The 72020-nt window shown below is 37.9% G+C and overlaps 1 protein-coding gene across 1 annotated transcript; it reads left to right on the forward strand.

Annotated features, from left to right (window-relative positions):
* Positions 1-8515: 8515 nt before the first annotated feature.
* On the forward strand, positions 8516-57398 carry LOC139148535 (myosin heavy chain, skeletal muscle-like). The gene is made up of 14 exons (XM_070720023.1): positions 8516-8695; positions 10295-10439; positions 10895-10938; positions 12081-12221; positions 13856-13981; positions 14891-15105; positions 23133-23251; positions 38989-39184; positions 40457-40634; positions 41468-41638; positions 43067-43192; positions 49189-49314; positions 56660-56874; positions 57263-57398. The coding sequence occupies exons 1-14, from the start codon at positions 8516-8518 to the stop codon at positions 57396-57398; spliced, it is 2118 nt and encodes a 705-aa protein (XP_070576124.1).
* The last annotated feature ends 14622 nt before the right edge of the window (positions 57399-72020 follow it).

A 72020-nucleotide genomic window follows, 5' to 3' on the forward strand; every position in this document is an offset into this window, starting at 1 on the left:
ATGCCCACTGGATACAAAAATATCTAGACGATCGATAAAAGGGCCACCTGGAAATATAAGGCTTAGACGAATGATTGTTCGTATCCACTGAGCGACCACATGATTGATACGATAAACACCATTTTGAACATATAGGGTTGCTCTGAGGTCAGGGCCCCAGGTTTATCCTGCGTCGATAGGTCAAAATTGTCCTGTTGATCAACCGATAACCACGGTTCCACCCATAGGTACCACCTATGGGTGGAAACGATGTTAGTAACAAAACACTGAAGTTGTATGGCTTATTGTTTTGTATAGCATCTTCTGATAGGCTGCGCAATGACTTATCAACAATAAAAGCTCAACAAGTACTGTATTAAAGGAATTGTTATCAAATTTACCTGGCGTTTTGACTTTCATCGTCATTATGCCTAAGATTCCAAAGATATCGACTCTGTTCGCCAGGAAGAATATATAATTTAAACCTAAAGCAGAAAATGACTGAACCACCCTAATTAATTTTACCAAACTTACGATTTCTAAAAGCAAAATATTAACAGCTCACACATGCTGGGTACATTGACCTGTAACCCGGTTTATGGGTAACGTAGGGGTTAGTTATTGGTCATACTTCAGCACCATTTCAAGTGTTTGCCTTATTTCAAACACTCAAAGTGCGACACAATTCCTCCTTTTCCAGTATATCTGTGATCCGCTAACGAGTCTGACAAGTACGGGTGTTTCGGTGTAAACTGGGCCAAAGTGAGTACATGAAACATCTAGATAAGACCTGAGTAAATGACTTGTATACAAATCATGAGTTACGAGTCGGCGCACCTGAAGTAAGCTGTCCCAATCTTCACTCTTAAAACAAGGGGAATTCTTAGGGGACCCTTTACAGCGTTTTTGAAATAAAAACTTGACCCCCTAGCATAATGATGGTTTGTAATGTTGAACAGTGCGGACAATGTGTTCTCCAGTCTTGCTACGAAGTCATGCTCTATTAATCAAACTGCTTTGACACCTCTTGTTAGGGAAAGGGTACATTTAAATTTAAATTTGAATGCAGCAATCACAAAAAGCTCCCTGTTGCTGTCTGTCCTAGAAAGAACCGTCCGCCTACTTGGATCACCTTAACGACTAGGGAAAAAAGTATGATCGTCAACAAAAAAACAAATTAATAAACAAATACGACAGAGTGAGGTCTGGTACACAGTATAGCGACAGCTGTAGAAAGCGTAGGCCGTCTTTTGAAGAAAGCCAATCGGCGGCGAACGTACATTAAAGGTTCTTTAATTCATGACCACTAAACCAATATGTTGGGTCTTGCTTATTTAGTTTTATACCATGTCATCGCAGTATAAGTCAATAACATGAATAAAAAAATCTCAGTTAAGGGTACTTCTACCATACACTACAGTATACGGGTCGGTCAACGCAATTTTAATATATTATTCTTAAACTATGAATTACTTTAGAAGCAAACTTAAACTAGAGAAGCTCAAAATATATGACATGATGTTATAGTCAGCATTCACTGGCCCTTTCAAGTCATCCACGTAAACATTGAGGCCAATCGCCACACAAACGACAGAGTTTCATGGAAGAGAAGCACAGGGCGTCCTCATGTTTGGTCTTTGCAGTGAAACTACTGAACTTAAAGTCGGGTTCGATAGAAAGATGGACGCCCTCTTGTTTGGTCTTTGCAGTGAAACTAGTAAACTCGAGGCCAGAAGAAATATACAGGTGCCGGTCTCAATCATCTTAAACTAGGTGAACGTGACCTATGAACGTGACCAAACCACGGCATATGGCAGTTAATAATGAAGGTGTCAATAAACAAGCTGACCCTGTATTACAAAATGGTGGAACAATTATACAGGTTTAATCGAAGACTTATTTTGGCATTTCTTCTTTGTACAAAAAGTAAACGTTTTTTGCACTTTTTTGCCTACAAAATATGCATTTAAGTGGCGGTTATTGCAAGAGTGATGATAATAACAAAAGACAGGAACATACTCTTCCGGGCCCGTTTTGGGCAGCAACTTCGTTGAAGGAAAAGATCAACTTTAAATTTTAATGTCAGTTAGTGAAGGCATGCCGAGTTGAGCAACTTTTCACTGTTCAGCGTATCTCTGTAGCAGACTGTAGTTTTGTTACAGAGTTTTGACCCGTTCCCGGTACACGTTGTCACGCCCAGTGGTTAATGTACAATTCAGTGTATTGCTCACATGGTCATATGATGTTTACTGTTGTGATGACAACGCGGTCGTGCATATACAGCGGTTGATCCGAAGTCATCACCACTTACAACGATGATCACAGTATACTTGATGTATCTGTGGTCTATGCGGGCTACTCTCGTTGTAACTCTGGCATAAGATCGGAATACTAAGATAGATCAAAGCACAGACTCGCGCAGGAAGGCTCGTGGAAATTTATTTTGAAGTAAGTAATCGTTTTAAGCTTACTTGGTCATGTTCGGAAAGCTCAAAATTTGACACTTTTTGATTTAAATTATCGTTGTTGAGAACTTATCACATTGGTCATGTTGAATCCCATTTCGTTCATGTACTGGGGCGATAAAACCCCGCAAACCTAAAAATGGAAAATTTATGAAATACATACAGATACAGACATATTACAGATTGTTCAGAGATGTTAAAGAAGAATTTTGAATGGTTTTTGTTTGCAGTCAAGACTTCTTTTGGTATTGAATGCGCAAAGATTGGCAGTCTAAACACACATATAATTATGTATTAATTTTATATATGTGTGTATGTACATATGTACGTACGTATGTATTTATGTATGTATGTATGTATGTATGTATGTATGTATGTATGTATGTATGTACGTATGTACGTATGTATGTATGTATGTATGTATGTAGGTATGTAGGTATATATGTATGTATGTATGTATGTATGTATGTATGTATGTATGTATGTATGTATGTATTTGTGTGTATGTATGTATGTATGTATGTGTGTATGTATGTATGTATGCATTGTATGTATGTATGTATGTATCATATATGTATATATATATATATATATATATATATATATATATATATATAATATTATTATATATATATATATATATATACATTGCTTCAAGTACAAAGTAATATAGGTTACGCAAGTTTCATGCATACATCTAGTAATCCTCAGACAGAATAGCTTTTTTTCTCGTTTGCCCCTTTTTATGCCTTGGAAGTTCGACAAATGGTTTGGCGATGACATTTGAGACAATTCGAATCTAGAGAACTGCATAATGTGTACAACAAATACGATCTTTGGATTCACTAAAAATGTCAACTCACTATTCGTGGGAGCTTATTGAGTAAACTATTAAACATTTCTCCAAGACTAATTAGCTATATAACACGCGCTCATGTATTTTGGATTTCGCCTATTTAGTTTTTGCTCAGCTATTTAACATGAAAATATGCTTAAAAAAGAAAAATAATGTAAAATGACGTTTTAACAATATATGATTGACTTATTGGCAGGTGTAGCCATGCTGCAAATATTATCATTCTTTTTCCCTAATGATTGAATGTGAAGACTCAGCAAAAACTAAATGGTGAAACCCAAAATATATTAGCGGGTGTTATCTGTGCATTTATAATGACTCAGTAGGCGAATTAAAATTGTGCATATGTGTATATAATATGACATTCGATATGATATGATATTCGAATTTCATGTTAAGCTATGCATTTACTATACATTGGAGTCCAAGACAGGGAGAATACATATACACATAATGCGCACCATATGGACTGATTATACGAGTAGTATCCCTTTGGTACGAAGACCTAGTATGTCATAAATATGAAAAACAAGGGTCAAATTCAAAAGAATAATAGCATAACAGAGGCGCAAACAAATGGGTGTGAACATAAATGTAGGGTACGAACGGGAGTCCCTTGGGCCAAGCTGTTCTGGTAAGGTTACACACGCATTTCAATCTTTCAACGCCCACGCCCTCGTAATAACTGAAAGCTCCCTTTAACTTCCTCGTACACGTTGTCACGCCCAGTGCTTGACTTTTAGCTCGGTGTAAATACGTGTGAAGTGTATTTGTTATCGTTGTGATGACAACACGGCCTTGCGCATATACAACAGCCGATCCAACAGTCATCATCGCGTACACATATGATCGCAGAATTTGATGTTTTTGTGATCAAAACGTGCAGTTTCTCTAGTTGTCTCTCGGATATAACACAAGAATAATAAGATATATCAAACCACTGACTTACGCAAGAAGGCGCATGCAAACTTATCGCGAAGTAAATATTGTTTTCATGCACCGTTTTTTGTATATGGACCTCAATCAACTTATATTAAGATCCCTCGTCAGACCAAAACAGCATTTTGGAACCGATATTCTACTACAGTTATAGCTTCTTTCAGTCAAAGCCTGTTGGTAAATATACTGGCGCATCTATTTGTATGAAAATATAATTGTCATGCAATCTTCTGAATCCTATTAAAGAAAAGCAAGTTGTGCGCACTACAAAATATATGAAAGTATGACATAAGTTGAAAATTCAGATCGTTTGAGATGCTTATAGAATTTTCAAAATTTGTTTCATTCATTATAATTTTGTACTGAACGCAAAAAATATTTTAGAGCCTTCGCTTACGCGAAAGTGCTGTTCGGATCGACACAACGCAAAGCAAATTAATGAGTAGCTCAACCCTTGGCAATGCACTGCTGTTATACGATCCAATATACATGGCTTTATCATAACAGAGGATCATTAACATCAATTATAGTGGCGTACCCTTTTCAAAGCAAATGTTCTTAGTAATAATATAAAATATAACATGAAAACCCCCTCATACTGTATATTTTCAAAACGCAGATAATCTGAAATTTAGTATGTTGATGGTAGCACTATTTTACTCGATTGGTGGAGGGGTAGATATTTTTTAGGTAAAAAACTCAATTTCGTTATAAATAAATAATAAAGATAATTTTGCCAAAACCTTGACGCTACTTAATGAAATCCAATATCTTATTATTTGAATCTAGAGTTTATGTAGAAGAAAAACCCGCCCATTTTGTTTTGCACTTTCATTCTTATGTAATCAAAAAGTAATTGAAACATGACAAGAAAAATTGAAATAACTTGTATTTCAAATACAAGGACTATATTGCTGTACAAAATTTCTGTTTTGTTGTATTTGTTTTATTGTATTTTATGGATGACATGTGAAAATTTTTGAAAATTTGGCCCAGCCAGAGTGGAGTTACATTCTTTCGAAATATGATTAGCACTCATTTCCCTAAATTTACACAACACTTACGACTGTTTTTCTGTCACGCTAAAATGTAAAATCTGCCAAAATATCAATCTTTATTTAACAGATTGCTGACTTTGAACTAATCTTTACAAAATGGAAGTGGCATTGAGCGACATAAACTGTTGAACGTGCAACGCCCTTTAACATCTGGCGATGTACTGACGTATAATGAGAGGCCAAAGTGCTCTTTCATATTGGCTGCCTGGTCATTTATTATCGACAGTATCGACCGTCGCATTCAAAGTATCTTGTAACTGACCTCTAAACAGACATAAGAATAGGGAGGATCGTACATGTTTTGTACTTTGTCCGCCAGTTGTGTTTGTGAATTTTGAATCTGTCAATATATGGTGTTACAGAGTTCATTGACTCTGACGTCAATTCTGCATAAAGGTTAATTATCAGGTTCAGACAGGTTCAGACTTATTAATTATGTGCGATGATTATACCTTAGGTGAGAAATCTAGCAAGTACATACTGTTACGTCATGTGAGAAATCTAACAAGTACACACTGTTCTCGTGTTTATGGTCTTGGCGATTGATACACGTAGGTACCTTGGCACCAAATATGTCAGGGAAAGATTGCATTATTTGTATGTAAATAAGGGTTGTATGCATTGAATTGTATATACACGGTGTCTTTACGAACAACAGCTCAGACGAAGGGACAACATCTTGAGAGAAGGAACTATCTGGCAATATGTAGCATCCATTTATAAGAAATAAACGGTGTTATCTTTGAAGACTTGGAGTCTCTACGCTGTTTCTGTATCCCGATATCCTCTCGCATGGCGATTCCCCGAGGAGGATAATTGTCGATGGTAACACTTGGTGGAGAATCCGGGTAACAAGCAAGCTCACATCGTGAAGTATATGACAATTCATTATGGAAGACACTATCTGACGATGGCCGACCAAAAACCGGATCCGCCTCCAATAACGATTTTATTTTTGTGACTGTAGTTGATAACGTTTTGATAAGCCGGTATCGAAATGGTAAATGACATGTATTTGGTAAAGTGAAAGGGTTGTTCCATAAAGAAAATACATGGAAATATGCCGAGAACCTGAAAGATACTTTTGTCGGAACTTCTTAAGAGACATCCTGTAAAAATAGCAGACAAACCCGTAATAGCCAGGTATGTTAGACAAGTTCACTTTACCTTTAGTGGCCTCGGAACTGTGGTCAGGTGAATGAGTGAAAACATTGACTTCGCGTGAATCGTTGTGTGTTTATTTGTGAAAATGGAGCGCTCCAGTTTGACCGAGTGTATGGATGTAATGACCCAATTCCTTGACCCTGCGAGTTACATAACACTTCTTGTTGTTTGGATTCAGATCTAAAATTAGCAATACCTCGACTGTTTACAATCAGGGTGTTGACTTCAAGGTGTGTACCGTTGACTCAGGTCAGACATAGGCTCGCCTATTGTTAGTTAAATTAAGTTCAACCTTGGAAATATTATATCAGTTTCAGTAGTTGTTGTTTTTTCCCTTTCGAAATGGATGAAAGTCTTGAACCGAATGCCTCGATTGAATTACTTCCTCGACCCCTCCATTAAGAAAGAATAGGGAAATAACTTCAGTCTCTTAAGTTACTTTCACGATATATATTCAGTCTTATCCTATATCTATGTATACCATCTATATTTTAGCCTTGACATGTATTTTATCGGTTTTATTTTTTTTTGAGTTATGTTGTATGTTATCCAAACATTTAATCATGTATTTTTGTATTGCATTTATTCACTTTATCTAATAATATTACTTGTATGTTAAATTGTTTTAGTATACTCGAATGCGGGACGCATTCCTTGAAATGAGGGGAGTGTTACAGACTAAATTTTCTCTGGCTTATGATATTGTTTTTGTAATTTCGGAATCTGTACAAGGGTCAATGAACGAGACGGCTGAACTTTCCAAGTCTGTGTAAGGGTTAATGATCATTACGAATTTTCCTTCATCTTGGTTAAAACTCCGTTGTCAGGGACATTCAATGTATTTGCGTCATTGATACCTAAGTATCAAGGATAAAGATAGAAACTTGTACTAGTGACATCTATTGTCAAGGCAGTAAAGTGAATTCTTACCATCAATATCTAAATTCCAGACAGACCCTGGGACGATTACGTAAGGGAAATGTTGTATAATGATGATGTCACTTATGCAGATTATGTAAAATTTTATATGATCAATGTCCTATCAGAGAAAGTTTAGTAATGTATTTCTTTAATTGAACCAATCAAGAAATACTAGTCGATTAGCGATTGGAGGCTTAACTAATTTAATCTAATTAGGATACTACAATTTCTTTTTAAAAAAGGGATAATCACCCACTATAGTCAGTGGGAGATAGCTGGGCATCTGATGTGTAAACTTTACACTTCAGTAATAAACCACCATCATTGATATCCAACAACTCTGTGAGTCTCTACTCTGTCAAAGATCTCGAAGTACCTCTCAGCAGTGAGTACGCTCCTAGACAGACCGAGGTAAGAATATAACAATGGCTGTGATACGGTCCCTCGGAACGTCTGACGGTTGTAGGGACTTAGCTGTAGCAAGGTTTCAGACTGTGTATCGGCCTGTTATCTCTTTTCCTTCAAGATCACTATCATTTTGCCCATGGATGCAAAAATAAAACTCTTTCTAGAGATTCGATTCCAAAATTGTTTCTCTGCTGACCAACTTTCATAGTTCTTCAGATATCAAACAAACACACACGCGGGCACAACTACCTTAACTCTATTAGTAAATTTGCGTGAACTGAAATCCGCGACCTAGTCCAGTCACATATCACATGCAATTACGCAAGCTTTGAAATTTGTCATACAACACTTTTCAAGGTGCTCGTTTCCAAGACTGTTGGTTTTCATTTAATCTAAACTATTAATAACTGAAATATCGGTCGTCTGCTCGTTAACTTACCAAGTTTCTTCCAATGGCATGTACTTATCACATGGACAGTTGAAATTTAGAAAACTGATGCCCCGAATTGGGCGTGTTTACTTGGAAACGATTACACTCTCAATGTTCCTTTAAGCCTACAACGGTATTTGCAAAAGTTTCGTCCGAAGAATCGTCATTGACACAAGACGTCTCGTTCATATATTCTCGCAGGAAAAAGATAACTGTACGATCAACACTTTCAAAGCGGCCACAGCATCGCCAACACTACAGCAATAGCACTGAAAGAGTCATCGACGCTAAGCAAATGTCTTCTGTTCAGTGCGACTTCGAATGCCCGGGTGAGGACCGTGAAGCAAGCTTCTGTTCATCACCTCGTGATGGAGCAATTCGCGAGCTGGAGAGAGCCAAGCTACGGTGCCTTCACAAGAAGCTTATTGCGTACATTGAAAAGGTTCACGCGATGAAGAATGAAGCTTGCGCACAGGTGAGGTTCATATGATAGACTTTGGAGACAAGAGATCTGATGCTGTTGTATTGTGCACAAGCAATGACTTTCATATGGCAATGTTTCCTTCAAGGAGCAAATATTCATTGAAGGATACGCGTTACACAGGCATTGGGGAGCCGACATTATTTACGGCCGGGGTCGAAGGAGTCTTAGGGGGAGTCACTAAAAAATAGAAAGGGGGTTGCTCAAAATGGGGAGAGAAAAAGGGCACTCAATTTTTGATGCAAAATGAATTGAAATACCTCTCAGACTGCACCATTTCATACATCAATTTCTCAAATTATCGATGCAAGAGGGGAACCCCCTCTCGTGCCCTCCCCTTGGGATGTTCTAGCAGTTTTACTGAATAAAATGAAAATTGAAACACCTCTAAGATTGAACCAGATTGCACTATTGCACACATCAACTTCTTAAAATTTTCCACTCAAGAAAAGGGACAACCCACCTTACATTTTCCCTAACCTCCCATGGTTAGTGCCCTGTCAGATGCCTTAGTGAAACCCCTGTCATGATACCCATGCATAGTAAACAAGACTATATCGTTGAATACTGGTTATACCGTGAGCTTTATATCTACATATTGTTGCGACTTTGAATTTCATTTTGTTGGTTTCACCTTTTCCAACCGTCGTAAGATAACCGATGATAATCTAGCAGAGTACAGCAGAATTTGAATGGCCTTTACTATCGCTGTATTTTTGTAAATTTTACAAATACATGTATTGATATTTAACTTTTTTAAGTTGGAGGGGGTCAGTCAAAATATCTGTGTTAGAGAGAGGGTTACTGAATTCATCATGGTTGATAGGGGAGTTACTCGAAATTTCAGAGTTTCCGATGAAATTCTTCCGACCCTAAGGCCATAAATAATGACGGCTCCCTTAAAGATTGTTGAATGATATAGGCGAAACCAGGCAGAATAGTTGTCATTTTGTGGTTGTCTTACCATACCCTTTCTTCCCAATGTTTTGAAATCTTGTTTGTAATATGTGTGACCAAACGGATATCATGAATATTAATTAACGCTTGCTCTTAGCATTGTAAGTGGCCTTAGTAGACATCTAATTAAAAAAGGGGGCAGATTTCTGTTGGTTTACAAATAGTGATGAGTGGCCTTAATAACAGACGGACGGAGTGCCATGTTGGATGGACTAAGTTAAGGGAGGTTATGAAAAATGAGATGAAGATAATAGGTGGGAGGACGGTGAAAGGAACCGACTGACGTCTTGGGTTAACAAAAGAGAGACACATGGACAAATGGATAAACGCCAGTTTAAGTGGCAGTTATGCAAATTACCAGCTCTGTAGAGTAATGTTCTTCAGTAGCCTGATGGTATTTCTGGTTTCGCTCATTGGTTTTGATGATTCATAACAGTAAAGAGTTTGCAAAATAACCAATAAAAGATCTTCTTGTTAAGCTACAGTTAACTGAAGTTTTATACCGGTAAACATATATTAGAACAGCTTTCCTTTTAATCGAGCTCTAACTTTGAATGACTCGACAAAATTCAGATGAGCTATGCCAAAATATAGATTGGAGAGGTTTATAATTGTTTGAATATGATCTTTCTGTAGACTGATTCTTCTTGCTTCGTGGAACACATTGAAACTTTAGAGAAGGAGATCAGAGAAATTTACGAAAAGGAATTGGAAAGGATAAGGGAGAGACATCGTTTCGAAAAAGAGCTAAGTTCTGAAGTTGAATCCCGCCTGAGAAAAGGTAAGAGAGTGCGACTTGAGAGCAACTGATTGGGTATGAAAAAGCGAGGATTGACAGAAAGCATATAAAGTCGAGAACGTCACTATTTTTTTCAATAACCGGTTGTATTGTCGTTAAAGCTACTAGTATGTTCTCAGTTGTCTGAGCAGGTATGAGGTATGTCTGTATTTATTTTGCTCTTTCTAACTTGATTCTGTGCTTTTGGTTTCAACAACGTTTTGCCCTATTTTCTCTATGTCCCAAACTCGGGTCACTGCCTCAAAATTTATTGACGCTCTGACTCATCTGTTTTTGTACACTTTAGTGCATCCTAGTGCCTAACATTATGTGAAAATGACCTGTACTTAATGTTTGCAGCAGAGCCCTTCGGCTATATGACTGAGACGATATCTCACAGGCAGCAAATAAACTATTTGCATGTGATATACATGAGCTAAAAATCTGATCCTGTATAGAGTTCGACGTCGCTTTGTTTGTCATTGGCAAGTGTGCATTGCAAGTTAGCTTCTTTCTGGAACTTAGTAGATTGATACGAAATAATTTCATTGGCTAACTTTGGACTCTGCTTATTTTGTTGTAGTTAAAAGTGATATGACTACGAGAATTTGCAATCTTTAATTTCCTTGCTATTAATCTACCATCTGCTGTTACATTTTCAAAACAATTATAAGCACATTAAAAGCATTATCATTTTGTTTGGAGACCAAAATCGTTGTACAAATAGGGTTAGGCGATATTGTGGAACATTTACAATATATGATGGAAAGCAAATGATGTGATTAATAGAGAAGTTACATTTAGCGATTGACGCTAATTGCTATTGCTAATTATGTCATTTGTCCAGAATGCCAGTAGATTTAACCTGTCACTGACTCACATGCCACAGGATTTGCTCGGTGCTGCAAGAGGCGCAAGCGCTTCCACAGACATAATTGACAATACTTTCGGAATCGTCTTACAGTCATTTGATGTTATCTGAGGCGATTGTAAGTCTGACACTAATACTGGTGTGGTCCTTGATTCCTGTATTCTTGGTTCTTTATTTAGATGTTCAACTCTGAAGAGCGATTGCGAGAAATACGAAAAAAACAATCACCTCTCTGGAAGCTCGCTGTGCAAAACTTGATGCTCAGAATAAGGTATTGAAAGTCATTCGGGTATTTCGTATCTCGAAATTACCTTTTTTGTCAAATGTTTACCTGTCTGATGATTTTGCAAGGGCACCCTCTGATTCATCTTTCAATAGACTAGTTCACCACGGCATGAGGCTACTCCGCAACAGTTGGACTTCAACGCCGATTGTACATGTCTTTCACTACAGAGTTACACTTTCCTGTATATACCATCTCCTAAGTATGACTATTGAACTAACTTGATCACTAGGTCATTAGGTCATTAGTATAGATGATGTTGTTCTCCTGATTACTGTCAGGCAATATTACCCGACGTAATTTCCCTGTGTGTAAGAGGAAGAGGTGTCCTGCCTTGTGTTAATGGGTCTTTCAGTCAACACAGTTTCCAATACCGCATTCCACCCCACAAACCGTTACGTCTCGATACGAACCAAACGAGACGACAATACCTAGCACACTAAACAAGTTGGTATTCTACAGACCTACTCATGATTCCTCCATTAAACAGCATCTTGAAATAGAGGTCAAAATGCACGCCAGAAAGGTAGAGCAGAAGCAGAACCAAGTCCTAGTGTGTAAATGCCAGGACGACTTTGAAAATCGCATGCGGCAGTACAAGTGCATGGTTGAGTCAAGATACAGACAAAATGTGAGTATAGTCTGAACGACCAGTGTGAGTGGGCCGGAGTGTGGATCTAACAAGAGCGCACTGATGTTTCGCGGTAAAAGAGTCAGTTGCTAGTATACACTTAGGCTCAGGGCCGCCTCTGGGCCTGGCACAAGACTGAATAAAAATTAAATGATTGTCGTAATCCGTGTATAGGTCCGATTTTCACGAAAATGTCAGCAAAGACGTATTTTAGCTCGAAACCAAACAATGGTGTCCATTTTGATGCCAATGTTTCCATGGCAACCATCTAGGGAGTGAAAGTATCATGATTTGACAAATGCCATTGAAATTGGCTTAGAATGCTACAAACATTTTTGTCAAAAGTCAAATGTCCATCAAGTATACGTAAAATGTACAACCGAGAATTCTATCACATTTGACCTTGCAAAGTTGAATGACTACAAATTGAGATCGAAAAGCTGTCGAAGAAGAGAAGACTGAAACAACAGAGAAAATAAGAAGACTGACTAGTATTAACGAAGATTACGAGGGAAAATTGCCTGCTTGGACATTCAGGTAAGGTGTCTTTGATTATTTTTTGTATTTTTGTGTTTTGTTAAATGTAGTGGAGGACAACAGTGTTGTATATTTTCTATTGAAATCCAGTGTGAACTGAAAGAATATCTTCAATTCAAATGCGATCATGCGATGCTACATGAGCCAGACTGTCACCCGTCGCTCCTTGGCCATTTTCAAGTACATGGTTATTTCATCGCGAAACTGTATCAACTAATACGCAAAAGCATAATATTTGCTTCAATTGGATTTTACTGATAATGGAATCGCCGTAATAATGACGCGGAGTACGATTACTTTGGCGTTATTGCAAGCTATTTGCTGCTTTTCGTAACACAGAGCAAAAACGACCAGAGTTCAGGGTTTTTTTTTGCCAACAACATGTACATCAAATCATCGTATGTCATGCAGTAGTGTATAATGATAAACCCAAAAGCTGTGAATTGATGTGAAATTATGCTGATATCTGCTCATGCACTGCCGTACGCGAGTTGAATTTTAGTCTGCCACCTTATACCAGTGGATGCAATTCGTTGCCAGTCTGCTCGCGATTGCATTCTCAAAACGCTAGAGAGTCGACTTTTCTGGTAAAATTAGACTGAAAAGGGTGTATAAAATAAGGTCGTTCTCAAAACACTACTATTCAAGTTCTCGTTCATTGCATCTCGGACACTGTACTCGAGCAATAAACTTACTGACGTTTCGTTACCACTATAATAGTGAAGGCAGAGGCCTTGGTATTATTTTTCACTCTATGTTGCTTTTCATGTTGCTGTCGATGTAGCTATTCCAGTTTGCATAACGTAACTGTTTCATCGTAGTCGGATATACCAATAGTGTGACGTCATAATATAGGAGTAATATTCCTATATGATCTCACACTTTTGGTATAGTATATGATTATGACTTGGGTCCATGTATCGGAGATTCACCTTATTCTATATTTACACTTATAGTATATATACTGCATATATGTGTGTGTGTGTGTGTGTGTGTGTGTGGTGTGTGTGTGTGTGTGTAAACACATTATTTATTTATTTATTTATTTATATATATATATTTTCTTGCCACTAAATGAGCATTTATGTGACGTACAGATGAAGGAATTACAGGAGAAGATCGCTGAATATTCTGAGGAGCTGAGGAAGGAGAGAATGGAAAAGTGCTTACTCAAAGCTGAAATGGGGAAGAAGGAGGAACTAATTTCTTCCTTGAGAATCGAGGCAAGGTCGCTTTTGAATTTGTTTTTCTTAATTGCTTTATTCGTTGTCGAGTGTAGCCATCGAAGGAAAGTTGATCGTGCGCAATATTTAGTGTGATATCCAGAAAATGTGTAACCATTTAATAGGCTTTGCTGGAGATTTGTAGCCTCCTCGGGTCGTGGAGCACCTTCGTTATTTCTTTTTTATCCTTTCTGTCTTTCAATCCAAACGATTATCGAGTTCATACAAGCGGGTCATCTCTGTATATGCGATCCGATCTTACTGTCCCCTTTTGGCGAGGATACTGAGAACGTACCGGCCTACAAGTTCACATGTCGTAGTACTACTCCAATCAGTTTTCCACAGTAACGCCAGACAAGTCCCGATTTTGATCCTTTCGCAATATGGCAATTAGACGGCATACAAAAACGATTGCCGTGAGTCAATACTTGCGTCAATGTAAATGCCGGGGATATCAGTGTACTGCTTCGCAAAAACAATTTATTGACGTAAAAGAGCTTCTGAGATTTATTTGCAGAAATATACAATCATATCAAGTTAGTTTAATAACCTGTAATTCGCCATATCATGTCAACTTGCCGGACCAATTAATCGATGATGATGATGATGATGATGATGATGATGATGATGATGATGATGATAATTTTCAGCCGTAACAGACCTAATGTTATCGTTTATTTTGTCGGGAAGTTGTCTATTGACTTTAATTATTTCGCTTTTCGTTTGGTTGATGTGTACATGTCGGTTCTTCATGAAGCTTTTCCTTTGTCTTGCAGTCTAGAAATGTTTGCTCTTTAGCATGTCCATTCTTTGGTTGACCTCAGTTTATTATTTGCCGCTGTTTAGCATGTTTTCATGTTTTGTATTGTATGTGTATGTGTATGTGTATTAAATTTATATCCACATTAGATTCGCAAACTTCAGTGTGACAACGCCAAAGTCGAGCAGGCCGCCATTCGTCAGCGTGAGGAATTAGAAGAAGAAATCAAGAAATCGGCAAGCAAACTAGAGGAGCAGCGACGGTTGCTGATTAAAAAATCAACGGAAATGAGAATTTGTCTGGATGAACCACATTTGCCTGAAATCGATGCTTTAAAGAGACTGATTGCCGAGGAAGACGCTAAGTATATTGGGATTTTTATGGCATTTGATGAGTTTTTGACACTTTGTGACGTTATCATTGGTTGAGATCACTATATATCATGACCCTTTCTTTGCTCAAGACGCCTTGCTTGCCGTATGTGCTGAAGGCCCCATTTCCTCAACCCCTGGCTGTAGGTCCCGGAATTAACGACATAGATGAAATTCGATCGGATTCGAACTCAAAATGTACGGCACCGAGTCACATAGCGAAGACATCACAGTCAAAACCGCTCGGCCAAATCATCATCCTTGCCCTGCGAGCTCTTAATGACGAGTAAAGTCAGGTCGACATTCTTATCGTTATCTTTGCCGTTGTGATCGGAAAGCTGATAGAAGGAAGAGGGATGGGCCTTTTTTTCATTGTTGTACTATACCGTCTGATTTGTTCAGCCTTGTCCGCAAACTTGGAAAGTGTATGGTAAACTCAGTTCAGGTTCAGTGACCCTGACCAACCACATTGACTTGGCACACTAGTAACTATGGTAAAGCACTAGTGGAGCACATGCAATAGTTTAAGCAGTAGCACACTGACGACACAATGGGGACTGTGACAGTATTGACATCCTCGACAGCAGTGACAGCTAGAGTTCCCCCATAAGCAGATGTCAGCTGCAGGTTTAAACAGCAGGGGCCCGGCTGTAAGCAAGTCTATATAGTATGTCCTTCTCAACGATGCCATATTCATAAAATTGATGCTGTCTGTCACTAACACGGTAAACATCAGGTGCAGCACATCCCAAATGCAAATGTAGAATCTAGCATCTCAAGATAATTTTCACCTAATGATCAACCGGAAGTCAATATTTTCCAACAGCCAAGCGTCACAAATTTTACAATATATACCAAATTTCGACATTTATTCCTCCTTTGAGAAAACATCAGCTAGATAGACTCCCGTAATAGCTTACTGATTCGTTCTATGTGTCTGCTGTCTGAGTTTATTTTAAACTTTGGGTAGTCCTCCAAAACTTCTCTTGTCAACAATAGGGGACTCTAAAAGCGATGGCTGATATTTTGGGTTTTTTGGGGGGGGGGAGGAGGACTGTTATAACTTTTGAAAAAACATGTCACCTCAGCCCCTGCTGTTATTTGGCCTGTGCCATTACGGTACCGGACGAGCTTGGAACTCCACTCGCAAAGGGCAACAAAGCTCAAGTTCAATTATATTCAAAATCCTGGCAGTCTGCCCTATTCCTAATACAAGTACACATCATCTTCTCGTTACTGTATTTTGGAATATGACATGGTGGAGAATTCGGGTATCAATTGGCTGCCTCTTCATAGAAATGTATGTTGGTAGATATATACTTGACTATTGAATGACAACAAACATCTCGAGCAATGGCGGGGATATTAATGTACTTTCCAGCTTCTAACAAAATGCAGACATTTGGTTCTGAAGGCAAGGCTTCTCGTATAATATTATGACATAGGTATTTCTTCAACAATGGGAGTTAATGATAAGGTGACCGATTTTTTTAGCCTTGACATTTTATGGGAAATATCGCGTAGATACATCGAGAATTCGGCAATTAAAACAATTTTTCCATTTTATTTCAATCGCAGGATTATTCCCGTGAACTTTCGATTCTTATCAGCATACCTTTTAATTATTTTATGAGTTTCGTTACTTGATGATAAAACGATTGCAAGACAAGGGGCTAACTTTTAAAATCTTCTGACTTTTTATTTCTTTAGACTAAACTGTGCGATGCTGAAGCCAACAAAAGGGTGTTATTACGAAGTTCAGTCACCATGTAAGGGAAGGCTATTCACCAAGTGCCCTTGAATACGGAGACAGTGCAAGTCTTGCCTAAGAGAGGTAATTTACTGTGAAACTGAAGCTTCACAGAGCATAGTGAAATGTTGCAAACTTTCGACCCTGATAATTAAATTTTACCTCAGTAATTTGTAGTACTTTTGCATAAATACATCATTTCAAATGGACACAGTAAGTAAATATGATAGGACTCTTAAAATGTACGCCAGAGAGAATTATTTATGGTACAATATTCCATTAAAATCGTCACCTATTCAAAACTCCTCTCTGCTTCAAAATCTTCAAGCATAAGTAACAAGTATTTACCCACCTAAACTATCTTCGTTACTTCAAGCCGTCCATATATTGATGTCGGCATAATAGCGGCAGCCATTTGTTATTTTGTTTATTAATTACAGACGTATTTCGGACACAAAACAAAGTAGTCACGTTTAATAACGGGCTTATCTCCACGTATACTGTGAACCATCATGATTGATATTTTACGGAGTTGTAAACGTCACCAGAATGGAGCGATACGCATAAGAGTATACCACAATGCACTGTAACCTGAAAGTCAAACCATGATACAACCTAGACACTTTTTGTTTCTTTGTTCTCAATCTGTCTTGCCTTTTCCCAATCGTCTGCATTCCCAATCACGACCAATACCGGCATTAATGGTCTCGTCGTCAGCACACAAGGGACAAGGCCAGGCAACTACAATAGGCGCTTGTACTAATAGGCCTGAAAACGGGGTCGGGTGAGTACATGTGTTCATCCACATCATTTCCTTTTGTAAAAGGCTGTCCCTAACAAAAGTAGATAACGTCATCAAATGGGTACGAACAAGAAAATGCGCGTATGTTTCTAAACAGGATGTATTAGAGTTAATCTGAAGTAGTAGTAAAACATTGTCTGGAGAGTCGTTAAGCGTATCGAAATTTGAAATGAGCTACGAACCGTATCTTAAGAATGACATAAACACTTTGATATTGATAACATCAATTGGCCAAGACAAGCAGTATGTTTATCGATAGGACGTTCATACTGAGCTCGAGCACATATGTAACATCATGTGTATGCTGCTCCCAATCCAAGTACACATCGTCTTCTGGTTAACGTATTTTGGAATATGACGTGTTGGAGATTTTGGATATCGATACTTGAAAATTGAATGACAGTAGATGTCTACGAGATGTCAGGGACGTCAGTGTGCATTCAAATATTCCAATTAACGTTCTGTTATTATTTGTAAGGTTTCATTATTTTATGATTTGACTATAAAAGATAATGATTTAAGGACAATGGGCTAACATTCGAATGTGTGGATTTTTTATTTCTTTAGACATGATCCTATTAGCCGTATGCACAGCCTCCTTTCCGAGATGCACCGCCATGTGAGGGAAGGCAACCACTCAAGACTCCTCTGAACTTGAAGCCGGTGCCGGTCGTGCATGATAGAGGTAAATAAACTCAAACTTCACAGCACGTGGCCAAATTTAGCAATTTTTCGGCCCTGATGACTCAAATGTTTGTACGACTGTAATTTCCTGTGCTTTTTGTAAATACAGTAGATCATTCAAAACTTCTAACTTGTCGTTTTTAAATAATATTTCGTGTACAGCTCTTTTTCATGTTATGTTGATGGTAAAGGGTGAATGATAACTTTTTGTCTATTTACCGTAAAAAAATCAGTCTTCGTAATCGTCGAAATACGCACGTCAAACCTAAAGCGTTTCGTGGTATTCCGGAACTACAGTTGCAACTTGCAAGTAAATAAAGTAAACAATTGTAGGTGCTTTCCGCCTGATATGTGATGTTGCCCACATTATGGTCTATGGTCAAGTTGCTGCAGGGGCAAAACAGACATTACAAGTCTACATTTTATCAACATTTTCTTTATCGAAAGTACAAATTTAGGCGAAAAGGGATGGCCAAATGGCGGAATAGCGGTGTATATGTGTCTATCATTTCTATGACAAAGCACTCTATTTGGTTTACATTAAAAGTGTAACCTGCCAAATAAACAAACAAGCTGCAAAATCAGGTTAAAGGGGAAGTTCACCAAGGATGATTTTTACATATGTGGTAGCTCTGTGGTCATTTACCCAGGAAAAACTATTTTCACCATTTATAACTCGCAGGATTTTTTACAAAAAACGATAAAATAGTACAGGAAGTTGCCCATGTAATTTGAATCATGGGAAAAAAGCTCCAAACTTGGAGCTTGCATAATGTGATATGGAAGGGACCATCTTCGGAAGGGTATGGCCCCCACATTGTCCACTCACAGTAATATAGAAGTAAACAGCAACACAAAATCTGACAGTGGAAAGTTAATATTATAAGTGATTCATTGTTTATGCAAGGATAGACACTATAAACAAAAATTATGTATATACGCAAAGCCTGGTTTAAGCATGGGTGAGTGGACGATGCCATACCCATGGGAAAATGGTCCCTTCCATATCACATTATGCAAGCTCCAAGCTTGGCGCTTTTTCCCATGATTCAAATTACATGGGCAACTTCCTGTACTATTTCTATCGTTTTTGTAAAAATCATGCAAGTTATAAATGGCGAAAATAGCTTTTCCGGGGTAAGTGACCACAAAGCTAGCACATATGTAAAAATCATCCTTGGTGAACTTCCCCTTAAAGTAATTGCGCCTCTACTGAAACAGAAAGTAAAAAAAAGCATCTCTTCGTACAGCAAATCGCATGTGAGAATGAGTGCTTTTTACTCTTAATATCACTTTCACGAAAGAGACAGAAAGATATACACAATTTTTTATAGAAAACGAATTATTTATCATCATTTCTTACATAACATGTAGCATTGGAATGGAAGCGTCAATTCAGTCATATGCGGTCTTTTGGCATTTAACGCAATTTTGTCATAATAATTGCTTCATCTTATTTAATTTCTATGATTGAAAGAGTATTCGGAGTTGTACTTATTAATTAATCTTTCCTTTATGATCCTTTCTTTGAAAATATTTTTTGTCACGTACATTCCTTCTTCAAAAAGCCAGTTGTACCGGTAAATTTGCCACTTTCTTCGTGTTAAAAACTGTTTTTATAACACTCTCTTATTAGCTTGTAAAGTGGACAGTTACAACAAGATGAAGTCACTTGCTTAACATAAAATAGTGGGTAAGGGGACGTGAGGGGCACAGTTCAAACAATGATAATACCTTAGTGGACTCATGCAACTCTTTTGAGTACACACAAACACACACACACACACACACACACACACACACACACACACTTCAGACTGGTGCAGAACATTGTTAAGTGTGTGGTCTCTTTACAAAACAATTACGACGTTTTTGCACCAGGCAGAATATATGGACAGCCCCACAGAATTGAGATTTACTAATGCTTGCAAAATTGTCGGTATTGGTACGTGGTAACGGTTACTGAGGTATCGTCTGTTTCTTTCTATAATCGGTATGTGTCATTTTTGCTGCGTGAGGCAGTGGACTTTGTCTCCGGTCCAACTTGAAGCCTCATGCAGTATAAATGACACTCAAATTGCACTACGCTGTAACATTCCCCGATACCTTATTGAACATAGTAAGCACGAAACGGAAAATATCGCCAAGAGAGAACTATTTATGATATTACATGGCATTTACAATCGTCATCCGCCCCAAACTCCACTGTTTCAAAACCTTCAAGATTATAAGTTATTATTATTATTATTGTCCTTTATTTCAGGTCGATGACCCATACAATAAAATATACACTAAAAAACTACATTAAAATATTTAAGAAGATATACACTCAAAAAACTACATTAAAATATTTAAAAAGATCAAAAAATGGTGAATAAAAATCCCTAATAGAGAATACTCCGACTGTGTTTCCAAAAGGTGGAATGAAAATAAGAGTCGGAGTGTACACAGCTGTAAATAACAGTATTTCTGCTGGCCAACAGACGTTGACAAAATGCAAATAACATCCTACGATGCAATGATGTAAAATTCAAAATATTTCTAATAGCAAAATTATGACTCATACTAACATCACGTTTAAGATCAAAGACTAACCGCATCGTATTATTATAGGCCACCTTCAATTTTGACATTTGTTTAACACTATATTTACACCAAACATTTAAACAGTAAACACTGTATAAAAAACTTTTAAAAAGAGTGCACTTCACTTTCTGAGAACATCTGCCAAAATTGCGAACAATGAAGTTGGCTCTGACGTACAAACATCGGAGCTGCCTTTGCATATCCACATCATCGTCAACGGAGGAAGACATAACATATCCTAAATATTTTTTGCTGTTTACAAAATTAAAGGTTTCCAAACAAATATACACAAGGGATTCTAGCTGGTTTCCAGGACTTTGCAAAACTTGCCATACACTCTGTTTTTTCAGTCTGGAAAAGAATATCATGTTCATCTCCATAATGCTCACAGATGTTTATCAATTTCTGTAATGCTTTAGTTGAAGGACATATCAGAACTAAATCATCTGCATAAAATAAATGATTAATAATACAGTTAGCCAAGCAGCATCCAACACCAGCCAGCTGAAGCTTCCGACTTAAGTCGTCAACATAAACAGCAAATAAATTGGGTGAAAGGACGCTACCTTGACGCACACCGTTGATGACGCTAAAAGGTTTTGACTTGGCTGATGCCCAACGGACAAAGAATAATTGTCGACTATACCAGAACTGTAAGATTCGAATAATGAAAAGAGGAATATTATTCCTAATCAATTTTCCAAACAGGGTCCAGTGGTTTACCCTGTCGAAGGCCTTGGTAGCATCCATAAAACAGAGAAATACAGGTGTATTCTGTCTTTTGTAAAAGTCAACAATTTCTTTCAACACAAAAATGCACATGTCAGTGGAATGATATAGAGCAAACTATCCTTGTGGCCAAAAAGCCCCTGAAAAGTTGATGTCGGCATCAACACATCGAAGGCAAAGAGCGACAGCCATTTTGTTTGTTTATTATGATTACTGACAAGTGGCAGGTGTATTTCGGGAACACCAAAAAAGTGCCCACGTTTAATAACCACGTATCTCCATTTTTACAGTAAAACATTACGATTCACATTTTGCGGTGTAGTAAACGTCACCAGAATGGAGCGATACGGATATGAGAATACCACAATGCATTGTAACCTCAAACTACAACCATGATTCAACCTAGACACTTTTTCTTTCTTTGTTCTCACTCTGTATACCCTTTTACCAATCGTCTGCACTCCCCATTACGATCAATAACTGCATTAATAGTCTCGTCGCCGGCAAACAATAGACATGGCAAGTTACCTACCATAGGTGTTTATGATAAAAGGCCTGAAAACGGGGACGGGTGAAGTACATGCGTTCATCCACATCATTTCCTTTGTAAAAGTTATGCCTAACAAAAGTACATAACGTCTTCAAATGGGTCCGAACAAGGAAATACATCTATGTTTCTAAATAGGATGTATTAGAGTTAATCTGAAATAGTAAAACATTGCCTTGAGAGTCGTTTAGCTTACGAGATTTGATACGAGCAGTAAAAGCATATCCTAAGAATGTAATGAACACTTTTGTATTGATAATATCAATTGGACAAGACTGGCAGTATAGTTATCGATAGGACGTTCATATTGAGCTAAACCACACGTGTAACATCTTGTGTTTGCTGCTCAAAATCCAAGTACACATCATCTTCTGGTGAATGTATTTTGGAATACGACGTGGTGAAGAATATTGGGTATCGATACTTGAAATTGAATGACAGTTGACGTCTAAAGTAATGTCAAGGACGTTAATGTGTATTTCAACATTCGACTTAATGCGGGCATTTGTTCCGAATGGCAAGGTTTCTCATATAACATCATGACATTCCTCGCCACTAGAACATAACTTGAAACATTTTGAATCCCCGATATTTCTATTTCATTGTTATGTTCCCATGTTCGTACTGCCCTGTACACCAAACACTTATTAGATCCTTACTGAAAACGTAGGAAGAAACAGAGCAATGCTGCTTCCTTGTGAAACTTTTCAACATTGAATGGATTTCAAAACCTTGCATAAACCTGCCACGGTGGCGTAATACTTTTCATTATAAATATATAATGTTACCATTGTAGAAAATAGTCCTATCAACTTTCCGTTATCAACGGTGCCGTTTCATTATTAAGATTTAGACTATAAAAGTTAAATGATTTAAGGACAGTGAGCTAACATTCAAATCTGCGGACTTCTTATTTCTTTAGACATGATCCTATTAAGCCGTATGTACAGCCTCCTTTCCGAGATGCACCGCCATGTGAGGAAAGGCAACCAATCAAGAGCCCTCTGAACTTGAAGCCGGTGGGGGTCGTGCATGATAGAGGTAAAGAAACTCAAACTTCACAGCACATGGCCAAATGTAGCAAATTTTCGGCCCTGATGACTCAAATGTTTGTACGACAGTAATTTCCTGTGCTTTTTATAAATACAGTAGATCATTTCAATTTCTAAGTTGTTGCTTTTAATAATTCATGTACAACTCTTTTTCATGTTCTGTAAAAAATCACCCTTGGTAATCGTCGAAATACGCGCGTTAACCCAACGTGTTTCTAGGTATTCCCGAACTACAGTCGCAACTTGCAAGTAAATAAAGTAAACAATAAAAAATGAAGGTGCTTTCCGTCAGATATGTGATGTTTCCCACATTATGGTCTTTAGTCAAATTGCTGCAGGGGCAAAACCGATATTACATGTCTATATTTTACCAACATTTTCTTTATCGAAAGTACAAATTTTAGGCGATGCGTAATGTATATCATTTCTATGACAGTGCACTGTAATTCCTTGGAGGTTAAAGTGTGAACCAGTTAAATGTATAAAAAACAAGCTGCACAATCAGGTCAGAGTAAGTTGCACCTCTACCTGAAACAATTATAGCAACAACATGTCTCCGTATAGCAATTCGCCTCCTCTGTTTCAAATCCTTCAAGATTAAGTATACAGCAAACTATCCTTGTGACTCAAACGCCCTTCAAATGTTGATGTCGGCATCATCACATCGAAGGCAGAGAGTGGCAGCCATTTTGTTTGTTTATAATGTTTACTGTCAAGTTTCAGGTGCACTTCGGGAACACCCAAAAAGTGGCCACGTTAACGTACGTATCTAAAAGTTTACTCTAAGCATCAGAATTGAAATTTTGCATTATAGGAAACGTAATCAGAATGGAGCGATACGGATATGAGTATACCACAATGCATTGTAACCTCAAACTACAACCATGATTCAACCTAGACACTTTTTCTTTCTTTGTTCTCACTCTGTCTTCCCTTCCCTAACTATCTGCACTTCCATCACGACCAATGGCTGCATTCATGGTCTCGTCTTAAGAAAACAATGGACAAGGCCAAGTCACTAATGTCATAGGCATCAGTAATAATAGGTGCGGGTGAGTACGTGCATTCATCTCGTTCATTTGCTTTTGTAAATGTTATCGCTAACAAAAGTAGATAAAGTCATCAAATGGGTCCAAACAAGAAACATTGTCTTGAGATTCGTTAAGTGCATCGAAATTTGACATGAGCTACAAAACGTATCTTTAAGAATGCAATGAACACTGATATTTGTAAAGTCAGTTGGACAAGAACAACAGTATTTTTAACCAATAGGGGCGTCTATATTGAGCTCCATTAAATACTTAAGGCTACAGAAGGTTTCTGTATGCAAGTACATGTACGTTGAATGAATAGTCATCCAAAAACAAACCAATAAAATAACATCATCAAACTTCACTTCCAAATGATAATATCTTCATTTAATGGTTTCATTAATGGTGCATTTACTTTCAACACAGGACACTGGACTTTCTTACCCAGCATATGTTACTTCTTTTATTTAGGCGTGGCCACATTTTGGGAGCCTCTGGCACATATCCTCGATTGCGTGTCATACGGGACCAAGATTGACTTCCTGCAATTACCCAAGTGTTTCCTGTAATGGTTCCTACGCTCGAAAGTGAATATACACTGAACATCTGTTGTAATTTCTTTGTTTTGTTATGAGAGACACTGCTAGTAGATTCTGATAGGTCTATGCTGGCAGTAACAGAAATTAGTATCGTAATGCCAAGTATGTGTTGTGCTGCAACAAGATAGCTGGAAGGAGAAACCCCTGATCAATATAGGTCTGCATAATTTCATTATAATGAACGTTTTATTGCACACAAATTGTGACAGGCCGTTCAAAACATAGCGGTCAAGCTCGGCATGGTGGTTTCTATTTTTGTCTATTCTATTCTATTCTATTCTATTCTTTTCTATTCTATTCTATTCTATTCTATTCTATTCTATTCTATTCTATTCTATTTCTGCCCGATATATCAAATGTGAGGGTCATTCTTCGCTGTTATCATGCATCGGAATACAGCAACGAGTAAAACTGGTGTTCTGTGACCTATTAATTGTAGTTAAACACGCCTGATGAACGAGATCACAGTGATACTCACTTTATAAGTGTCATGTCATTTATCATTATAAAAAGCAGTGTAGACAGTTTAGAAATCGAAGATTTCGGCGATAATGTACATGAAGCCTTCCTATCATGTTTATGCAAATCACAAAAGTAAATAATTAATAGTCTCTGAGACTGCATCTCATGATGCTTGCTCCGTCAAAACTCATGTAAAATCTGTTAGAAAAATACGGAAACTGTAAATATCTTTTCATATTAATGTTAACTATTTGCAATGAATATTGTTGTTTTTTTCTCGATCGATTAAAATCTCAATGACGGAAAATATACATAAGATTTAACTAAATACTCCTTTCAGTCTTTTTTTTCTACTTTTTTTTTCATCATTATCAAGTTGAATGAGGTATTGTAATGGGATGACGAACATCACTTCCAAAGGAAACCTTAATGAGGAATTTAGGCAATTTTATATTGATTTTGCACAAGGAATGATTTCTTTTACTTTGAACCCACAAATTAAACATTAACAGTTTTGAGTAAATTTATGTTGTCTTTTTTATTTAATTAATTTCTTTTCTTTTCTCATCTTTCATGTCCTAGAAATGGTTAATTTAAAACAAAGCTTACAAAATAGTGGCAAGTTATATATCCCGTACGTAATAAAGTGGCAGATTTTTGTTTCCTCTGACCTCGGCACGATACAAGATTTATGACAAACATATTCTCGTAAATTCTCGCATAGCAGTCAATTCTGTCAGAGATATTTGTCAAGTACCAAGATAAATTATTCGTTGGTCTGCATTCTAGCGCAAACGAGGGTATTTACATTCTAGGAGTACATGAAGATAGAAAATACGTACGCCTATATAATTCTACAGGCCTAGACAAAAACTTGAGTAGTTTCACTGCAATAGCAAAACCAGAGGAAGCCCTGTTGGTTTCTGCAAATGATCCCTTGTGGCCGACCCCGTAAAGACGTTTGGTTTTCAACTTATGCCTTTCATGCTAGCCACTGCTGATTGCCAACTGTGCAATGCTCTAGTGACAGGGTACGGTTTGTTTAAGTTTCTAGTGTTTATCTTGCTATTTTAAAGCATTAGTAAGTGGCATATTTAATTCATCAGTATTGTTTTCCCGTTTGTCTATTTGATTTTCTCGTCCGCACATTACAGGTTGTCACGCAAGTGTCTAATTTTCAACCCGGTGTAAATATATATGATGTGCATAGTCACTATTGTGCTGACAACGGGCCGTGCAGGTACAACGGTCAGTCCAAAAGTCGTCCCTAGTTACCATTAGGGTAACGGTACTCGGTTGATTAGACGGGCTGCTTTTCTTGTTGTCACTTGGGCAGTCAGATAAGCTTAGATACAAAATGTGACACTCGCAAGAAATTTCGTGTGAACTTAGCAGACATTTTTCATGCACAGTTCCCTATTCTTGCGGATAAAATCATCTATTTTCGTTAATAATTTCACGCATTCCTTTTTTAAAACTATCGTAATCATGCAATCGATCACACAACTACAACTGGTCTTTAAGACATTCGTCTATGACTGGATCAATTTACCTTAAAGTTGGTACAACTGCAGGTTGTATTATAAGATGGCAGCGTCGTGATGTTCCAGATTACCATTCTCATTCTACCCTCGTGCCAAGACATACAGGTATACATCAGTTTGTTTCAAGATATACTAATACGGCCATCTGGTGGTCATTTTATTGTAATTTTTGTCTGTCAAGAGCCATTACTCAGAAATTTCGGGACCGATTGCAATAAAACTTGTCACAATGGCGTAGTACCACGGAATACAGATGCACGTCAATTTTTTATGCGATATAATATGATGCAATAAGGCTGGTTGCTATTTTTGTCATTTTGTCAGGGTGGAGCATTACTCAGACAGGAAAGGCCAGTTTCATTTAGACTTGGCACAAAGACAAGGTACTATGATATATAGCTACGACTATTGCATACCAATGCTTACCAGTCACATATTCTAATTGACTATCATTTTGACCTAATTTCAGTTTCTTCTTATTAAATCACATAGATTATAAATGGGGACTGTGTCATTTACAGTGACTTGTTTTAAGAAAGTGACGACAGTGTACAAATGTGGGAAAAGGTTAAGACCCTGAATTGTAAGAAGGAACTGGGAAATAGATTGATTCAGGAGAAGAAATGAACCACACAGTGACTATCATTGATACCCTACACCTTCAGTTGTCTATCTCTGATTTCTACAAAAGTCTACCCCCCCCCCCCCCGACAGAATTAAGTACATTTTCGATTGCATTCGAACTCGTAATGTCTAACACTCAGACGTTTGGTTTCAGCTTATGTCGGCGTTGCTAGTCACGGCTGACTGCCAACTGTCCACATCCAATTAATGGCTAGCAACGATGGACCGTAAAGTATCATTTCTGGTGACTGTTAGGAGGAAGTTCAACCCGTCATTGTTTTTTTTTCCCTGACTGCATTTATATATCATGGCTTTTAGAGAAAACTGAAGGGCCATCTTTTTAAAGTGGCTAGCAATGTCTGAGTTTCGCGTTTGAAATTTTGAGTACGTGTATATGACACATTTTTGGGGGATATGTTACTATGAACACGATTGGAACTAATTTTGGATAATTGGATCTCTATATTTTCAAATTTCTCAAAAATTTTTGGTGCCCTATAGCTGAATGTTGTGTGATATTACAAAAAACTCATAAAAACAAGTGTGTAACTTAAAAGGAAAAGCAGAGGAGCTTACATTTGCAGATTTAATCGACATTACTTCACCATCCAATTATCACAAAGTAGTTCCAATCGTGTTTATGAGTATGTCAAAGGGATTTTTGAGAGTGTAGAGCTACAAATAGTTTTAGTTCTGTCTGAAGATTGCAGGATGCAGATATCATTACTTTGTACTGGAAGTAATTGTTTTATCATCTATAACGCTCTGCGTATATATAAATATATATATATATATATATATATATATATATATATATATATATATTATATATATATATATATATATATTTAGAGGTTATAAACGGCAAGCGAGGGTATTTGGTTGCGGATATAAGACCTCTGGGGTGAAAATTAGCATATTTGGCGGGAAATAATCACCGAGCGAAGCGAGGTGATTATTTCACCCAAATATGCTAATTTTCACCCCAGAGGTCTTATATCCGCAACCAAATACCCGAGCGCACCGTTTATAACCTCATTATAATATGCTAAAGTTAAAAACAAGTGGGCAGTTTCGTTATTTAGGGCCAAAGTTGGAACGAGAGTTCAGGAGCGCTCAGTCTCATACAAACTCTAAAAAAGAACGTTTCAGAACGCGCGCGCGTGCACAGTTGAATTCATAAAATACGGTTACGCAACGCATCGATATCGCGATCAGACATCGAACTTGAGGAATTTTACTGATAAAAAAAACTCTCAAAAAACTTTAAAACTCATGTTGTTGTTACATAGCCTCCGCTCCTTACAGAAACTCTTCATTTGTTGGTTCGTCAAGCTGCACTAGACTAAAATTTAACAATCAAAATGAATCTGAAGCCATAGACTTGTTCGACATTATGGCGCGTTAAGCTCTCAAGTTGGCGTTCGAAATTTGCGCGAGCTCAAAAATGTTACGCGGCGCGCAGGTCTTCTTGTTGAGAATATAAACCCCGCCTCCAGCCAATCAGATTGCCGGATTCCAGCTAAGCATATTATAATAGTTTGTATTAACATTCGGATCATCGGGTCAGGAATCGGTAGCACTGTAAAGTTGTGGCTATTTGCTTCACTGTGACTTTCAACTGGATATGGAGTAGAATATGGAGTGTTAATTGGGTCAATTAACAGTCAGTTAATTGTTGCTTCCATCGACGTCATATGCAAAGCAGGCTTAAAACAAAAGCCTTTCAAAGATATTGACAGCCAGCTAAAGGTTACCATGAATGCGTAATGAGCCTTCGCTACGCAGAAATTGCGTTCTGAAGGCCCTCTTATCCGGTCAAAACGTCTTGAGGTAACCTGTCATGGGTAATTCTGTTTTGGTGAAATTGTTGACATGTCAGTTGTCGTATAGGAATTTCAAATTTTCAATTTTAAAGTATGAATACAGTATTTTGAATGAGCTGTGAATGTATTTCACACTAGAGAGCTCTTTTTACAAGTTGTAGCAAAAAAACCTAATGTGCACAGAGTGTCCGAGAAGACCTGCTCTTTTATCGTTCAAACCATAATAGCACAGTTAATAATGACAAAAACTGCATTTTGTTAAAGCCTCATAGCTGTAACTCTTGAAATTTGTTGACCTCAAAATATCTTCCTATTCTCTCCTGGTTTTCTCTGAATTCTACCCTCTGAAGGGATATGGGCTTTTACTGCATTAGGAAACCATTCCTTTGTGAAACATTTGACAAGTAAATTCAAATTTTAACTGTCATTTTGATTTACTGCCATTTTCAAAAATTGGTAATATTACAAAGGAAACAGAACATACAATGTCACAGTTGAAAACATTCACCCCTATGTATTACATTGGACTCTTTGCAGTTTTTATGAACATTTCAGTGCAGATATGCATAGTATCCACGGTTTTTGCTTTTTTTGTTTTTTTCATGGGGCTGCGATTTAGACACTTTCAGATTTTTATTTTTTTCTCAATTGAACACGTCCCAAACCCCAATAAAGTATACATTTTCTGAAAGCCCTGATAAAGAGCTATCCGACCAAGCACAGTACACGGTCATTTTTTGCATAGGAGTCACGTGACAAGCTTTTGCTGAACCTTCCAAAAACGGTTTTAACCCCGCCTTATGCAAACACGCTGCAAGATTTCCGGTTAGAATTTCTTCATTGACAAGACTTGACAATATCCTTGAAAACCGTGTCTGCGATTTTCTTTATATGCCTTTGGTTTTTTTTTTAATGCGCTCTTAAAGGTGTTAGATGAAGGTGCTTTTCAAGGAATTTTAATTATCACGCCATATAATTTGAATGGAGCCTCCAGGAAAAAATCGCAGACACAGTTTTGAAGGATATTGTCAAGGCTTGTCAATGAAGAAATTCTAACCGGAAATCTTGCAGCATGTTTGCATAAGGCGGGAAAAACCGGTTTTTGGAAGGTTCAGCAAAACGCTTGTCACGTGACTCCTATGCAAATAATGACCGTGTACTGTGCTTGGTCGGATAGCTCTATATCAGGGCTTTCAGAAAATGTATACTTTATTGGGGTTTGGGACGTGTTCAATTGAGAAAAAAATAAAAATCTGAAAGTGTCTAAAAGGTATGTAGCTACCTTAATCACAGTGTATTTCTTATCTTGTTCAAAATTGCACATACAGTCCAAGCGGGTAGTTAATAATAGGTATACACACACCTAGTACATTCTCACAAACTTACTTTAGCTTGAGGGACTCGGAGCTTTAACTATCATTTTGCTTATTAAAAAAGAACACCTTTATTTGAAACCTGTTGAGAGAAAGGAAATAGTTCCATCTGTAACCTCCACAAATGTAATAATCTCCACAAATGTAATATCAACCACAATTGTAATAAAATCAACCACAAATGTAATAAAATAGTCAACCATAAATGTAACAACCTGCAACCACAAATGTAATAAACAAATTAACCATAAATGTAATAAAACTCAACCATAAATGTAATAAAACTCAACCATAAATGTAATAAACTTGAACTTGCATATGTGATCATTTGTTTATCAATGCACTGAGTAAATAATAACTGTAATAAGACTAGTGTAATGTTATTGCATACTTTCCTGAAACTAGGTTTTCTTTCCGAAACACAGAATAGAATACTTTGAGAACGCTATCAGAAAACGGCGAGGTACTGATCAAACCGTTAGATAATGGAAGTGGAACAGCAGTTCTAGACACTGATAATTACATAATAAGGAAGCGTCAAAATAACTCGTCAGCCAGTGATACCACACAAAGTTTATGACAGATGACTCAGAACAAATAACAGAGAAATATAAAACCTTATAACAGAAACTTACGACACAAAACATGGTGACGAGAACATATATTTCAATCTAGTAAAAAACAATACGAACACTACCTTGAACACAGTAGAACAAAATTAGACATCCTGGCATCCCTAGTGAAGGAACAAACTTCAAGTGGGACAACATAGGAATACAGACAATCTATTGATTATTCCACACAATGTATCCACTGAAGACGAATTTGAGGCAATTGATTAAGAAAGTACGGCAATTTTCGAAAAAACGGCGTTAAAGGATCGTAGTGTTATACAGTCTTCCCCACTCTCATGCTGGAGTAGAGACTGCACTGACATTCATATTACAGCTGTGTCTCGCCGTGGCCAATCAGTTCTATACACAAAACAGTGAAACGTAAAATACACTTTCAAATATACATACAACACACTAAACGCAAACAATAAGATATGAATAATGTGTGGAGTTGCTTTCCTTATTACATAGATCAATATTTAAGGGCTAATTCCTCAATTGCAACGACAAAATAGATTTATTACATTTATGGTCGATAAGTATTAGATTTATGGGTGATTTTTTTATTACATTTATGGTTACCATTTATTACATTTGTGGTTGATGTTTTTATTACATTTATGGTTGATTTTTATTACATTTATGGGCGATATTACATTTATGGGTGCATTTTATTACAATTGTGGTTGATATTACATTTTGGAGATTATTACATTTGTGGAGGTTACACCATCAATGAAAATGAAAAGTATCTTTTCATTTTTCTGTAGAGAAAATATGTCACTGTATCAATGTATTGTGAAATATTAGTGCATATCGCTTTCTCATTGCAAACATCCATATATCTCTGCCATACTAAAGTTATGCGCCCGAAGGGAGCGCCCAAAATGCAACTGAATGATGCAATTTGTGGCTGGTACGATGCATTTTATGCAAGTATGAGCCCGTGTTGTAATTCAAAAAAACAATGACCCCTGTTGAGTATTTCAAAAACATGGTGACCCTCCCATCACCAAAGTCAGAAATATGCTGACCCCGCATGGATCCACTGCCCTGCGACCGAAGAAACTGACCAGTTCCTAAGGCTGAGGCCCTGCACCTCAGGGCAACTGTATGTGTTTAAAATGGTGTTTATCATGTCAGTCGTGTGTTCGCTCATTGTCTTCGAACAATCAGTTGCTTAGGCCTTATATTTTCCGGATGGCCCATTTATTGATCGTCTACGTTGATATATTTGTAACCACTGGGCATGGAAGCATTGTTGTGATACATGCATTGTCCCAGCACACAAGGTCCATTGTAGGGAATTGAACTGAAAATTCCGCCCTCTAGGATTAGACCGCGCATTCTTACTCGGCAATGTCTTTGTCCAGCCGGGCTAAACCCAGGGCAAAACCGGTTACACTTCGTCCTGGTGGTGGCGCCCTCCTCAAGTCCCGTATTTTCATGTACATTCCTTTGACTCAGTTTTCAACGCACCAGTCGACAGCGGATCAAAGATGCACAGTCACAGAAACAATTCTTTTTACACTTCAACGGTGTCGAGTAAAAGCGAACAGAGTAATGGTACTAGAGTATGTACACACGAACTCTTTAATTTTGTATTTTACATATTTGTTGTTGTTGTTGTTGTTTCTCTCTATTTATTTTGGAGAAGCCAGTTCGTCGCCCTGCAGACGAGTAATAATGTATTCGATACGGTGACATTCATGACCTAATCTAATTAAGTATGGACCATTGGATGAATACTTAAGTTATAAATGGGGTTCAATAAAATTCTTTAGAAATAGTTTCCACTTTCCTCAAACCATCATTCTCAAACTAGGTTATTGAGTAATGCAGTTAGGACCTAACCATTTATAAGTAAGTTCTCACTATTTTGCCTTTCAAAACTAAGGAATAATAATATTATTCTATTTCTATTATATTATTTAATATGATCTATAAAAATTGAAGTCCGCAATTTGCTTTGGTTGATTCAAATCAGCAGTTTTTCCTAGTGATTAAGGACGACCGTTCGGAATTTTTGGGCAAATTGACGTCAATGACGTTATGCTAAGGACATGTCCGCTTCTTTTTGAGCAGAAATTGGCAAACTCTCAAACTCTGAGGGGAACTCTCCCAACAAATTTCACAATGTATTGTCGCAGTTCATATACATCAAAGCCCATGAAAACTAATAATACTGAACAGCATGAACATGAGGTGTGATACAAACACACCAATAACCTTGTCTATTCGGGCTATAGCGCCCATGACCAGTTAATAGGTGTTCACAACAGTATTGCAACCATACAGGTAATTTCTAATGAAACGTGATGAAAGTCAACGTGTCTTGGTTATTACTTCAGGAAATTCAACGTCGGATTGATCATTGGTAACAATGATTGACAGTTCTGTTTATTTTGAACCAAGTTTAACACAGGGCTTACAAATTATTGTCTTAAATATTTTGTGTCATGTTCAGAAATCGAGCATTCACTAGAACAAATAACTCCCACTTTTAACAAGGTTCTCCGTCTGTGCACCTCTCTCTCTCCGAAGGTCGCTGCGGCCGATGACCGAAGGTCATTGGCAGGGGGGAGAGCTCGAGAGGGGAGATGTGCCCTCCTCTCGAAGGGGGGTTTTAGGGGGTCTTCTTCTAGAAAATTATGAGATTTTATGGTTTTTTACAGCTATTTTGTGGCTTTCTAGATGCTTTTCTATGCATTTTAGGATCTAATTTATTCAGCATTTTATCAAGTTTGATAGCTATTTTTGTGTAAAATCATTAAAACACAAACAGTGAAACAAAAATCCAAGGAGAGCAAGTACCAAAAAGCGACTGAGGAAGAGACCGCACACTGGTTTCGAAACATAGCGTCAAAGGATCACGCTGTCATTTGACAGCCAGGTTACGGCTACGTATCAAGAGCCACACATACACAAACAAACATAAACACAGAGAACTACACAAATAGTATAGGCGATGTGTGGAGCCGCTTTCCCTTTATTACATTTAATAAAAATAATATGAATCGAACAGTGAAAATTTTCTCATGTGATCAGTATAGTATACAACAACACCGGAGTAAAATTTGTTGAACCAAACTTAGAGTCGGAGACGCTGAAGCCACGCTTGAAAGTGGAGACTGTACAGCCACAGTCACCATGAGTACGGCATGAAACAAATTAGAAACGGGAAAAAAGTCCAACATTTTTTTCAAGCTCGTATGAGTATTTTACGACTCATTCGACTCACTATTCAAGATAAAATATCGTTCAGCAAATTAGCTTTACCCTTGGTGATTCAAATCGTTTCTCTTGCTGCTCGATCGCCAGAAATGACTACATATGTTCTCCACCATATACTAGCCTCATGGCATTATACGGTTCATTCAGTTGACTTCGTAAATCCGAGATTGCAACTACGTAAACGTCCGTACTCCATTGTAAATCCTTATCGTGGCATAAATTCTTGACTTTCAAGAAATTTGAAACAATTAAAAATTACCTCTTTTCTTTCCTCCCGACCCCCCCCCCCCCACATAAATCAAACAAAGTCGTCGCCGGCCGCTTGAAATGGTATAAGGTGAACCAGTAGTACACAATAGACGAATCACAGGATCCGACATTTGACGATAGTGGACAAAAACCAATCAGATGACGCGACGCATCAATGTCAATCGACTTGATTGGACAATTAGATCATAGCATTATCTGACTCTTGAGTGAAGCTTTCGTATGATGCGGAAGTAAGTTAGCGAGGCAAGTTCGCGGTATAGATTCATCCTTAATTGAAGCGTAAATCACATTTTCACATGTAACTTTTTATAATTCTGTGTAAAAGCCGATCATAAAGGGTAAAAGGAAGGATCGGTGTTTGATTTCAACCGGCGATCGTTCCGTTTTCTATGTAAACGCCGATAATAAGGGTGAAAGAAGTAATATCGATATATGTTTTCAACCGGCGATCCTCCGTTGTCAGGCGGCGATTTTTCGCCGCCTGACGGCTGTTAATGAAAGCCCTGCCTGATAGCCATGGCTGATGTCAATTGTACTACACTCAACTTAATGGCTAGCAACGGAGGACAGTAACAATGTCATTTCTGGTGATTGGTTGGGAGGAAGTTCAACTCGTTATTCTTTTTTTCCCAGACGGCATATTTAGCGTGGCGTTACGTGAAGTGCCTTCGCAAATGCTGCACCTCTATAATGGAATCAGCCCCACCCCCCCCCCCCCCGATGTTAGACATTGTGATAACCTGGTGATTTTTAAGACAAAACTGAAGACCCATCTTTTAAAGTGGCTTACAATGTTTGAGTTTCGCGTTTGAAATTTTGTCGACGTGTAAATAAATACATTGTGGGTGTTTCACTGGATTTTGTTACTGTCATATACAGCGCCAATGAACTTTTAACGGAAATATGACGCTCTGCAAATGCTCGTATTATTATTATTATGACAAATCACCTGCTTTAATTATGAATAGTTTAATGTTAAACAATAGCACAATTAGCTTCCTGTAAATGTCGTTTAAAGACGACGTAACCAACTGGAATTTAACTGCAGGCAAATGCATGATGTCACGCTTTTCCCTTTAAGGTAGAACGCACCTCGGGACAGATATTCGGACTCTCAAACTTTTACAATTCTCTTCTGATATACCACATGTGGGGGTTCATTTTAAAGCTCTTGGTGTAAGAAAACTTTTCACCGTCTTAGTTTTTCGAAATTCGAAAATTTTATTTTTCTCCATAGAGTTAACAAGGGGATGGCGGCCATTTTGAATTTCAAATATCGGTAAATCTTGGGTAATTTGTTTTTTTTCAGTACCAAATTTTGCACGGTGACCCCCGATTTTTATTCTTGATTTTGAAAGAGAATGGTTGAAAGATTCTTTGTGGAACGCAAGAGTTTGAGTCTTTCACTTTCGCGGTGCATACTACCTTAATGGACACTGTGACCCTAAGTTTTACATTTTAATATTTGTACAAGTCATTATTTTCTCCTTGTCCCGCTACACGTTGTCATGTCCAGTGTCTAATATTCAACTCAGAGTAAATGTGTATTGCCACTGTTGTCTTGACAACGAATCTTGTACATATAAACAATCGGTCCATGCCCAAATTAAAACAGTCGTGCCTAGCTACAATTGTGATGACAGAGCTTGGTGTATCTGTGATTAGACGCGCTGCTTCTCTTGTTATCGCTCGGACATAAAACCCAGGATATTGAGATAAGTCTCAACACTGAATCACTTAAGAAAGTTTGTGCACACTCAGCTCGAAGTAAGTAATGCTTTCATTTACTGTTCCTTTGTATGGACCTCAATCTCAACATAGAAAATCTCACTCTTTAGACCATCTTGTGACGGCAGTTCTACAACTATTATCTTCTCAAAGCCAAATCCTGTTTGTACATAATTTGATGAACTATTTTCGTTAAAACTGTCGTCGTCGTGCAATCAGCAGACGTTGTCATGTTGAAGCCCATCTAACAAAGATAAAAATGTACACTGTAGGTGACAAAAAGAACTGAAAATATGGAATGGTTTGACATAAAGATGCTTTCAGACATGTGTCCAAAGTGTTTTTTGATTATTTATTTTCGTCAGACTACTATTTTGTACGAACACCGCACACATTGGCACACTGTTGCCAGGGACTTTGTGGTATATCTCGATATTGTCGACATCACAAGGCACACTAATGATTACCTGAACAGTCGAAACACTAATGGGCTTTCAACAGCACCGAAGAGGGTTGACAGAATCTATAGAATCTAGTGAATCTAAAAATCAAAGTCATATTCATAATTTTTATTCGTCATTACGAAGATTCGTCACTGAAGCAACACGTTTCCTCCGAATGTTGTTGCAGAAAAAAAGACAGCACATCATTTAGCTGTCTCAAAGTAACAACAACATCTCCAGTACTGCAGACGATACCATCCAAACAGCAATGAATGCCAGGCAAATAATAGCTGCTAAGTGGCGCTCACCATGCTCAGAGGTTATCAGCTCGTGGAAGGCTGATGGTGTGATTCGCCAGCAGGAGAGAGTCGAGCTACGTTACCTTCATGAGAAATTTGCCGCTTATTTGGAAAAAGTTCGAATGATGAAGAATCAAGCTAGCATGCAGGTGAGGTGCATTGGACTAATATTTACAACACTAGCACTGACGACTGTACAGACTTACAGTGTACATATTTTGTCAAGCACGTCTGGTAATTTTAAGGGGGCGCTGCATCCAACACAGCGTATTTTGCTCAAAAATCACTTTTTTGCAAATGTTCATAAAATTTTAATTAATTTATTAACCCAAGATGAAGATATTGGTTGGTCACCTTTTAGCTTGTCAAGCAGTCGTAAGTAGCGTGATAACGAAGTGATTTATGCAAATGTATGCAAATCACCCCGATTTCCTGCTTCTTTTTCCTCCCATTTTCAAAATTTCAAAAGAATTTAACTACACTCTGGCTGGGTCAAATTTTCTGAAATTTGGACATTATATTCTTTACTATAAAAAAACGACCATTTGTTTGGCAATAAAATTCTTACATTTTGAGTAAGAGGCATTTTAATTTTGCCTATCATGATTTTAATCACTTTTTTGAGTATCAGTCTTTCAACCCTTGTCATTTTAGAATATGAAAAATAAAATAGCCGTGTTTATACATAAACTTATACTCTTCTTTCAAGTGAAATATTACTTTTAAGAAAATACTATCAAGTTTTTGACTTACATTAATCTTTATCATTAATACAAAATTCGAAGTTTTTTATTCCAAATATACACCTACTTAATCCTTCGAGTAAAGTAGTGCTAACATACTAAACTTACGAGTCTCTGCTTTTTGAAAATATGCAGTATAAGGGGGTTTCCTTGTATCTTTGATAAGAAATATTGCGTTGAAAAAGCTGTGTTGGTAACATGCAGCTCCATCTGAAAGCAATGTTTCCTTATTAAGTAAATTTTCATTAAAACGCATACCGGCTATCCGACAGCAGTAAGGTTGATCTATGATGGTGAAATTACTCAGAATAGTTGTCAATTTGATCGTCCTTCGGCATTCTTTTCCTGTTATCACCTGTGTGGAAGCTTTGCGTGTAATTTTTGAAACTAGATTAATATGGAAATCGATAGCTCGTTAGAATTTTTCATGGTGTTGTATATGGATAGCAATGACGTATGGATGACTGAACTAACAGACGGACAGACTGCCAGTTTGGATTGAATGGTTAAATGGGGTTCATGAAAAGTTGGAAGATTATAGGTTTTCTGTTGGTGGACAAACTGCTCGGTGAAGGGACGGACTGGCGAATCAATAAAGAAAAAGAGAAAAATAAAATTCTGGATAGTGCACTTCTGCCGATTACAGCTTTTGTGGAGTCCTTCATAGTAACTTTTTAATTTAAATCCCGTTCAGCTTTTTGAGTTTCTCTTACTTAGTTTTCAATGATTCATCATAGTCAAAAGTAGATCAGATAAAAATTTGAACAAATAATATGTTGTAGTCGCATAGCTTTTTGTAGTCCTGTAAAAATTAGATTAGTATTCTTTTTAATTGAATTCTATCATGGCTCAGCAGAGATCGTCTGATCATATCCATCCTAAAAGATAGATGAATCTGAATCTTTCTCCAGGTCGATTCCTCCTATTTCATGACAGCCATGACCGATTTCGAGGCGAAAATCACTGACATAAAAGAAAGGTATGACAACAGGATGCGAAAGTTGTTGCTAAAGTTGGAGAAGAGTCGTATCGATTCGCAGAAAGACAAGATATCTGCGGAGGAAAGTTCTGCGGAAGTAGTCGATCTTAAAAACGGTAAGACACTGTGCCGTGAAAGCAACCGAGTGTACATGTAGGATATGCTTATAGTAATGATATGCAGATAATAAATGTGAAGCTGAGAAAGCCATCGGTATTTGAACATTACGTGTAGTTAGTAGATCGAATGAAAATTAAACAAATGATTTTCTTTGAGATACTTTCCTGTGCTTATAGCAGTTTGTCGTTAGCACAGGCTCATTGTACAGATCAAACTGCGCGCAACTGAAATAGAGGGATATTCGTGCTCTCCAAACCGGGGTGTGCCTGCACCTTCCATTGCTCCATTTAACATAGTAAACCGACCTTTATATTTTCATTTGCACGTTTATTGACTATAAGTATAAACAAACGGTCACACATAGACTGTGGACTTAGCAATGACGCACGCACCTGCGTGAATCTGGATAGAGTCTTCATCCTGTAACAGCTATTGTACGCAGGGCACCTGAGTGCAGACGATCACAGGAATATGATGTGTGCTTAATGTTTTACAGAAACCTATATATCATTGCTAGTAAATTATTTTCATGGTATCCAATGACAATACAAACCTGTTGCTGTAAAGACTTCGCCGTTGAGTCTTACTTATATATGCTATTGTGCATCACAAAGCGATCGGTATTTTCCTGGAGACTCCAGTTGGTTGGAACAAAATCAGTTAGGCTCATTTCATTCAATTTGCTTATATACTTGTTTGGAGGAGACATTTTAATCGCGTAGCCATCGATCTGCCATATCCTGTAGTCTTTCCACAACCAGCAAGCCATTAAAAGGTACATTTTACATATAGTTTTAGTTTGAAGACACATACTGCAGTGCAGAGAGGGTGAAGCTAAGACGATTTGATTGAAAGTGAAAGATATGACAGATTATGGTCGCCTTTTAGGGGTATTACAAATTAAAGTTAACCCTCTGAGCGCCAAAGTCAATTTGGTCACCTTTATAAAATATACCCTAGTCAATTTTTTTCAAGGTTTTGCCACAATTTTTGATAAAAATCTGTAGCAAATGAAATGTGATGTTCATTTTGTCCAAATTATCAAAAAAATCTCACAAAAGTTCATAAATATTGACAAAATGTTGCATTTAAATTTAGGTGGGAAAATTACAGCACTCAAGGGTAATCAGAATTCAAATGGGCATATTAAGTGGTCATTAATATTCATGCCACTTGATTTGGCATGAGTGATTATGCGTCATAGGACTGTTTCAAGTCATTTAATGCGATCTGACAGGAATGTGACTTTGTTGTTAATATCAGCGTGATCTAATCTTAACACTGGACTCTTGTTTCAACATTTAGTCTTACAGCGCTCACACACCTATATGAAAATCTACAGACCGAATACAAACTCCTGCGTAAGCAATATCAAGATGAGAAAGCGGAATACGGTATGGCAGAGGTCAAGCATATGAACTGTCGTGAAAGGCGAGAAGCTGAGTGTAAAAAACTGTCAGTCGAAAAGACAGAGATCTGTCAGGTATAAGAAGTTAGTCGGATATTCCATACCTTGATATTGCACTCTGATCTGTCTACCTGTCTGTGAACTTTGCCGGCGTTTACCAAAACCAAAATCAAAACCAATTGATTCTGATAGCTACCAAAGTTGAATTTACCAATGAACACGCTGAGATATTCTCGGTAATTTGTGCTGTTGCTGGAAAAACTGCAAATGCTCATGTCTACATGGCACAATTTTGACCCTGCTGATTTAACATAAACAACACTGCATTACGACTATATGGCATACCACATGTGCACTGTAGTACGTGTACGTCGCACCATATAGGTACCTTTTTACCTCCATGGTTGTACGAAGGCAGTCCTGCAACCTCACCTTGCCTGATCAGACACATTTTCGTCTTCAAAAGAGACATTTTTTGTTGCGATCTAAGTACAATACAAACGACTCCAACTTTGGCATGGTGAGACCGCTTCACTTTACTAGACTGTATTCCGACATCGTGCCTGTCTTTCAAGATAGCGTAAAAATTCACAGTATATAGCTGTTTATGTTCATATTAAGATTTCGTCCTTTGTTTGTACTAGACGAAACCGATTACAGTCGTTTAATGTTACCCTACATAGTTTTCTTGTGTCTGGGAGGAGTGGGCCGCCCTGCCTCGAGCGACGGGTCATCCAGTCTACACACTTACTGACATCGAACTCACACACCACTATACTCCAACCCGCGCCACATACCTCCCTATATACAAACATAAGCACACAACAATGCCCAACACCACACTTTTAGTTTTTTGTTTGTTTGGGTTTTTTTTGTTGAACTTTATGCATCGATTTGTTGATTCCTAGCGATTTGCCGAGTTTAAACAAAATGTGTCGGAGAAGATGGCGAGGCGTGAAATTGATGTGCAAAAGCAAGTTACAGTGGCGGGGCAAGAACATCTGCTTCGGTACCAGGACGACGTGTATGCTCGTATGCAGCACTACCATGCGAAAGCTGAGCAAAGATACGGAAAGAGTGTAAGTAAAGTTCGAACGACCGGCGTGCATGATAATGTTAGTTTATATATATTATAGCCCAAAACATGGGACTATGTGCCCCAAGATAGGTGGCCTTCGCCCGACGTAAGGAGGGCAAATGGCCTCCTGTCTCGAGAATACATAGTCCATTGTTTAGGCTATGTCTTTATTACAGTCCCTCTTATGTGATTTTACTCAACATTTTTGGTTTGCAGACAAAAGACAATCATATACTTTTAATTATTTCCATGTTAGATGAAAATCTGCTGAAAAATTGTAATGATTTTTATCGTCGAACGGCACATTGGTATATATATTTAAATCACCGTTTTTTAGTTTAACGATTTTTTATGAACTTTATAAAAACAGTATTTCATATGTAAAACATGTAATTTGATGATTTTTAAATCCGAAGTTGTCAAGGTGAAAATAGTTCCGGTTCACTTTCAGTCAAATGATGACTATGCGGTCCGCGACGTCATCAACAAACTACAGTTGAAATCTATGGAGGGGTGACGTTTAATAAACAGGGCATGTGATACATAACCTTGCCGGTTAAGGGGCTTTCAGTAAGAGAAATCTTAAGCTCTCCTGTAGCCGGGGATTGGCAGGCAAATTCTTATTGTGTCTCTACTAAAATTATCAAACAGTATCCAAAAAAAAATGTTTTATGACCCCGTTGATGATCAAAACTATGCCCCCCCCCCCCCTTCAAGTCGCATACCAGTACATATTTTGATATTTCTATGTTTTTCTTTGCCTAAAAGCTACTTTGACGTTTTCAGTAATTTTGTTTCATTTCTTCGTGTGCTTTCTAAAGTATTTTACGAAATATTGAGTAACTTGATATGTGTACGTCTTATGCCCTATGCATCATCGAGATCAACTTTGTTCATGACAGTTTGGATCATTGTGCGTTAATGAAACATGTGCAGCAGCCCTGAAAATTTCAAAGAGCGAATTTCGACTGAGCAAATAGATGTCTTTGGTGGGTGGTCGAAAATGAAAGCTATATACAATTTCATTTTGGCCGACCTTCCAAGTACCTTACGGCGCATCTCACACATGATACAACCCTAACAATTACCTCGTGTTTTAATGTGGCTGCTTCAACTGGTCATGCATTCTGTTTGGCAGTGAACGCATTGTGACTTCTCAATAAGTAATTACATTAATTCTGAAGTTGTTTTTCCTCAAGTAAACATTTGCTTTCAATTAATTTTGAATAAGGAAATGAAGGACCATTCTGTAATCTGCAAATTTTAATATGTTTATTGCAATTTTAATGTTAAAATGAGTAGGTATAAAAAGTGACGTTACCGATGGTTATTTATTAATCTGACATTTGGTCGATAAGTCCAATTTCCAGTATACAAATTCCATGCTAGTGAGGATTCTTAAGCTGTCGAATTTGGTTCTCATACACAGCTGGACCAGCTAAAACATGAGTACAGTGAACACTCGATGTACCATAAAAAAGCGTCGGAAGAGATAAGAGTACTGAAGACTCAAAATGAAGACTACGTGAGGGAAGTGACTTGCTTGGAGCGAAAGGTACCCCTTTGATAGTTTGAGGTTTTTATTTTATTTTATTTTATTTTATTTTATTTTATTGTACTTGGACCTCAGCCCAAGTACATTTGTTTTCATTCCGTGGGAAAAACTCTGTAAGGTATAACCATTTCTGGTTGAGACCAGGGAGGGCAAAATGTCTCGGCTTCATCTTTCTTGGCATAATAAATGGCGTAATGATGTTAACTGAATGGAAGTGCTGCTCTCAGCCAGTCTTGAATAAGTGAGATGTGAATATTAATGCTTCTCTATCTGAGTTTTTGCCACAAAATCTTCTGAATATGATCAAAATGTGCATCGAAATGCAACAATTAATGCACCCTCCGTTTCATAGGCGATGGCACGACCCTTGCTACACCCACTGGACGAGCCAAAGTGGGAGGGGTAATTTCAGTTTGGTCGAACAGGAGGGCTCGAGACCAGACTTTAACATTTAAACTTGAAACATGTTTAATCACTGACAAGATGTGGACCAGTGTTAATCAAAGTGAAGGTGTGAAAAGGAAAGGTTTTATATCCCGGACACAATGAAAAATTACGACTGGAAACTGTGCCCCCAGTTGAGAATAGTAATGCCCACAGCGATGGAGAACACTTATCCTTGAGCTGAGAAAACCAGACCATCATTTCGAAATAGAGCTGCAGATTCGAGAAGCTCGTTCAAAATAGCTAGGTACACCCCATAAAGGGGTGGTTTCAAGTCTTGAGGGCAAATTTCGCCTCCTTCATTTAGAAATCGTACGTTTGTTTTTCCAGGAGAACACACCATTTGACACAAAATTTGCATGTAAAGGGGTCGCCAGTAAGCACGTGGTCAAATCTGGCATGAGAAACAATATGAAATGTTGGGTAAAGCCAGTCCAAAATAAACTGGTTTGAACTTTTGTGTTTTGTGATTTATACCACTGCAGTAACATTACCTTTTTTGACAACATCACACAATGTAATACGTTTTGAAACTGAATACTCCGACGTATTCTGTGTCTCCTTTGCTAAAAAATATGGTATGCCGATTACCATGTAAGGAGATGATGACGTCAAGACAGATTTGTAGTGCGTTTGGTCCTGGATGGTGCACGAAGTTTTGTCGAGGTAGCTTGTGTATTTATTTCCTAAATGGGAGAAATTAGGGTCGATCTAAAAGAAGGCCGAAGAATGTTATGATACTCTAAGCGAGCTGAACTCCAATGCGAATGGTTGGATAATTTGGAGGATGTCTAGAATGATCTCGTCTCATTAAGATTATTTGGCGGTCAGTATTGAATTTCAACTGCGTCACGAGTTTGCAAAATGAGTATTCTGTCAAACGGTCAACGAACGATATTTTAGAAATCTGGAGACATGGCACATCGCATTTTTATTTTAATATTTTATATTTTACAAAAGATGTAAGAAGCAATGATTTTGTCGAAAATTCTGAAAAAAATATAGGAAGATTTGATCGCGAACACATTTTCACATGGGGTCGCAGCCATGTTGCCTCAAAACTTATTTCTGTCTGCACTCAAAACTCAAAAATGTCGGATATGAAACGGAAAAATCGATGTAATTTTGTCAAACTTCGGCGAAATTTCAGCCTATAGACAAGATTTCATCTAGGTAAGGTAAATATACTGAATTTGATCGACAAATAATCCTGAGCTTGAATGTGACAGCTCGCCTTCTCCGGGAAGTCAAGCATCCAGCTGCCCATACACAGCTGCCCATATGGCCGGGTTTATGAGATTGTTTTCAAGCGACGGCGGCAGACCGTACGGGGCTCTGGATGTGAACCTACCGCCGGTGTAGCTGTAATAACTGTTGCGTTGTTTTTAGTGCCCACGGACGAAGTCCTTGGGGAGTTATAGGTTTGGTCATGTCCGTCCGTCCGTCCGTTCACGCAGATATCTCAGACATGCCCTGGTCAATTTCTTTCAAACTTTGCACAAGAATAGTACCCAACCCCATACAGATGCACGTCGATTTGTTTCACAATGCGATCAAATTTGGCCATGATAGAGGACTTTTTAGTTTACACCTCCATAGACTCCCATGTATAAGGCCAAGAAAAATAAAAATTAGTTTCTCATCGTACTCATATTGCCTAAAGGATGCAGTGACACAGTTTTTTGTCCCCACGGATAAAGTCCAGGGGGCTTATAGATTGGGTCATATCCGTCCGTGAGTCCATCAGTGAGTCCATCGGTTCACGCAGATATCTCAGACATTTTGACAAAATATCATGTGACCTTGGTGACCTTTGACCTCAAATATACATGATATATTGTCCATAACTCAGTAACCACAAGTGCTAACCTTTCATATTTGGTATGATGGGACACCTTATGACGCCACATATTGTACCCCATTAATTATGCGCATATCTAATTTTGAGCGAGCCAATAGAGCTAGAGGTCTCATTTTTGGGATAACTTAACAATACAATTATTTTGACAAAACGTCACGTGACCTCAATGACCTTTGATCTCAAATATACATATTTGTCCACAACTCAGTAACCACAAGTGCTACACCCTTCATATTTGGTATGATGGGACACCTTATGACACCACATATTATACCTCATTAATTATGTGCATATCTAATTTTGAGCGAGCCAATAGAGCTAGAGGTCTGATTTTTTGTATATAGGGATAACTTAACAATACAATTATTTTGACAAAACGTCACGTGACCTCAATGACCTTTGACCTCAAATATACATATTTGTCCACAACTCAGTAACCACAAGTGCTACACCCTTCATATTTGGTATGATGGGACACCTTATGACGCCACATATTGTTCTTCATTAATTATGCACATATCTAATTCTGAGCAAGCCAATAGAGCTGGATGTCCGATTTTTGGTATATAGGGATAACTATAGGGTAGAAATTTTTTGACAAAATGTCATGTGACCTCGATGACCTTTTACCTTAAATATACGTTTATGCCAATAAATAAGTAACCACAAGTGCTATGTTCTTTATATTTAGTAGGATGGGTGACCTTATGACAACACACGCTTTACCTCATTAATTATGCACATATCTAATTCTGGGCAAGCGAATAGAGCTAGAGGTCTGATTTTTGGCATATAGGGATTAATTAGCAATACAATGATTTTTTTCAAAATGTCACGTGAACTTGATGACCTTTGACCTTGATTATACATATATATGCATAACTCAGTAACCACAAGTTCTATACCCTTCAATTTTGATAAGATATTAGACCCTGAGATGTCACATCTTGTACCTCATTTATTATGCACATATGTATTTCTTGGCTGGCCAATACAGCTAGAGGTCTGATCTTTTTTCCCGATTTAGAACCAGAACTTAGACATGCCTGATGTTTCAAATGGGAACAACAACATAGACCTATTTGCCCATAGATCTCAACATGTACACTTCAGTGATACTTTTTAATGACCACATTTCCCTGCCCCATCAAGACTAATACTCCTATTACAAGAGGGGACTATGTCATTGTCAATGACTCGTTTTACAACAGCTTGCATGCATGCATGCAATCACTTCAGAATCTGCGTCTTGATACACGAAATTGGCCATTTCCTGACAGTATATTAATCGATAATCCTGCAGTGTTTAACAAAGCAAGTCTACATATTGTAAAAATACAGTGTAATCTGTTGTGGTGACATTTTCCTAATTGTCATAAAATAACCTTAAAAGCCAATTATGTTGTGTTTTTCACTTCCTCTCATTGTTCATATAGAATGGCAAATTAACAATGTTTCACAGACAATTTCCATTCAAACAACTATTCAACTTGTATAGATAATGAATGTTTGATAAACGTGTTCAATAGTTTCATACATGTGTAGGTTACCACTTGTATTTTTTCCAAACCCAATTGTCAAGAGAGTTACGTGTAATAAGTGCACATGTTGTTTGATAATATAGGTAATTCAGTTGTGTTTTCAATGTTGCCTCAGGAAAAAACTCGCAAGTTGTGTTATTTTCAAAAAGGTTTCCAGATTGTGCTTCGATTTCTGGTGCTATGTTTGACACTTGATTAACAGTTCAAAAGTTTGTCTAGCAGTTCATAGATTAGTAGGTTATATCAAACACTCATTAAGTTGATGCAAATTTTGCACAACTTTTGAGAATATTTTTTAATTTTATTATATTAAAGTTAGTTCATGGAAATGTTCTGACTCTGCGATGTTTATTCAAGTATAATTATCCATTGAGTTGAACTACATGGATAGATTTCTGTAGGGTAACCGGTTCTCCTCCCAAATATGGCCACAGTACTGCCATACAATTATGATAAACACCAAAAATGGTGCACATACAATCTTTCCATCTTTACAAATACAACATGGTGCAACCTACTTCAGGATGGGACAGGAATCCACTCCATTGTACTTTTTTTTCAAATAGTATGGCAAGCTTTGGAAAATGGCAGAATTTACAAAAATCTTTGCTTTGTTTCGCCTATTCTGCCATAAGAAAATTTATAGATAGCAACGAATATCTGCGATATTTAAATGGTAACTTAAGGTTTGTTAAATTTTGCAGTTACCCCTCAGGCCCTCTAACTGGCTCTAATAAAATCCTGTAATGTTGAGTTTGCTTCCCAATGCCAGAGCAATTCACTTAGGGACCCACCATTAGACTTTGTGAGGGGGTGGTCACGATCGGATTCTGAAATCTCCACCATAATATAGTTAAACGAACACCATGTTATTTGTGCACATACTAATATTTATTAGACATCTACCATCGAGAACAAAAAAATTTGCTGTAATTTGAATATTTTAGGAGTTTAAGTAGTTTCCACTATAAATAAACCCTGCCGTTGCCGTTGCCATGCCATTGCTTCGTTTAATAACCAGTTAATCAAATGCCAATTGACAGGAGGAAATTCGAGACCATATTTGAATACTAGTATATATTGTCCTCAAAATTACTATATCACGGCCCAAGTACTCATTGCCTTCAGCAATACTGCCTTTTGTTTTTATTTTATTTTATTTTGTTCGAGGTTTATTTTAGTGTGAGGATTTGGCCTAGTGGTTATGTCTGTTGCTTCTCTCGATAGGTGACTGGCTGTCCTATGTTGTGAGTTTAAACCTTTTTCAAAGACTGTATTTTCTACCCAAGTTGATAGCTCTGCTGGTGGACAGAATTGTCCTTGAGGCTATCTTTCGCCCACTTTAAGCGATGTATCCGTCGCTTAGATAAAATGTGTGTGCGAGTATGTAAGTGCGAGTGTTCCATGAACTCCACAGCAGTGTGGAGTGGTTGCTGTCAGAAAAATGATAACAACTTAGCTCGGTTATTTTGGGCGAGTGGTTCTGTCAATTGCTTGTCCGCTAGGTGACTGGTAGTCTTGGTTACCCAGACTGCTCTGCGGGCTCTCTCTTTCGGCCGCGACGCCTACACAGGGGCGGCCAGAAGAGAGAGCCCGCAGAGCAGTCTGGGTAACCGAGACTAGGTGACTGACTGCCGTATGCTGTGAGTTCGAACCCGATTGAAAACACCGTATTTATTGGTTCATGTGGTGAAGACGACAGTGTTTGCTGTACAGGTGCAACAGCAGTTCTCAATTGTCAGCAATTTTATGCAAGCAAGGACAACGACAATAGTGTCTTAAATATATATCGTGACGGTTTAGTCTCACAATATTGTAAGATGCAGGTTGCAGAAATTTTACAACCCGTCCAAATTACAAAATGAATAACTTAACATTAAGTTTCTGCTATTAATTACAGAAAAAGTAAGGGTAATTTTTATTTTGTTCTCTTTAAGATGCTTTGCAAGTAGATCGTATCTATCTATTAATTTATCTGTCTATCTATCTATCAGATTGTATCTATATTTATTTATTTATTTATTCGTTGTGTTTATTTATCAATTTATTAATTTATATCTCTGTGTTTTTTTTATTTCTGTTCTCGCCATTTCATGTCAAGGATATATCCATTTTAAAATTTACTAAATGAACATTTGATTCATTTACAGATGAAAAATTTACATGTTCAATTCGACCAGTGTTCAGAGGAGATGCAGAAGGAGAAGGCTGAGAAATGTTCCCTGAAAATTGAAATTGAAAAGTACAAGAAAGAGATTTCTTCTTTTCAAGTTAAGGCAAGGTCGTTTAGTAATTTTCCATTTTCTACATTTTATTTGATTCACAATGATGTTCATGGTTTAGATCTTGCTCTATCTATTGAGGCAAGTCGCTCATCGCGCTCTACCAACCTAAGCATCGTCATGTGACCGGGTACTTTTTCTGTGAAGTATTGTATATTGTAAAAGTTGTTACGTGCAGAGAAAACGAACAAAAGGGTGAACTCAGCAGTTAACGTTTAAACAAAATTTATTACGAAAATAAAACTAATTGCTAAGTCAGGGATAGAGTACAAGCTTTAAAGTGTACAGACTACTTATCTCAGCTGGGACGGCAAAGCTCCAGTCTCAGAGTTGTAACAGTCAGTGGATGAATGAACAGTCCTTTGGCTTGCAGGCTTGAAGCTGCACAAAGTCCACAGTATAAATCCAGCGTTGGCAGTGAAGGTCTTGAAAAGTCTTGAGAATGACTACTGCTGGAGTTTAGTAACACACAAGAGACACGATCCCAAAAGTCTGACTGGAAGCTGAGCGCGTCCCTTTTATAAAGGCATATAAGAACAATCTAGAACTTTTATTGACATGCTAATTACTGTTCTAAAATTATCTCCCTTACACAACTAATCAACTTTCCAGAACATTCCAAACATGACTAATTGAATTCAAGGTTGTGAGGTCATTAAGGGCAGTGACCTTGAGAATGTTCTAGACTAATTGAACTCAGGTCATGATGAGTGTGGGGAAATGACCTACATAACACACCCCCTCTTCAAAAAAAGAAATTTTTCAAAGAAAAATCTTTCTTTTACAAATGTAATCTTGAAAAGGATTTAAGTACTCAAATTTTGTTTTACTCTAAAGTAAAGTTTCTTGAAAGTGAACAACAATAAAATTTCTTGAAAGTGAACAAAATAAACTCTAAATACGAGAGAGACAGTCTGCAATTAATTGTCTCTGCCTTTGATATGTCTAATGTCAAGATTAAAATCCTGTAACATTAAACTCCATCTTAGCAATCTCTGATTTTTGCCTTTAAATTTCTGCAGAAAAACAAGAGGGTTGTGATCAATATAAACCACTATTGGCTGATTTGAAGAAGTAACATAAACTTCAAAATGCTGTAAAGCTAATATCAAAGATAAACACTCTTTTTCAATTGTAGAGTAGTTTCTCTGGGATTTGTTAAATTTGCGTGAAAAATAGCAAACAGGATGATCTATACCATGACTATCCTCTTGCAATAAAACAGCACCAGCAGCCGTATCACTAGCATCTACAGCTAATTTGAATGGCAAAGTGAAATCTGGTGCAGACAACACTGGGGCACTTTGCAGTATGGCTTTAAGTGTATCAAATGCCTGTTGGCATTGCTCTGACCAAACAAACTTTACTTTCTTTTTAAGTAAGTTAGTCAAAGGCTCAGTAATTGTGGAGAAATTTGGACAGAATTTTCTGTAGTAACCAGCCATACCGAGAAAGCGCATCAGTTGTCGTTTGCAGTTTGGTATGGGAAAACTTGAAATGGCACTGATTTTGGCATCAACAGGTTTTACCTCACTCCTGTCCTACAGTATGTCCGAGGTAAGTTACCCTTGCCAACCAAACTCAGATTTGGCAAGGTTGACAGTCAACATTGCTTTGCTCAGTCTCTCAAAGAACTTCCGCATGAGCTTGATGTGTTCCTCCCAGGTGTCACTATACAGGACGACGTCGTCAACGTAAGCTGCACACCCGTCTAGCCCGGATATGACGTCGTTGATCATCCGTTGGAACGTTGCCGGAGAGTTCTTCATTCCGAATGGCATCACCTTGTACTGGAACAATCCGTCTGGTGTAACAAAGGCGGATATTTCACGAGCACGATCCGTCAGAGGGACTTGCCAAAATCCCTTCAGTAGGTCAAATTTTGTCACATACTTGGCTTTTCCCACTCGGTCGATGCAGTCATCAATCCTCGGGATTGGAAAGTGTCTGTCTTTGTTAAAGTGTTGACCTTCCTAAAGTCCGTGCACATACGATAACTGTGATCTGATTGGGAACAAGTATGCACGGCGAACTCCAGTTACTTTTACTGGGTTCAATAAAGTCATTGTCCAGCAGGTATTTGACTTCTTCCTGGAGATATTTCGCTTTTGTTGGATTCAGTCTGTATGGATGCTGTTTTACAGGCTTACTGTCCCCAACATCAACGTCGTGATAGATGACGTTTGTCCTCGTTGGAACATCTTGAAACAGGTGTTTTATATTCATGGAGCAGTTCTTTCACCTGTTGTTGTTGTTCTGGCTGGAGGTGTGCCAACTTTGTAGACTCCAGCTTCTCCAGGATTTCTGAGTTCTGAAGCTTGACCGAGCCCAGCTTTGAGTTTAGAGTATTTTCACTCAAGTCAGTTTCAGTATCACTATCTTCATAATGGTTTGAACTGACTGCACTGACAGGCTGAGTTATAGTAGGATTATCCCTATCAAAATATGGCTTAAGCATATTTATGTGACATAGCTGTTTTTGTTTTCGCCTGTCAGGTGTTATTATGATGTAATTTAAATCACTCAATTTCTTATCAATTAGGTATGGCCCAAAGTAACGAGCATGGAGTGGTTTGCCAGGAATTGGAAGTAGAACAAGAACTTTTTGACCTGGTTCAAACTTCCGTTTTGAGGTGCTTTTATCATATTTGGTTTTCATTGACTGCTGAGATGACTCAAGATTTTCTCTGGCTAATTCACATGCTTTAGAGAGTTTCGTACGAAAATCTGACACATATTGCAAAATATTCAGACAATCATCATCGTCTGATAGGAATTTCTCTTTAACGCTTAAGTGGGCCACGGACTGTATGTCCAAATACAAGCTCAAATGGCTAAAACCAAGAGACTCTTGAATTGACTCTCTAACAGCAAAGAGCAAAAATGAATTCCTTCATCCCACTGTTTCTCTGTGTCAAAACAGTAGGTCCTAATCATGTTTTTCAAAGTTTGATGAAATCGCTCAAGAGCACCCTGACTTTCTGGATGATAGGCGGATGACCTATACTGTTTAATGCCTAGCTGATCCATTACTTGTTGAAAAATACCAGACATAAAGTTGGAGCCTTGATCGGACTGGACACATTTAGGGAGGCCGAATAAAGTGAAAATTTGACTAAAGCTTTCACTATAGTCTTTGTCTTTATATTTCTCAGTGGTATGGCTTCTGGGAACCGAGTTGATGTACACATTATTGTCAGCATGTACTCATTTCCTGATCTTGTTTTTGGTAGGGGCCCAACACAGTCTATTAGAATCCTACTAAATGGTTCTTGAAATGCAGGAATTGGCTGTAAAGGGGCCTTTGGAATGGTCTGATTCGGCTTTCTTACCATTTGACATGTGTGACAAGTTTTACAGAAATGTGTTACATCCTGCCTGAGATTAGACCAATAAAAGTGACTGAGAATTTTATGATAAGTTTTCCTGACTCCTAAGTGACCAGCCCAGGGGGTTTCATGGGCTAGGCGCAATATTTCAGCACGGTAGGGCTTTGGAACCACAATTTGATGTTTTATAGCCCAATCGTCATCAACCAAAACGTCTGGAGGTCTCCATTTACGCATGAGAATACCAGATTTTGTATAATAGGAAACAGAGCTATCTGAAGTTTTACCTTCATCATCTACCCTGTCAAACAAAGACAAAACATCTGGGTCTTTGTGTTGTTCTGCAATGAGATTTGATCTAGAAAATGTCTGACTTTGGTCAGCAGAAGTTTTACTGGAAGTTTCAAATCCACGAGGGATAACGGAATGATCCGTGTCAAACACCTGACTGAGAAAGGTGTCATTTAAGTCAACATCTGTGACATTATTTTTGAGAGTATTTTGATTCTCAGAAGTTTTCTTTGACATGGCTCGAGTAATGGCACATGAAGGAAATAAATCGGGTATCTCTTGTTCAATTGGCTCTGGATCCTGATCTAAAGTAGGATTATCAGTCACAAGTGGATTAGTAATGACCTTGTCCCCAGCAAGGTCGTTTCCAAGAAGAAGGTGAATCCCTTCAAAAGGCAAAAAAGGCCTAATACCTAAAGCACAGGTCCAGAAACAAAGTCCGAAGACAAATAGACATTATGGAGAGGAACAGGAATGTAGTCATTACAATCTACCCCCTTAATAAGAACTTTAGAACCTGAAAATGACTTTTCAGAAAACGGCAGGGTATCTGCCAACAAAAGAGACTGGGAAGCCCCGGTATCTCTTAAAATTTTGACAGGGGTAGCGGAAGAAAAATCACTAGAAAGTGATATAAAACCATTATGAATAAATGGTTCGAAAATACCCATAATGCTATCTTGAGAAGAATTGACCTTGACCTCATTAATTGGGGATAAGAGGGGTTTAACCTCAGAAAATGTGTTACACACATTATTAGACTCTAATTGAGTTGATGAAGAAATAAAGCCGGTGGGCTTAGATCCACTTTGACCACTTTGACCTTCACGTTTTCTTTTCAACTTGAAACACTCTGACATTAAATGGCCGTCTTTCTTGCAATAATTACAAGAAAGTGTACCGAACTGTTTGTCAGAAGGAGATTGAGACTTGGGATTTGATGATGTGGAAGTGTTACTTGAATTTTGTGAACTGTTGTCATTTGATTTCCTACTCTCCTTTGAAAAATTCTTGGATGAAAAGGACGAGTTAAATTTACCTGCATTGTTTCTGTATGAAAAGGACTGGATGGTTTGCTGAGAAATGAAGATTTGTGGGTCAATGAATAATCATCGGCCAAACGTGCAGCAACCTCTAATGTATCTGCCTTTTGTTCATTGATAAACGTCTTGATGTCACTCCGGATGCACCTTTTAAATTCCTCAATCAAAACGAGCTGTCGTAATTTGTCATAATTCTGACTGACCTTTTCCGAAGAACACCAACGATCAAACAGTTGTTCTTTTGTTCGAGCAAATTCAACATAAGTTTGATCTTTCGCCTTCTCACAATCCCTAAATTTCTGACGGTACGCTTCAGGCACCAACTCATAACCCTTGAGAATTAATTCCTTCACAGAATCATAATCTGAAGCCTGCTCTACTGACAACTGAATGTAAATTTCTCTGGCTTTACCCACCAAAGCACTCTGCAAAAGCATAGACCAGGACTCCTTAGGCCAATTCAGACTCTGAGCAATTTTCTCAAAATGGAGAGAAATATTTGTCAACATCCTTTTCTTGGAAAGGGGGAACTAACCTGAAATGCTTAGTGATGTCAAACTTGTCTGAAGGGAAGAATTTTCCTGACTGTCCAAGCTCTAAACGTTTTATTTCTACCTGTAATCGCTGTTCTTCTAATCGCAATTCTTTTTCTCTCTGTCTTTCTTCCATTTCTAATCTTTCCTGCCTTTCTTTTTCTTTCTGTCTTTCTTCCATTTGCAATTCTTTTTCTTTCATTTCCTTTTCTAATTCCAATTTCTTAAGCTCCAATCTGCCTGTCTCTCTTTTTCCATTTGTAATTCTTTCTCTCTCATTTGTAATTCTAGTTTCTTGATCTCCAAATTTGTCTGCATTTCTAATTCTAATTTTCTTAGTTCAAAGGTAGACTCGGGCTCATAATCTTTCAAGGTGGATTCCTCAAATTGGCCTAAATCAACCAGATGTTTGGCAATACGGTACTGTATTTCCCTCTTGCGCATAGATCTTTTAACTTCTACTTTAAGGAAATTTGCCAGTGCTATGAGGTTGTCTTTTCTGAGGGAATTAAATGTGTCCTGATCAAGGTCATCCATAAATTCGTCTGGTTTAAATTCCGCCATGATTAAATTTCGCTGAGTTCACAGTATACAGTAGTTTTGAAAAGGCTGTCAAAATGTTGTCAAACGGCTCAAAATATTCGTCTCCCGGACGAGCCCCCAATTTGTTACGTGCAGAGAAAACGAACAAAAGGGTGAACTCAGCAGTTAACGTTTAAACAAAATTATTACGAAAATAAAACTAATTGCTAAGTCAGGGATAGAGTACAAGCTTTAAAAGTGTACAGACTACTTATCTCAGCTGGGACGGCAAAGCTCCAGTCTCAGAGTTGTAACAGTCAGTTGGATGAATGAACAGTCCTTTGGCTTGCAGGCTTGAAGCTGCACAAAGTCCACAGTATAAATCCAGCGTTGGCAGTGAAGGTCTTGAAAAGTCTTGAGAATGACTACTGCTGGAGTTTAGTAACACACAAGAGACACGATCCCAAAAGTCTGACTGGAAGCTGAGCGCGTCCCTTTTATAAAGGCATATAAGAACAATCTAGAACTTTTATTGACATGCTAATTACTGTTCTAAAATTATCTCCCTTACACAACTAATCAACTTTCCAGAACATTCCAAACATGACTAATTGAATTCAAGGTTGTGAGGTCATTAAGGGCAGTGACCTTGAGAATGTTCTAGACTAATTGAACTCAGGTCATGATGAGTGTGGGGGAAATGACCTACATAACAACGTTTGAAGGCCGAATATGTGTCCACATGTCGAGTTGCTCATATTTTTGTCTGTGGTCATTCAGTGTAGTAAAACGTTAGCCTCCGAGCCATCACGTTACGTTGATCTCCTGTTTATTTGCTGTTGATTTCACTTTAGTGTAGAACGCACCTCGGCGACAGACATTCGGACTCTCAAACTTTTACAATTCTCTTCTGACATACCACATGTGGGGGTTCATTTTAAAGATCTTGGTGAAAGAAAACTTTTCAAAGGCTTAGTTTTCCGAAATTCGAAATTTTTTATTTTTCTCCATAGGGTTAACAAAGGGATGGCGGCCATTTTGAATTTCTAATATCGGTAAATCTTGGGTAATTTGTTTCTCTAGTACCAAAATTTGCACGGTGACCCCTAGTTTTTATTCTTGATTTTGAAAGAGAATGATTGAAAGATTCCTTGAGGAAAGTTAGAGCAAAAGTTTAAGTCTTTCACTTTCGAGGTGCATACTACCTTTAGTAGAATGCGCCTCCGGGACAAATATTCGGACTCCCAAACTTTTACAGTTCTTTTCTGATATACCACTTGTTGGGGTTCATTTTAAAGCTCTTGGCGCAAGAAAACATTCCACTGGCTTAGTTTTTCGAAATTCGAAAATGAGATTTTTTTTCAATCAATAGAGTTAAAACAGGATGGCGGCCATTTTGAATTTTGGTAAATCATAGGTAATTTGTTTCTGTAGTCACAAAACTTGCGCGGTGACCCCCAATTTTATTCTTGATTTTGAAAGGGAGTGGTTGAAAGATTCATTAAGGAAAGTTTAAGCAAAGGTTTAAGGCATTCACTTTTGAGGCGCATACTACCTTAATTTACATTAATGTATTATCGTGCGTACGTGTATGTGTAATTAAAATATATGTCTACATCAGATTCGCGATTTGGAGTGTCACAACCACCACCTCAACCAGACTATCATTCAGATGCGTACTACATCATCAGAAGAAATCAAAAAATTGGAAAGCAAAGTAGAGGAGCTTCGATTGGAGATGATAGAAAATTGCAAAAAAATAGGAATTGGTTTGGAACCACCTCATTTGCCTGAAATTGCGGCTCTGAAGAGACTGATCGCCGATGAAGACGCAAAGTATGTTGGGTTTTTGCATTTTCAAAAATGTTCAATACTTTGCCATATTATAACATGGGCGTAAAAAAAATTATCATAGGCTGAGATTAAACCCGGACCACTATCACAACAGCGCCACTAGGCTAGAAGTGTGTATGCCTAATTATATACAGGAACGGGAACAGGGTTCCCCTCTCTTCTAGTATCGTGTCAATGAGATCAATGTATAAATAATTATACAATTTTACTGAGAAAATTTACATTAATTCTTTGCGATTTTGATACATTTGCATTGCTTTATAGTGTAGATTACAAAGAGATAAAACGACACACAGACGAAGGGCAAAGGGCTATTAAACATAGGACAAAGAACTGACATTCATATCTGTGCGGTTTTTTTCTTATTCAGACTGCAAAGTATAATGATGTCAAACAAATCCTCTTCTGGAGTTCCGTCACCCAATCAGAAAGTACCAACAACTAGGAACCCTTCAATCATAGAACCGATGAATGCCTTGCCTGCAGCTGATAGAGGTAACAATTAACTGACAGTTTCATGAAGTGTTAATTTTTGTACGGAACAATTCGCAAACGTCCAAATGAATACACAGTACGGGTGTAAATGTAGATCAGCTAAGCTTCCATTTTGAACTTTGAAATTCCAGGGCACTTTTGGACCCAAAGTCCATTCTTTTGTTGACGTGTTGACTTAATGATTGCATCACATGATGAAGCGAGGGCATACTGGAACCTCAAAGTAAAGACTTTGTACGTATAGCTGATATCATTACGTTTACCTAGATATATTCTTGTACGTTTGTGAATCTATAATTTTAAATAAAGTTATCGCTTTTGAATCATAATTATTATATTTAAGTATTGAGGGATGAATGATAACTTCCGTCGAAACATACGTGTCATCCTATACTAAAACCTAAACTTTGTAACTTTAAACTTCGAGACACGCACGTCAAACGTCCTCGTACCAGTATTTAGGTATTCCCGAGCAACTTGCAAGCAAAGAATTAAGTAACAGACAATAGACGAAAAGGCCGCCGAGTTCCGTCTACTGTACTACGTTGCCGACATAATATTGGATTCTGAAACTGTTTTAGGTCATTAGTATTTTAGGTAGTAGTAAATATACATAGTATTTGTGCGTCAAATTTTTTAATGTCGTCGTAGGTGTTCCTTTGACGTTTTGATTATTTTTGTACAGACTGCAGCACACATTGGTAGGTTCCCACTTGTATGCTCTACCTTGGAAAAGGTAGCGTAGCGCACGGCATCACAGTTTGGCGTGTCACGTGCGATACCTAGTGACATGGCGATTCAGTATGTAAACAAACAAAATTGTCCTCACTCTTCGCCGTGTACGACGATCCTGCATTATCCAAACCGAAAGGGTTGGTAGGATAACTATGGTAATACGTATTAGACCACGAATAGTGACGTTCTTCCCGTGCAACTTCTTTTGAGCATGGTTACCTTTCATTTATTGTGGTCAGTGAGAGAACTTGTCGTATACCTTCATCGGAAACATGGCATACAATATGAATGAACCTCCTTACATAAATATCTCAATATTTATGCGCGTGGTAGAATAAAACTAAAACTTCAAATTTGAGAATTTTCCCTATATTTGTAAATTTCTATCGATTACTTGTATCACCCAATATCGCCTGTTTCTCTTTATCATAAAGTCAACGTCATTTGTGACGTGTCAGGCACTCCATTTTGTCTGGTGTCTGACGCAGCACAAATGACGCTCACCTAACACCATACGCGGCAAATTCCTCTGCAACTGACTGAAACCATAAGTAAAGGCAATAGGACTTGGGAAAGGACGCACAGGAAGAACTATTTACGGTCAAATGTGGTATGGCAATCGTTATCCGTCCCAAACCTCCTATCTGCTTCAAAATGTTCCAGTTTTTAGAGAGAGAGAGAGAGAAGAGAGAGAGAGAGAGAGAGAGAGAGAGAAGAGAGAGAGAGAGAGAGAGAGAGAGAGAGAGAGATTTTGATGTCGGCAACATCGAATCGAGCGAGGGCCATTTTGTTATTTCACTTTCAAAATTGTTTACTCACATATACAATGCATAATTCGGGGCAGATGAATATTCCACATTGATAAAGAATCATTTGCATAAAGGTTCGGTACCGAAACAATGATCATTAATATAATTTGCATAAATTAAACTATCTGCCCCGTTTCTTTTCACCAAATTTACAAATTTCAAAGACCCAAAACGCGTGACGTTTTACGTGCGTATCTGGACGTTTACAGTAAAATATCAAGGCTGATATTTTGCGATAAATGTCACCAGAATGTCGCTGTGTAGATACAAGTATATGACAACGGATTGTAACCTCTAACTATGATCAAGATTTAAACTCTTCGCCTCTTGTTTCTCCTTTCTTACCCTGTTTTGCCCTTTCCCGCACCGTCTTGGACACTCAGGCAATGTCAACGGTTTTATGGTACATGAAGTTGTTGGTTATAGGCAGGAGAACTGGTGAGAATATCTTTCTGACATTATCCTAACTTATTATAACCTCTTCAGATGTGTTCGACCAAGGAAGTGGCTTGTTGTACAATACTGAACAGGGTGGCTTATAGTAATTCTGAACCAGCAAATTAGTGATTCGACAGGCGTTCTGGGCGTATCCAAATTCGATATGAGCTGCAAAACTTATTAAGCAACCGAATGAAAGTTTTGTTATTAATAACTTGAATTGGACTAGAAGAGCAGTCTCTTCACCGATAGGGGCGAATACATTAAGCTTCGACAATTCCTTGATGGTGTTTTGTATGCGTTTATATGCGTTTATATGAGCGTAAATTAGTTGTGTGTGATTAACTCGATACAATCATGCCAATCAGTGATCCCCTCAAAAAATCGCAAATGCACATGACTTCATTACTAGTGGTTTGAGTCATATTGCTTTTGGTTTGAAACAAGTAGGTGACACGTCACTTTCTTACCAACGTCTGTTGATTTTATGCAGGATTAACCGTTATGCCGGAGGCAACCCTCACCAAGCTGGACTGTATGGCATGCCACACATCCGACCAAAGTTGAATAATAATTGGTGGCACCTCCGGCGTTAACACAACTTTATATTTTAGTATACTAGTAGTTTGTTTGCTCTAAAGTTGATATACCCTTGAACATAGTGTTTTCGTTTCCTTGTATTGTGGCCTTTTGTCCTTATCCTTATCCAATGTATCAAAAGTACTCGTACTCTTTTTTTGCTGTTATCTTTCATCTTAACACTGTAATGCGCGTAATGAATGAAAATCAAAATCAAAATCAAAATTTAGAATGGAGAGTAAGTAGTCATGACAGTCTGAAATTCAAGATTTCAGTGTCGTATTTAGCCTTTACACACAACACGATTGGAACTAACTTGGGATAATTGGATAGTGAACTAATGTCGGTTTAATCTGCGAATGTAAGCTCATCTGCTTTTCGCTTTACGCAAACAATGCACTTGTATAATGTTTTTTATTAGTAATTTGCAATGTTGCAACATTCAGCCATAGGACACCAAACGCTTTGGAGAAATTTGCAACACATAAAGATTCAATTCTCCAAAATTAGTTTCAATTGTGTTATACGTACATATAAATCTCAAAATTAATAATCATCTTTAAGAGTTAACATGATCTCATGATACTGGTTTCATCAATATTCATGTATAACCTGCTACAAAGAAACAAACATTGTAACCATCTACCCTTATAACAAATGTTACCTGTTTGCACATTGTTGTTTATTTTTTAATTGATATACATTGCAATGCATGGCACGATACGTGAAATTTAAAAACCTACTCCTTTCAGTTTTTTTTTTCTCTTTGCTTTTCCTTCACCATTGTCAAGTTTAGTGAAGTATTGTAGACGGAGAGCATTATCAAACGAAATATTAATAGCGAATATCATACGAGTTTTTACCATTGATTTAAAAAGATCGATTCCACGAGAAATGGTTTTACTTTCACAAATTAAACATTAACAGACTTATAAATAAACGCATGCTGTACATGCTTATTAATTGTATAACTTTCTTTTCTTATCTTTCCTCCCCTTGAAACGTTTATTTAAAACTAAGGGACGGTCTAATTGTATATATATTACCATGCCTTGCCTGTCGCATTTTGATTGGTCGAGCTGAAGCACGTGACTGACCACAAATACACAGTAATGGTATGTTTATATGCCCGTGAATATGAAAAATAGATTAACAACTCAAAGTATCGTCACTTTACAGCTCAAACGTAAATTATAATCAATCACAAAATAAAATGGAGCACTTGTGGGCCAGGTTAAGATACTTTTTTCTGAAAATATTTCCAGATTTGCCAAAATTTTACAGCGCGCATGACAGTGCGTCGCGTATTGCTCAGTTCTGGGGCCTTGTTGTCGTTCGCTCCGAAAATTTTCGCAAATTTTGACGGCTTTCTCCAGTTCGATGATAATATAATGGAAATAACAGACTCCGCTCTGACCATTAACGTTTATTTATGGGCGCGGGCTCGACGAAAGCCAAATTAACGGGCTCGGCAAGCCTCGCCCGTTAATTTTTGGCTTTCCTCTCGCCCTTGCCCATAAAAAACGTTAATGGTCAGCGCGTCGCCCGTTATTTCTATAACATTCGCTTTAGTACCTTTCAAATTTCGTATACGTACTTCAAAATATTATGATCATACGTGCATAACAGAGTGGTAGTATTTTTTCTCTTTCTTCGGCACGACTCAAGGATTGTGGAGAAAACAACAATCAGAGCCGTCCGAGAGATAGGAGATAAATTATTCATTCTAGCGCGTACAAAGGTATACATTCTTAAAGAAGATAAAGATGGAAATTTCGTACGGCGCATGATATTTCTTCCGGCCTCTACTTTACAAACTATTTTCAGTGAAGACCAAACAAGAGGGCGCCCTTATTTCTACTGGCCTCGATTTCACTAGTTTCACTGCAAAGACCAAACAAGAGGGCGCCCTTTGCTTCTCTTCCATGAAATTCTATCGTTTGTACGTCGGTTTGCCTTGATGTTTAGCCTGATAACTTCAAGGAGGAAAAAGTTGACCAACACTCTCTCAATATGTTTAGTTTCGCTCGTTTAAGTTTGCTTAGCCAGTCATAGTTCAAGAATACTGTATTAACATTGCGTTTGACCGACCCTCATACTGTAGTGTATAGCAGATGTACCCGTAACTGGTTATTTCCACTTTATTGACTTATACTGCGATGACATGGTATAAGACTAAACAAGCGCAAGCCAAAATATTTTAGCTTACATTATTTACTGATCATGAATCGAAGAACATTAATGACACGTTTGCTATGACTATTTCATTACTGATTGACTTTCTTCAAAAGACGGCCTACACCTTCTACAACTGACAAGATACTCCGTATCAAAAACCACTCTGTCGTATGTATACTTTTTGTTTATTTATTTATGTGTTTGTTTGTTGACACCATACTTTTTTTCTTCGTCGTAAAGCGGGGCTGGTTGTTCTGTAAGGAACTTTTTGCTGCATTCAAGTTCAAATTTACCGTCGTTGTCACGAGAAGTGTCGCCCTCGTTTGATTATAGAGCACGGAAAGCGTCTTTTTATCTGCCTTTCCAATGTTTAGCATGCCTTCGTTGCAAGACTGGAGAACACTCTGCCCGCACTGAACAATATTACAAACCATCGCAATACTAAGGGTCAAGTTTTTTTTCAAAAAGCTGTGGAGGGCCTAAGAATTTTCCGTTGTTTTCATAATGAAGATTGGACCCACTTTACTTCAGGTGCTCCTACTTCGTAACTTATGCTCTGTACAAGTCATTTATTCTGGTCGCTATCTGAATATTCCACGTCTTCACCTTTGACCCAAATTTCAACCCAACCCTCGTATTCGATAACGAATCACACATAAATTGAAAAAGAAGAAGTGTGTCGCGTTTCGAGGGTATGAATTGAGGCGAACATTTGACAATGCAGTATGACAAATAACTAACCTTTCAATGTTTGTGTTGTCTGTATTTTCTGTCTGTATTTATTTTCTCTGTATATTGTGGAGAAGGCAGGTCGTCGCCAAGCATACCAGGCAGTAACAATAGATTCGCTTCAGTTGTCATCCGTGCCATAGCTTTGACAATGTAAAGATTATTGACTGAACATGTTGGTACGAAATCCTCATAAAAACATTTAGAAATCATCTCTATACTCGCCTCAAGCCATCGTTATTCATGAACTGTGTCAAAGGTCAATGTGCTCAGCAACCGTGAGTTTAAATATTTTGCATTAAGAAATATTGAGTTTGTAAAATTAATTAGCATTGTCAATCACTTTCTGGTTTGGGTTTAAATCAGGCATTCTTCCTCAGTGGTGAGCAAAAACCATATTTGTGGAATTTATGGCACATTGAGGATGATCGTCAAAACGGAAAAAAATTGGATACCGCGCAAGATTCCATTTATAATGGAGATCTTGAGCTTTTCTTGGTCATTCGTTACGCAGACTGTCAAGAGATTTTCAAATTTTCAATTTTAAAGTATGAATACAGTATTTTTCTTTGCTAGAGCTGTAGCCAAATCTGATGTGCACTGTGCCTGAGTGGACCTGTTCTTTTAAAAGAACACAGTCAATAATGACAAAAACTGCCTTTTGTTAACTATCATTTTACTCATGAAAAAAAATTTTACTTGGAAACCTCTGACAGAAAGGAAAATAGTTGCATCAATGAGAACGAAAAATATCTTGTCATATTTCTGTATAGAAAATATGTCACTGTATCAATATATCGTGAAATATAAGTGAATTTCTTTCCCATACTGAGTTCTAAGGCTTTTGTCTAAGGCTTTACATATGGACTGCAAATTTCGTTATTATTAGTACACTTTGCAAAACAGGCTTTCACTTTGTAACCTCCAGATATATATTTAAGTTATGCGCCCTAAGGGAACGCCGAATACTGTGACTGAATGATGGATTTGTGGCTGGTATAATGCATTTTATGCAAGTGTGAGCCCGTGTAGTAATTCGAAAAGACACTTATCCCTATTGAGTATTTCAAAACTATGGTGACCCTCCCGTCACCAAAATCAGAAATATGCTCCCCCCCCCCCCCCCTGGATCCACTGCCCTGCGACCGAAGAAACTGACCAGTCCCTAAGGCTGAGGCCCTGCACTTCAGGGCAACTGTAAGTGTTTAAATGGTGTTTATCATGTCAGTCGTGTGTTCGCTCATTGATTTCGAACAATCATTCGCTCAGGCCTTATAGTTTCCGGGTGGACCATTTATTGATCGTCTACGTTGATATATTTGTAACCCACTGGGCATGGAAGCATTGTTGTGATTCATGCAATGTCCCAGTACACAAGGTCCATTGCAGGGAAAATTCCGCCCTCTAGGATTAGACCGCGCATTTTATTCGGCAATGTCTCTGTTCAGCCGGCTAAACCCAGGGTAAAACCGGTTGCACTTCGTCCTGGTGGTGGCACCCTCCTCAAAGTCCCGCATTTTCATGTGCATACCTTTGACTCAGTGGATCAAAGTGCACAGCCACAGAAACAAATTTATTACACTTCAACGGTGTTGAGTAAAGCGACCAGAACAATGATACTGAGTATGCACACACGGACTCTTTAATTTTGTATTTTACATATTTGTTGTTGTTGTTGTTGTTGTTTTTTCTCTCTATTGATTTTGGAGAAGCCAGGCCGTCGCCCTGCAGATCTAGACTAGAAGTAATATATTCGATACGCTGACATTCATTACCTTATCTAATTAAGTATGGACCATTGGATGAATATTTTAGTCATAAATGGGGTTCAATAAAATTCTTTAGAAATCGTCTCTACTTTCATCGTTTGTACTTTCCTCGAACCATCATTCTCTCAAACTACGCCAATGAGTAATACAGTCCATTTATAATCCCTCACTCTTTTGTCTTTCAAAACTTGAGATCTTAAAACTTGCTTTGGTTGATTAAAATCAGAAGTTTTCCCCAGTGAAAAAAGACGACCGTACGGAATTTTCGGCACATTGACGTCAAGGAAGTTATGCAGTATGTACATGTCCGCTTCTTTTCTGAAGAAATTGGAACTGATATATGAGGGGAACTCGCCCAATAAATTCCACAGTGTATTTTTGCAGTGCATATACATCGAATCTCATGAAAACTAATAACATAGAACAGCATGAACATGTGGTGTGTTACAAAACACCAATAACCTTGTCTATTCGGACTGTAGCGCCAATGACCATGTAACAGACGTTCACAACAGTATTGCAACCGTACGGGTATAATTTCTTATGAAACGTTGATGAAGGTCAACTTGTCTTGGTTATTACGTCAGAAAATTCAACGTCGAATTGATCATTGATGACAATGAATGACAGTTTGGTTTATTTTGAGCCAAGCTTAACACAGGGCTTATAAATCATTGTCTTAAATATTCTGTGTCATGTGCAGAAATAGAACATTCACTACAACAAATAACTCCCATTTTAAGAAGGTTCTCCGTCTGTGCATCTCTCTCTCTCTCTCTCTCTCTCTCTCTCTCTCTCTCTCTCTCTCTCTCTGACGCTGCAACGAGCATGAAAAATGTCGACATCGATTCCGAAAGTCGACAATGCCATATACCATGAAAGTTAGTAAAAGTAGACAACTTGAATGAATGCATTCTGTCATAAACCCCCATTCCACAGAATCAAGTAAGCCCTGGCCACACCGACATCCCCACCCGTCACCGATATCCGCTTCGCGCCTTTCTCGAGGTAAGAGAAACAGTTTTTGGACAAGGTCTAGGGGATAATAAGACAAAGAATGTTTAACTACCTGGTAAGTCTCCGCAACGAAGTCTGGTTCTCTGTCCCATTTCTGCCGCTGGCTGCGCTGTTCTGTTCTTCCAACTCGACCTTCTATCAACTCTACAGCCTCACGTTACACACTTGAAAATCAGTGCATTTTTCTGTAGTGCTATCTATACTAGTTTCGTCATCCACTTTTAAGCACTTTTGAGTACTAGTAGCGCCTTCCCGGGCTTCATCAATGCTTGCCTCATGTCGTTAGAGATGTCGTGTTCAATGTTGCTTTTCTTCTCCGTCAAAAATGAGAATGTCTAAACTCTCAGAAAGTCCTTCCTTTGAACCGCCAGATTAATGACAGCAAGGAACTCAATGCAATTCTGATGATATAAGTGTCTGAAGATAAGTGTAGTTAGTGTTCTGCCAGGCTATACATACGCATTCATTTTAAGAAAATCCTATGTATGACTCTTCGAGAAAACAGCTTAAATCCCGCAGAAGATGAAGAGAAAGCCGTCATAGCTATGGTCATAGCAAGTTAAGTCATCACGGAAACCAAAAGCCCAATGTTTAGCGGCCAATCATAACGATTGCAAATCACGTGACACGAGTGACATACTAGTATCCTTTACTTGGCAACGGTTGTCAACAACAGTACTGACAGTAGCAAAGCAGTATGATCCGGCGACGCAACATGCCCCAGGATACCCCTTCGTCTGCAAAATGTGCAAACGTGATGAGATACAAAACGGATTAGAAAAAAGAAAGAAAGAAATCTCTGGGGCTGCAATACACTGTATAAACACTGATAAACTACATTTATTCGGCGGAAGGGAAAAGACCGAAAATAAGTAAAAAAGACAGCTATGTTAAATCTTTGGCTACGCTCTGTAGGATTGAAGTGTATCGAAAAGCTTCTAGCTGTCTTGACATTTTTGCGGAAAATGACATGATATTGATAAACATGCAAATGAAGGCAAGGGTGAAACATTTGCTTTTCTCTGAGATGAATTTCAAGGTCAACTCAATATGCATCATTTTTGGAAACGAGCAATGAGTGAAATTGGCTCTAAACTTGAGTAAGGTTAGACATCTTCGATAAAAACTTTCTTTTATGTTTGGTTCTTTTACACTATTACACTTAACCTTTCACTGCAATACTTTCGCACAAACCCATTGATTTTTATGGTGAGTATAACCCCGTTTACAGGGAATCGGAAGGAACCGGTTTAGGGAATGGTTTTAGGTCCAAAAGTTACAGAAAGTCAAGACTGTGTGTATTCTGAGATCACCTCTTACCGGGGTAAGGTTTCTGACCGATAAGTGCTTCGAAAAAGATAAAAACGGTGATACAATATCGCCATTGTCTTTTCAGAAATAAATTCAATTGAGTTAGAAAGAGTATTTTGACGGCGAACTATAGCCATAGAGACGGACGCATCTTTCATCTTTGCAGTATTCAAAGTGTCGGGCGGGGCATCTATCGTCATTGTGTCGCCATAATCGTCGTATTCTTTAGTCCATCGAGGCGATTTATGCCGGGCTTGGCAACCATATAAATAGAGATGATAATCCATCCATGCTTGTTGTCAACATGAAGCATCAATTGCAAGATCGATGGCTCGATGGTGAAATGTTCACATCAGAACTTAGCAAGCTGCTCATATATTACTCAAGTATAGTTTTCACCTAATTAAGCACTCCAAGCAGTGTGTAAAGGTAGAACGCGCCTCGGGGACAGATATTCGGACTCTCAAACTTTTACAATTCGTATCTGATATACCACTTGTGGGGGTTCATTCTAAAGCTGTTGTTGTAAGAAAACTTTTCATCGGCTTAGTTTTTCGAAATTCGAAAATTCTATTTTTCTCCATAGAGTTAATACAGTGGCGGCCATTTTGAATTTTAAATATCCGTAAATCTTGGGTTATTTGTATCTGTAGTACCAAACTTTGCACGGTGACCCCCGATTTTTATTCTTGATTTTGAAAGAGAATGGATGAAAGATTCGCTAAGGAAAGTTTGAGTAAAAGTTCAAGTCTTTCACTTTCGAGGCGCATACTACCTTAAGAATACAGTTGACTTCATAGCATTCTAGCTTCAATACAGCATTGCGCTTCAGATGAATTGAGTTTGCCATCATCGGACCACGATATTATTTTCAATAAATCTGTTAAGCTTGGTTATTTTCCGACGCATTGCACTGTACTTATTAATTTTGTCGTTCTAGTTTTCTATTGAGGAAGATAATATCACGGCCGTTATTGTTTGGAAGTCGAGTCACCACTATTATTGCGGATCTGATGGTCTGACTGAATGAATAATAGAAATGCTCAGCGTAGATCGACAACAATAAAACCACCGATGTTATAATATCGTAATGACTACTGACATTACATGTATTTGCTAAGCGAAGTCCGCGCCTTGAAATCCAAAGACTTAAAATTTCACTTGAACTTTCCTCAATGAACCTTTAAACCATCCTTTTTGAAAATCAAGAATGAAAATCGAGGGTCACCGCGCAAATGTGGGTACTATGGAAACGAATTACTTTAAACTTATCGACACCTCAATTCAAAATGGCCGCCATCCCAGATACAGAATGAAACCGGGTCGCCCATCAAGAATCAGTGAGGTCCTTGCACCCATCATTTCTTGGCTCTCTTCCAATGATTAGTCACGTTTCTGTATAACTGTTTTCTTAATCCGTACAGACTTCGGGAACGTTCAGTTATTAAAGTCAGGGGTGGGCCGGCAATGTACCTCTGACAAATAATAGAACCCCCTATATACCCACTCAAAAAATTGATGACCCCTTAGAGATTATTAGAATTTGATGACCACCCCCACCCCACTGCACACCATTGCTAGAGAGAATGTTAATATTTTATTATTTGTGTTCTTTATGTGAAGCTTACCTGTACAGTAACTCTACCTTTCGACAATATTTCAGGTAATTTTGTCTGTTGCACGACTGCAGTTTTGGTCTACTTCCTATAGCATTTTGAAATACCCAATATTCTGTTCATCGATGCAACTTCTCAGTGTGTCGTGTGCATTTTTATTGTTACAGTCGAAAACCAAAGTCACGTCTGGACCTAAATTTGATTATTTAATTGTTACAATGAAGGACACAAATGTACAGTCAATGTCAACAAGTTGAGTACTGCGTATTTCAACACGCTGTGGAAAGTTCACCAAGAAACGCATGCAACAAAATCCTGGAAAACAATCGTCTAAAGAGTACAGTTACTGGCCCTTTAATAATTACACATGTGCTGCAATGAGCATTATTAGGTGTTGAATCACAGTATGTGTATATATTTATATACATTTTTAATCTAGAATTAATTTCAAGCACTAACAATGTAATGGCCGTCTACCTGTACTCATATGCTTTGTATTAATGAGAAGATCACATGTTTTAGTATATTATGGGCCCACTCATCAGTAAGCCTGTGCCCCATAGCTTATTGGTTCTCAAAATATTATATGAGACTGTTGATATCGAAGACTCAAATGATACATTTTGTAAATGTGTCTGAGATAGGTCTTACTTTAAGATACATCCTCCATGTAGTAACAATAATTTGAGTCAATTGTCAAATATTTAGTGCAACATTGGCCCATGTATATGATGTAGGCTGTAGCCATGACTTATAAGTAAACACTTCCTAGATTTTATTAGAAAGCTGCTGACGCTGAAACTTCAAATAATTTTGGTACAATAATTGTATTAAGTTAAATAGATCTTTATTTGATACTGATCAAGAATGGGCCAACTATCGTATGTTTTGTGTTACATGATTGGGCCGATTTGTAAAGTATACGTTAGGCAATGTCACATAGCTTGCACATACGGTAAGCCTAACTTCAGCCATGGCGTACCAAGATCCTGGCATTCACACTCTGCCGGTAAAGCTGTCGTAAAACAGTGTACGGACTGTGTACTTTTATTCAGACCCCAGTGTACTGACTTCAGAGAATGAAAACACACAGAGAATCACTTTAATGTCCTGGAATTTTTTTCGGGGGGGGGGGTACACTGAAACAAGGCTTTTTTAACAGGCTGGACATTTTTGAAAATCAAGTAACCCCCGCTTCTGTGCTGCTTGAAAAATAGTATGACCCCCCTTGCATTTTTTCAATTTCAGGTGACCCCCGGATTGTGCCAGCCCACCTCCCGGTAAAAGTAACTGAATGCTCCCTATCTGAAAAACGTTTAGTCATGTTCGTTTGTCTAACCATAGACAGTAGCCTCTATGGTTTAACACTGTACTTTGTCGGTCGTCTGGTGGACTGTTGAGAACGGTGTGTTTTGAACACGATTTGAACTAATTGGGATAATTGGATGGTGAAGTAATGCCGATTCAATCTACAAATGTAATCTTATCTGCTTTTCTCGTTACATTACACACTTGTTTTTATGAGTAATTTGTAATATTGGAACATTAAGGTACACGGTACCTAACACTTTGAGAAATTTGAAAAATATGAAAATCCAATTATCCCAAATTAGTTCCGATCGTGTTAAAAACTTGAACTTATTCTAATTATGTGACTTAGGTGAACTTGATAACTTTTTGGTTGTTGTGTTGACCGGAAAAAGTTCAATGATGAAAATAATTTTCGTATTGTGCGAGTGCGTTTTAAATTAATCATCGAAGAATTGTTAAAACTTCTATTACCACGTTAATCACGTCAGCGAATCTTTCATGGGCTCAGTGATAGCAACATGGCTCATTATTGAATTTAAATTCACCGCCCCTTCAATTTAGTTTGCCTGATCTTGTATATTTTAATGACATAATTTTTCATTTAGTATTTTCGGTTTATGGTACTAGCCTCGACACACTACACAGTGTAGTTTTTCACACCTATTTCGTAACGGTCATTTAGTATCGTCAAATATCGAAATAAAAAGCCGTATTCTCTGAACGACCAGACTGCAATACGCTCTCCGAAATTGAAGATCTTAAACTTTCGCTCATACTTTGCGAAAGGACTCTTACGTAATCGAGAATACAAATCGAGGATTGAGGTGGCTGTGCAAAGTTTAGTAGAAGTAAAGAAACAAATTGTCATAAAATGTTTTAAATCAAAATGACCGCTGATCCTATTCTTACTCCATGAGAAAAAAGTCTGTTTTCGATTTTCATAACAACAAAATTATTGAAACATTTACTTCACTGCCCCCAAAGGTAGTCCACTTAACCCTTTGAATGCTGTAATTTTTCCCTCTAAAAATTTAGTGCAACATTTTACCAATTTTTATGAATTTTTCTGTATTTTTTTTGATAATTTTGGACCAAACAGACATCACATTGCATTGGCTAAAGTATTTCATCAAAATTTTGGCAAAATTCTGAAAAAAAAATCTGACTGAGGTACATTTTATAAAGGTGACAAAAATTGAGTTTGGCGCTAAAAGGGTTAATAAGCAGTACATCAGAAAATGACAATACTGTGAAACTCTGCTTGCGAAAAACTGCACTAGGCACATCCTACATTGAAGTTATTCAATCGATAGAAGGTCTGTGATCCTCTGTCCAGGTTATTGCCCAGATTATCATGTGGACACCTTTGCATAAGGCAAAGACGACACTACAACGAAATAAAGTTCAATATACCTGAGATATGGATAACAAATGATTTGATCACAAAACTTGCTGAAAAAGAAGAAGCGGATTGTACGTGGGGTGTATAGTGTGAAGAGACCGGCACAATCAAACTTGCAGACTCATCCTCAGTGCTTTTCAAAAAGCGTGTTTATTTCGAGAGAAAGTAGGTCGTCACCGAGGAACCCTGTTTCTATGGGACTGTTGATTACTAAAACACCCGTACTGCAAACGAGATTCGTTGTGCTTGACTTCACCACTTTCAACCCCCCCCCCCACCACCACCACCAAAAAAAAGCAAACAAAAGGCAAACAAAATGCAAACAAACAGACCACGAAACTTACAATAGGAAGACTTAGTGTGACAATCCGAAGACGACGAAATGGTGGTCCGAACCGCCGCAAACTGCCAATAATTGCTGTAATGGGCTGTTGGGAGTTCAAACTGCTTACACTTCCTCGAACAAAACAAAACAACAACAACAACATTTCAAACCAAATCTGACTGAGATCGGCGTTTTAGAGTCACACATTGCTAAGACTTTGAACACGATAATCAAAATAGACCCCTCCCCTTCCTCTATACACCAGATAAATTTCGTTTGTCATCCGTGCGTTTTCATTATTCATATTTTTCACGATCTCTAATAAAGTAATTGTTAGACATTGACTGCGAACGTTTATAGTCGCCTGGGCTACACATGAACCGAATTGTCAATTTCTATATATAGACTGTCCTA

This window comes from Ptychodera flava, chromosome 13 (genome assembly GCF_041260155.1).
Source record: "Ptychodera flava strain L36383 chromosome 13, AS_Pfla_20210202, whole genome shotgun sequence".
NCBI classification, from domain to species: Eukaryota; Metazoa; Hemichordata; class Enteropneusta; family Ptychoderidae; genus Ptychodera; species Ptychodera flava.

Coding starts and splice junctions, on each gene's coding strand:
- LOC139148535 (XM_070720023.1), top strand. CDS start 8,516: ATGTCTTCTGTTCAGTGCGACTTCGAATGCCCGGGTGAGGACCGTGAA. Junction 15,106..23,132: donor ATTGCCGAGGAAGACGCTAA/GTATATTGGGAT, acceptor TTATTTCTTTAG/ACATGATCCTATTAAGCCGT. Junction 49,315..56,659: donor TTTCTTCTTTTCAAGTTAAG/GCAAGGTCGTTT, acceptor TGTCTACATCAG/ATTCGCGATTTGGAGTGTCA.